This window comes from Vicia villosa, linkage group LG5, assembly GCF_029867415.1.
Source record: "Vicia villosa cultivar HV-30 ecotype Madison, WI linkage group LG5, Vvil1.0, whole genome shotgun sequence".
Classification (NCBI taxonomy): domain Eukaryota; kingdom Viridiplantae; phylum Streptophyta; class Magnoliopsida; order Fabales; family Fabaceae; genus Vicia; species Vicia villosa.
This window is the reverse complement of record NC_081184.1, coordinates 112559253-112631341: the sequence shown is the minus strand read 5'-3', so window position 1 is coordinate 112631341 and position 72089 is coordinate 112559253. Positions and strand designations below refer to the sequence as shown.

Here is a 72089-nt window from a genome sequence, read left to right as displayed (position 1 = left end):
AGTGGGAGCTATATGCTCGGTGACGACAGCCTGCGGGCTTCCTGAGTGGAATAAAGTCCCAGCATAATGCTCGGCAAGGTGTATTTGTCATAATGACAAGGAGGAGTTTTACTCCGGATTTGGTACCACATGCATATGCATAGTCGAGTCTCATTCATCATTGTCCGTCTTTATAATTTATGTTATCATTCATGTGTAGTATTACTTATATATCGATTGTGGTTAAATGAGTGGATTACCTTGTTGTATGATTCTTGATGATACTTGTTGGCATTACTATATTTATCATGCTTTTCATTATGAATTATATTCTCACCCTTCTGCTGATTTGATGCTTGAGTGGCATCCTGCAGATTAGCCGCTTTGGGAGTCTTTTGGAAGAGGTAGTTCTCCAGTTGGTCTTGTCGGTCGCTCTGATACGTAACATCGGGGAGTCGGGAGTCTGTTGTTATTTATTTGTATATGACTCTTTTGAATATGTATATGTGATGATGTGCTGATGTGTATAGTAAACGCTTTATTTTGGAAAACTCCTCTTTGAGAGTGAGAACTATACGTATATATATATATATATATGTTCATATCTTCCGTGTGTTATGTATCATTTTATTGGCAGGTGTTGTATGCTTTTGGCATCGCTGATGTCCGTTTGTTTTCTAGGTGTTTGTTTGGTTACTTAGTGTAACATCCTAATTGTGTTGTATGAAATTTTAATACTCTGATATTTTCTTGCCTAAATACTTTGGGTAGAATTGGGGTGTTACAGATGGTGCTTGACAAGTTGTTTATCAAATGATTATACTTGGTATCTTACTCGAGTGATGGTGTTTTATCAGATGAAGCCTGTGTATCATTGGTGTGCTAGGAGATCAATTTACATGAGCCTATCTATGAAGACCATACCTTACGTTAAGTAGCATTCAGTGAAGTCAGTAAAGATCTCTGATCATGTAATTTGTCTGATGATGGAGTTTATTATGAAGACTTATCTCAAGCCTCATCACGTTAAGATTCAAGGTTATAGTTATCAAGCGATCCTCTTGAATATGTTATTAAAGTTCAACTCATCTTTTGGAAGTAAACACTATAGCCCAACGACTTTCAAGTGAAGACTTAGGTTTCAAGGATCACTGGTGGTTTAACCTTTCAAACTCTCAGATGATGGTAATCAACATGGAGATATCTCAAGCCTCATTAAGAAGACTCAAGGCTCTTGTATGATGTTAAAATCAAAGATAGTGATGTCAAGACTTGAAGCTTCAGAGTTGTGAAAGTGAGGAAGTGTGAAAGCTTAATTGGTCATATTCGTCTAAGTGACTAGTGTCTTATAAAGACACAAGAGCATTTTTGGAAACATTATGGCTAAATCACACACACATACGCGCGCGCGCGCACACACACACACACTAAAAACATTGAGAATTCTCTCTTTATTTTATTTAAACCACCAAAAAATGTTTTTAATTCCTAGCTAGTTGATTAGAAGAGTGTTCAATTGATTATGGGAATTTTTTATAATTGTCTAATCGATTAGACCATAAACATAATCGAATAGATCATGTTTGATTGAGTCTAAAATCAATCGAGACAATCTCTTAATGATAGGTAATGGCTTTATATCAAAACCTTCTATTTGTGGCCTTAGCAATTCATTATATAGGTTTCCTAATTGATTAAAGCATTGATTTTTCTCATGGATTCTTTTCAAATTTATACCACGCATTGGCCTATAAATAGAGAGCTTCTCTATCACTTTTTCACATCTAGAAAACGTGGAAAACCTCACTTTTCATTTCTCCCACTGCCTCTCTAAGTCTTTCATATTTTCACACATATTTTAGCAATAGTGCTTCGAGAGTGTTCTTGAGTCTAAGTGAAGATATTGTTCTGGATGAAGGTTCGTGAACTTACCAAGAGCGTATTTTCTCTTGTGTAAATAATTCTTCTATAGGAAGTTGATATTTTTGTTTGTGAGCTAAATCATTTTAAAAAGCTCGTGTTTGTATTAGGGGATTGTCTTAAGAAGTCTCAATTTTGTTTGTGAGTTTCGCCATTGAAGAAAAAGCTCTCTTTTGGTTTATGAAGATCAGCCAGTGAAAATTTCCACAACGATTCTTGAGCTCAACCCGGTTAAAAGTGTTATCGATTCTAGATCATCCGAATTAAAATCTCTTTTGGTTTCTAAGTTCATCCGGTGTAAAAAATCAATAGGTTCAAGATCACCTGGTAAAATCATGGTTTGTTTCGTGGTCAGGCTGTGTAAAACCCTAGTTCGATTAGGAGGATGACCAACTCAAAACTCTGCCTTGGTTTGAGATTGGCATGTGCAAAAAATTAGTTTGGTTTAGAGACTAACCGCTCTAAGCCTTATTCGCTGTTTGGTTAAAAGTTAGCCTAAAAACTTTATTTCCTTATATATGAGGGCACTACTACTAATTATACATTTTATAATAGATTCTTACTTTGTCTATTTATTCCATCAAAGTATATCTATTCAATTAGGCGTCTTTCTTTTTTATTTTTAAATCACTTTTCACCACGGCCTAAACTAACAACTATGGTGAAAGATGAAGGAGTGACACGTTTCAAATCCCAACACCAGCAATTTTGTGTTTTTTTCGTTACAAAAGAGGCGTGTTCCCTAAATTTATATTTTTAATTTAAAATTAAACTACTTTTCACCTAGTTCTAAAGTAATAATTATGGTGAAATGTCCCTCAGTAATGGGTTAAATGAATGTTAATAAGGGACATTTCAATACGGTTGCTTCTTTCAGCTGTGGTGAAAAGTTTTACCTATATAAGCCATACTTTTTTTGCTTCTAAATATAATTGTGCCCTGACTCTATAAGATAAACCCTAATCTCTCACTCCTTATCCCAATCTCCATAAACCTGTTCACATTATTTCTTCACAAAACTCTAACATTTCTTCTCCAAATTGTATGGATCAAGGAAAGTTGTTATGAAACTTGCAAGACAGAAACACAAAATTCATTGCTTTGACTTCCTCTACACATTTCCGGTACATGAAACATTTCCACAATTCATGTTATGAGTTATGTTATTGTTGTGGTTGTTCAAATTATTTGTCCTTTAGGGTTTGTGGACCTCCGTTTTTTAATCCCGGGCCATACCTCTGTTCTGGAGAGATACGTGAACTGACTCTTTTTATCGCTTAATGCTTTCGCATTTTTGAAAATTCATAGAGTCGCCACCGACCTTTTATTTTATCCAATTAAGGAAAGGTTTATAAAAGAAACAGAAAAAAGACCTTTAAGAAATTCTGGGTAAGGGGGTAGGTTATACAAAGGGAAGGTGTTAGCACCCTTTGTATCCATGGTTATCCATGGGCTCTTAAGTTTGCTTAGCTCACTTGTTTTTCGATCACTTTTCAATTGCTCTGAAATTGCTCATATGTGGTTTCAAATACTTTTGTAAATTGAATTTTGTAATGATCCGTGTGTGGATGTATACAAAATGCTTGTTTATCTTTCGAAAGATGTTTTGAAAAGAACGTTAACTTTGTAATAATCCGTGTTTGGATGTATACAAAGTATTGTCTTTTTTGAAAGTTTTGTTTTGAAAAACAACAGTGTATGAGAATTTTGTTTGTTCTGACTTGAGCAAGCAAACTAGGAGGTCTACCCTGAGTGGTAAGGTCTTTATCCTATTTCCTTTAAAAATCTATCCTTTCACCGGATATAAACGCAAGGTTCGATTTTGTACTCAAAACAGTAGAATTTTGACTTTGATTTTGAAGAGAATGAGAAGGGATTACCTTAAGAGGTGCAAGTGTGATTGTGTTTGTATTCAGATATTTTATCTTTGAAGTTAGTGATCTAACGGTTCAATTTTATCTTTGACATACACGCAGTTTATATTTGCTGGAAATTAAAATGCGGAAATGTAAAGTGCAGAAAGTAAATCTACGCTATTACATCGATTGAGCAGGAAATGTAAACTAGCCTATTTACATGAATTTGACATCCTATACATTTATCCAGGAATTTAAATTGCCAAAAAAAATAAAAGGGCATGTTTTTGGATTTTTTTATGATTTATTTTAATTATAATTAATGTATGATTAATTAAATTAAAATGAAGAAAAAAGATAAAAATAGATTTAAACCTAGAAATTAAGTTTAAAATATGTACAAAATATTTGTCAATTAATTTTAAAACAAAACTAATTTTTTTGGAATTTTTGGAATTGATTTGAAATTGATTTAAGTTAATTAAAACATAATTATACAAATAATTATACAAATAATTAAAACTTAAAGAGAAAATTATTCAAAATATGTAAAAAATTAGTTTATAATATATAAACAATATTTGATATAAAGAACAATTTTTTTATGATTTTTTGATTGGTTAGAATAATTAAAAAGCAAATATATAAATATATACTAATTAATTATGCAAAATATTGAAATTTTGAAGAAAAATAAAATATTTTTATTTCAGAAAATAATTAATTATTTTAGAAGTCTAAAAATATTTTTTGTGTATTTTTTTGGATTTTTAAAACTATTTTTAATTAATTTAACAAAGAAATTAAAAATAAAAATAGAAAATAAAAAGGAGCAGTTATCCTGTGTGATTGATCTGAGGGTCTATGGCATAGGGAGTGTATTTTGGTGCGTTAGATGAAGAATTAATGGAAATCTATGGCCCAGATGCGTGGGCACATGGTACACATGCGTGGGAGTAATCACGTGGGATCACCAAGACTTTCAACAAGTCAGTTGGGCCCCACCATGCACATGTGGATAGTGAGACTTGTTGACCGGCGAATGAGAAGCGCCAGAAGTGCCACGCGTGCTGGTCAATGTTTCCAACTTACTATTCATCTTCTTCAACCTTTTACCTGTGGATTTAGCTGCGGATTTAACTGCAGCATTACCTGCGGATTTTGCTTCAAAATTCCATGCTTTTGAAAACCTACACAAAACAGCCATGAACAAAAACAAAAGGGACCCAGATCGACTTAAAATCACCTCCTGAACACGATGGTGGTGTTAGTTTTGCTATTTGAGCGCTGTAACTATGGATTCGAAGAGATTAAAGTTTGAACATGCATGAACATTCATCAATGGTTTTGAGCAATTTTCACGTGGAAACCAACATGTTAAAGCCCAGACCTGCCCTATAGGACCTCATGAACACATTAGAATGATTAGTTTACATTGAGGTTGATTAAATATAGGAAAACGAAAATTGGTCATGTATGAATATGAAGAACACTATGCATGTGTTACGACTCTCATGGGACCACACAAAGAGTTTATTCTTACTTTATATGATCTTAGAAGATGATTGGAATGATTGTTTTGTATTGATATTGATTGGAATATTGAATCTGAAAATTACAAAGTGTATGGAAATTTTGAGAAATTTGATGAGTTTTCTTGCTATACTCTTGCTATATTTCGTGGGTCTCTTTGTTGTTGATGTATTCCACTTCTTTTATAGGCCAAGGGCTGCTTGGAAGTGAAGCTAAGAGCATTGATTGCTTTGTTGAAAGTTTGATTTTTAAATATTAAAAATCTTTGAAAACTTGACCAAGTCTTGCTCTCCTTCAATGCACTTGCCTTGCTCTTCAATTCTCTGCAGAAAGATGAAGATTCCTTGGGTGAGTCATGCTTGGAAGTTAAGCTACCATTTATCCATCCATTTTCCTTTTAATTTTAATCTTAAAATAAGATAAAATCATGCCAAAAATGGATAAAAAAGGTGTGGGCTTAGTCTTGGTCGTGGGAGGCCCATAATATCATGGAAATGATGTTTGAATGCTGAAAACTTGGCCCCATTTGGAAAAAATACATTTTTGAGCAATGTTGATTTCATGCATTTTCCCAAAATTTAGCCAACTTCAACAAGGTGTAAATCCCTCAATTTTTGTCATATGAAGGAGATCTTGCACTTTTTGGAAACCTCAAAGAGTCCTCTAACCAATGTCTTTGGTCTCATGTCAAAATGATTTGTGAAGCTCCTTGTGTGTCCTTTTGAAAAAAGTGTCTTTTTGTTGACTTTGAAAATGACCTGTAATGTCTTTGATCATATTTTTCAAATGGTGAATCCAATGACCATGGGATCAATGGCATTTGAAAGATAATTGAATTTCCTTCAAAACAAGCTTTGGTTTGAATTTTTTGGATGAAGGATGAGAGAGTTATGATCAGTCAAAGTTGAGTTGACTTTTCAGGCAAAAACCCTAATTTTGAATCTTAGGGTTTTGTTGATTTTTGATCTTTCCTTGATGAATTATGATCATCCAATGATCAAATGATGAATCCTTTGACAAAATATGGATTTTGACAAAAAAAATTCATTTTTGACTGTCTGTTGACTTTTTTGGTCAAACGGGTCGTCTGTTGACTGTTTGAGCTGCTGACGGTGCGTCTGAGTGAATTGAAGTTTGAAAATTTGTATGATGGTACTTTGAGATATATGGATGTGTATGAAATCCATTTGAGCTCTCAAAACTTGTTGCTCCTGTAAAAACAAGAAAAACCCTGATTAGGGACTGTTTGTGTAGGAGACAGTTAAGCGTACCTGATTTTTGTGCAGTGCTGAGTTTCTGCTAATCGCGTGATATTCAGAAGACTTCTAGCACAAAGATCTTGGAATTTTGAATTGTGAAATATTGATTTGATTGATGGTACAAAACACTGAGAATTGTACTGCCAGCAGTTTGGCTGTCAACTGACTGTTCCGGTATTGACGTAGCAGTTAGAGTGAAAAATCAACAGTCAAAGTTAATTTTCTTTTTTGTTGTTTTTTTGTTTTATGTGAAAAATGAAAGTTTATTTACATGACTTGTTAAAAAAAACACAGACATAATAAATAACTAATATTCACTGTACGCGAGCAAAATTACCGATAATAACCCTGAAAATCATTTAATGCACAGGAATAGGAATATTTGACTGGCAGAAAACACACAACATATTATCTTAGTAATTAAGCAATATTATGACGAACAGTACAACATTTAATACTGACAGTACAAATATTACATACTATATTGAATAGTACGACGAATAAACGGTACATTTAAGAAATAAGAAATACGGCAAATTTTAAGAATGACGATTGATAACCCATGCTATGAACAATAACATGTAGATGATTGGGAGTGCAACCATTGCAGGTCCACACTCTTCAGGACTATGCAGGCAGAAGAAAGTCATGATCACCGTAGCAATGGTGATGACTGTAAGAAAACACGTCTCTATCCACTTTGCCATTCTTGTCAGGGAAGAAGAGAAAATAGATATGAGGTAGGAATTTGAGAGATGAATTAGAATTTGATGTGAGATTTTTATGAGAAAATGAGAGGTATTTATAGAATGGAAAGAAGGATAGAGACGTTGGGGAATGATGTGATTCCGTACAAAAGGAAAATTTGAGTGGAAGTAAGATTTGAAAGAAAGTGGAGATAGTGTTGGGAAAAAGAGAGATTTGATTTTTGAAAAAGAGATTTGAAAAGATTTTTGAAAATAATGGAATATAGTACAAAAATTAGTGGGAAACAAAAGATAATAATAATCTACTTGTTACCAGTACAGTCTGAGTTTCCTGATTCTGCGCCTGCAAAAGATTTAACTCTGTACCAATTGTGTCAGTACTATTTATCTGTAAATAAATAAATAGCATGTGTGAAGTAATAAACAGTATTTGGCGTTTGCGTAAGAATAAATTCAACTGCAGGCCAAATTACTGTATAAGAAAAATTCTAAAAACTAAGTATTTCATATGTCAGGATATTTGTTGAAATAAAAATCCATGATTATATGAGACTCTTAATTTTCAGATTGGAGTTTTCTTGAAAAAAGATGTGGGCAAATTTTGGGGTATAACAGGGTTTTTTATTTTTCTTGTTGTTGAGACACTAAACTCTATAGATTGTATATTATTGTTTTTGTTAAGGTAATAAAAGGTTTAGGGTGGTTGTTGTTATTTAGATGATATTAAAGGTTTTATTTTGTTGTGATATGTAAAAGGTTTATGTTATTGTTGTGGTTTTTATTAGTTATGTTGTTATTTTTGTTGAGTTATGTTTTTGTTTTTGTTGATACAAGAAAAAGGTTTGTGTTATTATTGATGTTTTGTTTAGTTGTGTTGTTTTTTTTTTAAAGCAAGAGACTAATATTATAAATCAACCACCAAACCTTTAGTTGTGTTGTTGTTTTTGTTTTTGTTGATACAAGAAAAAGGTTTGTGTTATTATTGATGTTTTGTTTAGTTGTGTTGTTGTTTTTGTTGAGATAAGTATAAGGTTTGTGTTATTATTGTGATTTTTGTTAGTCATGTAGTTATTTTTGTTGAATTATATTGTTGATTTTGTTGATACAAGTAAAATGTTTGTATTAATGTTAACATTTTTGTTGAGTTATGTTGTTTTTTTTGTTGAGATAAGTAAAAAGTTTGTGTTATTATGGTTTTTGTTAGTTATGTTATTGTTTTTGTTAGTTATGTTATTAATTTTGTTGAGTTATGTTGTTGTTTTTGTTAATATAAGAAATATGTTGTGTTATTGTTGTTGTTTTTTTTGTTGCTCTATGTTGTTGTTGGGAATGTTATTCCTTGAGCAACTTTTATTTAGTTTAGCCTAACATGTCTAGAGTGATAGAAGATGCAGTTGAGTTTATTATAGGCTTAAATGCAGTTTTGACCCCCTAAATTTCTCAATTGCTTGATTTTTGTCTCTCATATTTCAATTGCTTGATTTTGGTCCCTCAAGTTTTATAATCGCTTGGTTTTGGCCCCCCAAATTCCAATTGCTTGATTTTGGCCTCTCAAGTTTGTTCCCTTTTGCATTTGATAGTTCCCTAATGACATGTAGACTAAATTTTTCTTTTTTATTTGTTGCTTTTTCTCTATTCTTTTCTTTCTTTTTTTAAATTTCTTCTCTACAATTTTATTTTTCTCTTTTTAATAGTTAAACTTTGAATGTAATATTTAAAAATCTTAAATATTTCATTCAACTTATGCGTAATAGCAAATTATTTTAACAAAATAAAATAGACCACTACCTAATTAAAATAACAAACTCTTTGGCCAATAACTCCCTGATAGTTAAGCATAAAGTCCCAAAGTCTAGCAATCCTATTAGTCATATAGAATTTCAATTTTATATAAGGGATATTGTATGTTTGTCCGTATATTCTAAGTTGAATGAAATATTTAAGATTTTTTAAATATTACATTCAAAGTTTAACTATTAAAAAGAGAAGAAAAATAAAACTATAGAGAAGAAAATTTAAAAAAAGAAAAGAAAAGAGAAAAAGAAACAAAAAAAAGAGAAAAATATAGTCTACATGTCATTAGGGGACTATCAAATGCAAAAGGGAATAAACTTGAGGGGTCAAAATCAAGCAATTGGAACTTGAGAAGCTAAAATCAAGCAATTACAAAATTTGGGGGACCAAAATCAAGCAATTGAAACACGGGGGATCAAAATCAAGCAATTGAGAAATTTGGGGGGCCAAAACTGCATTTAAGCCTTTATTATATCACATGTGAATTGAGTATTTTATCAACCCTTCACTGAATATATAACTTGTCAAAATTAAAAAATAATAATATAAAAAATTAAGTAATATTTTAAGAAGAACTTACTTTAAACAATGTTTTTCGAGCTTTCTGCAACCCATTATCCATATCTCGATATTTAATAGTTAGAATTTGGTTTAATACTTCTAGTTATTCAATCAACACTTATTTCTCTACTAATTCATTTTACAAAGCATCAACTTTGTTGATAATCTTTTGTCACTAACAAAATATTTAAGAGATAAGAAGTGGAATCAGAAATCTGATCTTACCCTTAAATTGAAAGATGGGAATATTTATAAGCTTTGGGAAAAATTCAAGGAATAAATCATCGAGAAACTAAATGATTTGATTCAACTATTAAAAAATGAAAGGATGAGCTCAAACCTAAAATAATCTCTAGCAACTTCATCAAAGAACTCTTTTGAAGAAGAAGAAGAAGAAGAAGAAGAAGAAGAAGAAGAAGAAGAAGAAGAAGAAGAAGAAGGTAGTCTCCTTTGAAAGAAGAATCTTGGTGAATGAATGATCCTCAGAAGATTAAACATTAAATGAAGAAACTTTTCCAAGAAGAGAGTATGAAGAAGAAGAAGAAGAAGAAGAAATGAGAAAGAAGTCTCAACGAGAAATATCTTCAGAGACTCTACATCAAGGAGAAATCTCAAAGAATCAACCTCTGGTAGAATCTTTAAGGTAATGTACATGTATTTCCTTCTTCATTATTTGCTAGAATCTCGTCTTTCTCTGAAAAGACGAATGTTGCATCTGGAAGTGTAATTTCAGATTATTGTTGAATGTAGTACGAAAGTGTATTTCCAGATTACTGTAATGATGAATTTGGTCAATTTGTAATTTGTTTTGTTATGATTAGTCTTGGACAAGGTGCACCCTGATGTTATCCCCAAGCCTATTGTGTCTATGGATGTTAAATTGGTTGATGTATAGGTAGATATTGGTAAACAATTTACAAATAAATAAGAGTTCCTTGTTCATGAACATATGCTCTAATGGATATGCATGGAGGCTACAAAATTGGGGTTCAACATTGTAATTGGGGGGTCAGATAATAGTTCTGATAGAAGACGTGTATTTGAGATAATGAAATGCGAAAAAAGTGGCAAGTACACAAAACTTATCCGTAAGTTGAAACATGATGACGTTGGTTTGAGAAAATATGGGTGTTCTTTTAAGTTGCACGAGTACCTTAAGGCGAATAATACATGAACATTTAATATGATTTGTGGTGAGCATAATTATGACTTATGTTACAAGTTATCTAGTCATCCTTTTACATGTCGCCTTAATCTTGAAGATAATGATCTTATTTCTAACATGACATTGAACATGGTGAAACCTAAAAACCTACTTGAAAATTTGAAACGGAAAAGACCTCAAAATGTCTCAAATATCAAGCAAGTATACAATGTTCATGCCCGAAACAACAAGGCGATAAGAGGTCCAAGAACTAAAATGCAATAACTATTATAGATTTTGGATGATAATCATTATGTATCTAGGTACAAAGTGTGCGAGGATGGAGAAACCGTTCGAGATATATTTTGGACTCATCCTGATTCCATTGAGTTGTTCGACACATTTCCCACTATGCTAATTATTGATTCAACATATATGATCGACAAGTACGGGCTTCCACTTCTGTAAATTGTTGGTGTTACTTCTACAGAGATGCCTTTTTCAGTTGGTCTTACATTTTTGGAAAGTGAAAAAGAGGACAATGTTACGTGGGTTTTAGAAGTGTGTCAGAATATGTTGAAGGACCCAGTAATCATGCCAAAAGTCATTGTCACTGATCGTGATGCCAGTCTGATGAATTTGATTACAAAGGTGTTTCCTACACCATATGAATTACTTTGTAGGTATCACATAACAGCAAATATGAGAAGTAGACTTAAGCATGTGGTAGGGACCAAGTAAATCAAGGGTGAAGATGGGAAAAAGGTCAAAGCTGGTGTGAAATTTAAAATCATAATGGATGTGTGGAATGTGATAATAAATTCTTCAATGAAAGAGTTGTATGTTGAATCTATAATATATTTCAAGAAGTTGTGTGAGAAATATCTAGATTTCTTAAAACATGTTGAAAGTACAATTCCATACTAAGTAAAGGAGAAGATTGTTTGTGCTTGACCCGATCAAGTTAGACACTTTAGAAATACAATAACTAACAAAGTTGAATTTGCTCATGCTACATCGAATAATTGATTGGGAAATAGTAAAGGTGATTTATGTAGAGATTGGGACTCCGTAAACCAAGTGATCCAAAATCATCATAACGAGATACAAATATCATTCGGTCCCATCATTACAGTATTAGAATATTTATTCAAAGACAATAATCTTATTCACAGTTGGTGGCCAATATATATCGATCGGGATTTAATTTTATTTATCAGGAAGCCAAGGGAGGTGAGAACGTAGGTTCATATAGCTCAAAGTGTGATTGTACAATAAGAAAGGCGTACGATATTTAGTGTGCTTGTTTAATTTCAAAGAAGATGAAACTTGATAGACCCATGTAGATGGATTAGGTTTACACACACTAGAAAAGACTCCGGAAAGATGATTGTGGTGTGATGAAGGTAGGCAAATCGAATATATCTATCATGACCAAATGAGAAGTGATTCAAGAGGGATTTTTGAAAGCTGATGACAATATGAAACTCCACATCAAAGAGAAACTGAGGAAGATTGCCTATCCAGAAACTGGAAATTTGAAACCACCCAATGAACTTATAAAAATAAATGGTGCTCTTAATAAGGCCAAGTCAACACAGAGTGACAATTCAACGATGTGGTCTCTATCCTATTTCAAACATGTTGGTACACTTTTTACGGATTCTTCATCTTCAAAAAAGAGTTTTCAAATGTGTTTACATTAGAAAACCATCTAGTTCACTCTTTTTACAAAAAATCTTACACATTGAAGAGATGTTGGTGTTTATGCAAAAATACATTAAACAAATTTTAAATGTTAAGGGTGACATCAATTATGGTTATCGTGCGGTTTCAACTTTGCTCGGTAAAGGAGAGGAGAATCATACATTTGTTCTCCAACAACTTCTCAAAGAGTTGAAGACTCATAATAAATCATACACAACGCTATACGGGAAAAAAAGAACATTTCGATGCAATTCATGTATCTTTTATTCCTTATGTTAGCGGTCCGACACCAGAGGAAAAATGGTTGTGTTTCCTTAAAATGGGTCATCTTATAGCAAGTTCAACCAAAATATGGTGTGTATTGATATGACAAGATATGGCTTCTCAGAAACATTTTTTCCACTTTGAAAAGGTCCACCTCAAACTCTAAAACTGACGCATTATGTGCATTGAGTGGCTTTCAAATTCACTACATTTTATTCAAGTTTATTCAAAACTGGGATGCTGTATATCACGAATATGATCAGAGTGGACAACTCATTCCACAACTGAAACTTGGCCGAATAACTTTTTTGGATAGAGTGGAAGAATTCACCAAGTTGAGCGATATTAGAAGAAAGTCAATTAAGCAAAAGTCAAAGGCAGAACCACCCATAGATATAGATTTCGGTGGTGACACATGCTTTGATGCATTTGAGTTTTTATCTAACAGTGTATTTAGGTGGTGACTCATTGTTTGTATTTAGGTGGGGTTCTTGCAAAAAGTATTGAACAAGTAGCTTCCCTATAGGTATAGGGAGAGCTGCAAATGGTAGATTTCTATAGTATTTCTAGGCATTTGGGTGCTATGTTGATTATTATATTGAACCAAGATATATGACTTTCTTATCCCTCTTGCGGGAGCCCCTCTACGTATTATATGTATGTATGTCTTGTGCATGTCACTGTCCCTTCTTTCCTTCTCCAAAGACCCTTATATAGGCTCCTCCAAGCTCCACCAACAATCACCATTAGTGGACTTAATGGCTTACTAAATGTAACCGCCCATTTAATTGTTTGTAACGTAGTTAATAAATACTTGTAATTGCTTTATGAATTTCGGCTATTCAAGTACTGTAACCGAATGTGGGACCAGTCAGGCGATCCAGGCCATATTCCAATTCGGGCATAGACTTATCTCGCCAGTCATCTGAGTAGGCCAATGTCGAGTTTTGGATGTACAACCGAGTCCTGTAACATCCCGATTTTTCTATTTTATTTATTTAAATAGTTATTTTATTATTTAATTATTATTTGATGTGATAATTATTTAATTATGTGTTAATATGATAATTGGGCTATTTGAGTTATTGGTAGAATAATGAGTTATTTAGCTATTGGGCCTAACTATTAGATGTAATAGTAATAATGAGGTGAGAGAGAGAGAGACTAGGCCCATTAGTGAAATAAGATAGTAAGAATGAGAATTAGGGTATTCTCATAACATCTCATTTGGTGAAAGAAGGAAGAGAAAGCTCAAGATAAGAGGAAGAAAGAGGGGAAAAGAGAAAATAGAAGAGAAAGAGGAAGATTGAACCTAAGGTAAGAGGGAGAACCTTTATTATTATGGGTATATATGTATGCAATGGGTAGTTGTATGCTTAGGGTTCCTCATCTCTCTATTATGAGTTGTATTTGATAACCCATGATAGGATACCCTTTAACTGTGATTATTGGCTGTTTGGATGGATTTTGTGTAGTGGGTACGAGTTAGGGATGTTGGGGATATATGAAAAGTGATTTGTGTCAAAAATGATGAAAAACTGCTTCTGTTCAGTAAGCAATCTATTGGCATTAGAGTGCAATCGATTGCACTGTTAAAAATTAGCGACAAACTGCTTCTGTACAGGCTGCAATTGATTGTTATCTAGGTGCAATCAATTGCACAGTGCCGAAACAACATTTTTTTAAAACTTAGAAAATTCATATCTTTTGAACCGTAAGTCCGTTTTGAGCGTCGTTCGAAGCGTTGGAAAGCTAGTGCAATAACCTTGTTGATAAAAATAGATTTGTTGGAATTATATGATTTAATAAAGATGTGATTGAGAGAAATGACATGTATTTATGTATGTGTATGTCATGAATTAATGTTATTTGAGAATAACATATATTGGTATTGTGTACCATGTGGTAATTGTGATATATGGTATTGATGAATGCTAATTGTTATGCATTGTTGTGATTATTATATGATGAATGTATGTTGTACAATTGGTGGATAATTCAATATGTTGAATTATGGTAATATGCTCGAAGGTTAAGATTATATGGATAATTCTTAATTACATATGTTTTGGTAATTGTATGTATACATGATGCTTAAATTTATCAAATGTATATGTTGTTTTTGGTGATTGTTGAGAATGACATTGATTTTCTTGTATGCAATATGTCATTTGTGATTGATAAATGCTATGTGAATGCTATTGATGATGTATGCATGTTGTGCAACGTTTTGGTGGATAATTCGAATTGTGCGAATTATTGTGATATGCTTGGATAATTAACGTTGTGTGATATTCTTAATTGCATATATTGTGAGTCTTGTTGCACATGCATTCATGGAGATATGATACTCCGGTTGTCTTTGATCCTTGTGTGGAAATAGAGGCGTGGCTTTGTTCCTTTGTGGATCGGAAGCGGTGAACTATATGTTCATATTGGTTGGCTTTGATCCTTGCATGGAAATAGAAGCGTGGCTTTGTTCCTTTGTGGATTCGAAAGTGGTGGATTATATATTCATATTTAAGGGCTTTGATCTTGTCCGAATCGGAAGCGTGGCTCTGGTTCTTGAATATGGAATCGGGAGCGGTGAGCTTGATGTTCACATGGTACCACATGCATGAGTCACATTAGTTGCATTGGAGTCACATTAATTTCTATGTGATGTTTGAATTTATGTGTGCTTATGTAATATTTGGTAATTGTTATTTGGTAGAAAATTAACAATGATTGTGTTATGTGCGGCAATTGTTGAACTCATTAAATTTTGAAGTGTGATGAATTTGTTGGATTGTAGTGTACTATATTCATTGTACATATTATATGTATTCATTATGATGTGAATTCTCACCCTTCTGTTTGAATGATGTTCAATGAGACATCGTGCAGGTTCTGACGAGTAGTGTGCTTACACGAGGATTTAGCCATGGAGCTTATCGGTTATTTATTGTTTTATTAGGTATTGAGTCATTGCTCTGGTCATGTAACTCGGGGGGGGGGATATTTGAACTCATGTTTTGTTACTATGAGATATTGGTATATTCTCTTATTTGAACTTGTATTTGGAAATATATTATGTTAAGTGGCATTGGTGCCTATGTTTGAATTCATATGACACATTTATGGTATGATAATGTTATTATGTTGGTAGATGATTATAGTATGGGATATAATCATTGAAATTGTTTTGAGAAATTATAATTCCGTTGCGATATGCATACTTGAGAAATCATGAAGTTTGATACGTGTTATAATTTGATCATGTGCATGTTAATTGTATGTTTATGTTTGGTTTTCAATTGTGTTGAAAACGACATGTGGCAACCTTTATTGTATGCATTATATTTACTCTGTGAATATATATAATATTTGAGGTTTAGAAAAGGGGTGTTACAAGTCCAGCCTCTGCTTAGCCCATTCCGACCAAGTCCTAACTAAGTATTCGGACCTGGTCTCTAGAGATGATCTCCTATAATGACCCGTATTTCCTTCTTTATTCGATTTCATTCCTCGGCTTTGAGAAAAATATCTAGGATGTGTACAAGCCCCCCAAGTACGATGTCCTCAACGGGAATGAAGTGTTCGGATAAAAGAAACCTGGTGTTTTTTATCCCGAGTCCATGTGTGAACTCAGATCACCCAAGACATGTCTTAGCCAGTTTGTTCCACAACATGTTTTTAGTCGACTAGGTTTTTAACCTTTGACATCTTGATGTTGGATCTATTTTGGGGGAACTTTGTGTTGGGTCATTTTATCCGAGTGTAAAGTTGAATTTTTATTCAAAACTCCTCTCTCGTGGAGTTGAGGTCGACCATCGTTTGGCAAGCCCTAAGTCATTAAGACTTAGGTCTGGATAACTCGGCATTCAACCTAGCCCCGAGCCTTTATGGTTAGTTTGTCATTGTGCTTGTTGCCGAGGAGTATCAACCCGAATACATTTAAAGGACTCGATCTTGTAAGTGATGTCCAATATGGTCCTACGACCCTTATACGAGGAGTGTCAAAATATTGTAACTCGTTTATGGGGAGTATCAATTATGCCTGAGGCTTCAAGTGCGCTTGGACTTCGCTTAGGCCAGAGGTTTTATTAACATTACCCGGCCGAAGCTGTTTAACGCCAAAGGCTTCAAGTGCGCTTGGACTTCAAGTTTTGGTTCAGAGCCCCTAGAAAGGTTGACCGAGTAGGTTCAGAGTCTTTATCGAGGTTGACGTAAATTTGGTTCAAAACCCCTAGCAAGGTTGATCGAGTAGGTTCAAAGCCTTTGTCAAGGCTGACCAACGTTTAGAGCCTCTATCAAGGTTGTCCGAGTAGGTTCAGAGCCTTTATCGAGGTTGACATAAATTTGGTTCAGAGCCCCTAGCAAGGTTGATTGAGTAGGTTCAGAGCCTTTATTGAGGATGACCAACGTTTATAGCCTCTATCAAGGTTGATCGAGTAGGTTCAGAGCCTTTATCGAGGTTAACGTAAATTTGGTTCAGAGCCCCTAGCAAGGTTGACTGAGTAGGTTCATAGCCTTTATCGAGGTTGACCGATGTTCAGATCCCCTAGCAAGGTTGACCGAGTAGGTTTAGAGCCTTTATCGAGGTTGACGTAAATTGGGTTCAGAGCCTCTAGAAAGGTTGACCGAGTTGGTTCAGAGCCTTTAACGAGGTTGACCGAGTACGGTAGTCATTCTTCTGGCCAAAGCCGATTACTGATCCTTTTACATAATCTTTGAATCCTACCTAACTCTGAGACTTAACAAGAGTTGGGTGTATCCCATCCATGCAGGGGAAAAGGACGACACCCTTTTCTCCTTTTAATAAATCTAAATGAGCTATTTTACAAACGACAGAGACAATAGCTCGCTTGCTACAACAATACTAATTAGTTAAGGTTAAAATTTGCATCTTCCAGCCTCCTGCTTTTGTCAGAGATCACGCTTTCGTTGAGCTGTCGACATTTGACAAACTAGAAGGAAGTCAACCTCCACAAGATTTACTCCTTAACAAAGTATCCGTCGGGTGATTAAAACTCTGTCATATGATTCATAGCTCTTTCCGAAGATAATGAATTCCAACAAACCATTTAGTGATGATCTCATTATTCTTATCAATAAAAAATGGTTAAATATACTTAATAAATACTTGTAACTGCTTTATGATTTTTTACTATTCAAGTACTGTAACTGAATGTGGGACCGGTACCTGACTGTCAGGCGATCCGGGCCATATCTTGGTTTGGTCATAAACTTATCTCGCCAGCCAATCGAGTAGGCCAATGTCGGGTTTTGGATGTACAATCGAGTCCAGCCTCTGCTTAGCCCATTTCGGCTAAGCCCTAACTGAGTAGTCAGACCCGGTCTCTAGGGATGATCTCCTATATTGACATGTATTTCCTTCTTTATCCGAATTTGTTCCCAGGCTTTGACAAAAATATACGAGATGTGAACAGGTGGTGAATCATTTTTTATATGTAATGTTGGATTCATATTATCAACGATGTAAACATGATACATTTTAATGTATATTCAACATTAATTGTACAAATATTAATTGTTCGATTTTTCTAAACTTTTGTTCTTCAAATTATTTGAATAACAGGTTTTGTATGAATAGTGAAAGGTTAATCCAAATCTGTATTTACGGACTCACCCCATTTTATTAAAAAAATACTAATTCGAAAATGTATTTCCTTTGAAACCCTTTTATACATGACTTACTAAACCAAACAGGGTTAATATATATATATATATATATATATATATATATATATATATATATATATATATATATATATATATATATATATATATATATGGGTGCCCCTCATGTTATTAGTAAAATGAAACACAAAATGTCTCAATATTTGTATCCCGTTTTTATCTACTTCAACGGCGAGATGACCTCTCTTGAATTTAGGTTCAAAGAGATCACTCGTCTTGTCCATATAAAATTCATACTAGAGAATTTATGCATATATATATATATATATATATATATATATATATATATATATATATATATATATATCATATGAGAATACATTTCTTATAAATCTCAGTCATTCAACTAAAATAGATTAATGACTATTGTTGATATCAGAATTTAATTAATCAATTCTATTTCCAAGACAGAAGTTGAAACACACATCCAACTGTTACGCTTTACGTGTAGTTCCCACTAGGGCTGGACATCGGTCGGTTTGGATTGGATTCGGGCCCAATATGCCAAACCATTTGAAACCATGGATTCATTTCCTAGGCCCAATTCCGACTGAATTTTATATCGGTTTGATCGGATTCGGTTTAATCGGTTAAAATGGATCGGTTTGTCGGTTAATTGATCTTAATTATCATAAAAAAATTCAGCTACATTTTAATATTTAAAAATAAAGCAATACTAAATAAAAAAGTTGGGCATTCAAATATAACAAACAACCCAATAGTATATAATTGTATCTGCAACATCATGTAGATCACAACACAGTCTATCAATATATTATAGTTATCCAAATTTCAAATTTCAAATATTTTACAAATAAACTCATCAATGAACACCCTGTTTGAGTTGATCAAATGCATGCAGCGAGTCATGAAACAAATCATTGATACTCAAATTACTCTGGTGGAGATCTTCCAACCACATTCCATGTAGCAAAAAAATGCTGCTAAAGAGAAAAAGAAAACCATTCATGAAAACCTTAACACACAAGAAGAACAAGATTTTATAAAAATCAAAGAAACAACATACCTATAGTTATGTTCCAATCCAAATAAGCTACTTCTCATATAAGCTACTTCTCCTTATGTATCATAATCCACCTCCTAAACAAGAAATTATGTTTCAATGAGTTATATCATACCATATATGCAATAAAACATGCAAACAGGGAGGAAAAAATATTAATAATTCAGAATTCAATGTAAATAAATAAAATAAATTCATCAAGGAACATCAATACAACATCAATACAGCAGCAGTAACACATCAATACAACAGCAGAAAAACACCCCTACAGCAGCAAAAATATAGCAATGGTGCAGTAGAAAAACAGCAATACAACATCAGCAGCAAAACATCAGTACAGCAGCAGCAAAACAACAATACAGCAGCAGAAAAAACAGCAATACAGCAGCAGAAAAAACAGCAATACAGCAGCAATAATACATCAATACAGCAGCAGAAAAAACAGCAATACAGCAGCAGAAAAAACAGCAATACAGCAGGAACAAAGCTATTATAAACATGCTATTCTATAAAAGACATTTAATTACCATATTTGTTACTAAAAAACATCATTACAAAACATTCAATTCATCAAGTCCACCAACAACTTGTTTGCAAGGATTCATCTTCCAATAGGAAACAACAAAAGAATCAAACTCATGTGTCTAGAAGTTGAATTTTCCAAAAGAATAAGTAATATTTCACTTCACTGATACAAACCTCTGCTAATCATATTCGCATCAAGCATATACAAATCTCTGCTAATCAATTTCACTTCAAACATATAATAAGATGATGTTAAAATCAAACAAATATTTACAAGAAGACATATAAGATCAAGTTAAACTTAAAATCACATCAAAATTGATTTGAAGATGATCAAGTTAAACCTAAGATTCGCATAAGACAGGTTCGGATTCAGACTTAAAACAACACAAAAATCATTTTACTTGAAAATGTTAAGGTAGAAATCCTTGATTTTTCCCAAGCAGAGACAGAGAGAAAGATAGAAAGAGAGAAAGAGAGAGAAGGAGAAAGAGAATAAAGAAGTGCTTACATCGGTGGTGGTTCGTGGCTTGGTGGCGTGGTGGTGGTTCGTGGCTTGGTGGCGTGGTGGTGCTCGTGGATAACGAAGCAGCGACGGCGGTTGAAGAAGAAGATAAAACCCTAGCGGAAAGGTACTGAAGAGAAACAAATTTGGAGGATTGATGAGAACTGATGAAACCCTAGTTGACTAAGTGAAAAAATCCATGGACCCATTAATCTGTCAAGTCCTATTAACTATCTCATCTATACTCCCTTCCTCAGCCGGTCGGGTGTGGATATCCATGGACTCAAAAACAGCATCCGAAACCGACCGACATAATCCATATGAACCCATTTTTTCCCAACCCGGTAACCCGAAGACCCGCCTAACCCGACCCACATGTCCATGGGTCCCTTGGGTAGGTCGGTTTGGACTGGATTGAAAAAATCTGTCCACCCCTAGTTCCCACTATTCAACTTTCTCTCATTTTCTTTCTCTGTGTTGATTCTTTCACTGTACGTGTAAGGTATACTACATTTTCCATTCAGTGTATATGTAAGGTACAACATTCATAGAATCTCTTTGGTTCATTCGCACTGTTCGTCTAAGAGGTATTACATTTTCTATCTGTTAGATTCTTCTATTTTTACATACTAGTATATTTTATTCATTCATAAGTTAATACTATATTTTAATTGATCTACTCATTACTAGTATATTTCTTTCATTCATAAGAAATGAATACTATATTTTAATTGAACTACTCATTCACCTAATACTAAAAGAGAAAAAAAAATTTAAATATCTAGGTTTCATAAAAAAAATACGAAAAAAACCATGTTTTCGGGGTATTTACCAAACTGTCTAGGTTTGGCATACCAAAACACTGAATGCGCCAAATGAAATGGCGCATAGGTGTATATTTTGGGTGCATGCGCCAAATGAAATGGCTTGCCCTAAAATTCCCATTGCATGCGCCAAATGGAATGGCTCATAAGTCTAGGGTTTTGCCCTAGAAGCCAAACCATTTGGCGCCATAGTTCTAGGGCCTTTTTTTTTTATTTTTTTTTTCATTTTTTTTTAATTCATTTTAAATTGGGAAAATGATAATTTTTTTTTTTTATTTGTTATGATGTTTACTTAAAAAAATTAGTAGAATATTTTTTTCGGCTTTAAAATGAAATGCAGAAAACGATAATCAAAAGTGTAACATCGATTGCAATATAAATTAAAAACTAAACATCGATTACAATATTTTTTAAAAACTGAACATCGATTACAATATAATTTAAAAGCTAAACATCGGTTACAATCAAATTCAGAAACGACACAGAAGACTAATGAAAAGTACAACAAAATGATCAATGACGGCCATCACCAAGATAGCCATCCGTTCCGCAACCTGGTCTTGTAATGAGCCGTTTACCGCGATCGTTGATTCCGCCGCGAATATTGACACCGCCTCTTGCCCTAGCCCTACCCCTGCCCCTTTGTGCTTCTTGTTGGGTTTGTGTCACCGGGGCTGGTACTGGGATGTCACGTGGATCGCTGTCTATGAATTCGTCGATGCCCCCATAATTATCCGGAAAACCGCTGTTGTAAAGTCGGTTACCCATTCCCTCAAATGTGTTTAGTCGTGGCGGTGGTGTTGGTTGGGAAAAGACTTCGGGTTCATAGCATCCAACAGCACTAGAACTACCTTGATTAAATCCGAATTGGTTTGAAGGCGTTGCGAAGCCGGAGGGGGCGCCACGGTAAGAGGATTCGCCATGAGGCCCATCGTCGGGACTAAGATGAAGGCTAGATGTACCAGGGGTTAGGTTTTGGCCGAATCCCCTTGATGACCCAGCAAATGTTGAAAATCCGAATGGTTGCGAGTGGGTCTGATATTGGTCAGAGGAAGGATGGCGGTCTTCATACCCTTGTAATGGTTGAGATTGGGATTGGAACATAGTTGATTGGCGGATGTTGCGTGCGGAACGGGATGGAGTACTGAAAATGTTTTGTTGTTGTTGCTGGAGTTGTTGTTGTTCCTGGAGTTGTTGTTGTCTTTGTTGTTGTAGGAGTTGTTGTTGGCGGTGTTGCAGGCTTTCTTGTTGTCGCTGCTGAAGTCGTTGTTGTTGTCGGAGTTGTTGTTGTTCATGTTGTTGTTGTTGTTGTTGTGGTTCTTCTTCTGGTTGTTGTTGTTGTGGCAGAATGTAGTTTTGTGCACGGGGATCAATTAAATAGAACGGAGCTGCAAGAAACAAGTTTGGGGTTGTGGCTGTACGATACCAATTCATGTATTCAGGAGATGGTTTCATTTCATGGTCACTAACGGGGAAGTTCAGGACATACTGGCGACGGTTCTTCCACATCTGGCGATGATCGGGTGCAAAATTCTTCCAGTGTTGGTGTGTCCATTGATGGTTCACTCTTTTTAGGTGCCACACTCCCAAGTCAACAGGAGGGTCGGGTATCCGTTGACGCATCCCAAACTGAAGCATTACCCGGTCGCTGTGATGCATTTCTATTATGTTGTACCGGATTAAGCAGCACTTTGTCGTCCAGATTTCTGCATCCTGCGCTCTAGGCTCATACTCGCACTCGAGATACGGTCGCCATATGAACTGCATGCATGAGATTTATACATTACTTTGGGAAAAAATATTTACGGAAAATACTTATAAAACAGAAGAAAAGAATTAGAGATAATACCTGATGGGGACCAAGGTGATCAATTAGAGATCGGTACATTGTTATGTTTGATCGAGGATTACGTGTGAAGTCCATTTTTTTCACACAATATCTACAACAAAAATATAATGATTTAGTTAGAATGGAGTAGATTGTGTAAAGAGAAAATGGTATACTACAAACTTACCTCAAGGCATACGGAAAGTCCCAACTACCGTTGTTAACCGGGGCCAGTATGGGCATCCTCCACCACCCCCACACCTGCACCAACAGGGCGCATCCGTAGAATGTGCAGGACTCAGCAACCGCGTTTTTGCATAGTGACTGGTACAAGGTAGCCAGTACCGCAGACCCCCAGCTGTACAGACCAACTCTACTAAAATCCATTAGCAAACGAAGATACATAAAGTTAACCGTGTTACCAGTGCTATCTGGGAACAAAACGTTTCCTATAAGCAACAATACGTAACACCTAGTTTTCTGCAGTATGGTCTCTTGGGGAGACGCATCATTCAAGTGAAAATTTTTATAATAATCCTTTAACCTCTTGAGGTTAACACCTTGCCCCCTAGCACCAACGGCTCCTTCTATCAAGTCTATTCCAAGTGCCTCTTGGCATAAGCTATTCGCCTGCATAACACAACCATTAATTGCCTTACCATCAACAGGAAGGCCTAGTAGCATATGGACGTCTTCAAGGGTGATGGTGCACTCCCCTGTCGGAAGATGGAAGGTGTGTGTTTCTGGCCTCCAACGTTCTAGCAAAGCAAGAACAAACTTGTGGTCAATAGAAGACTCGGCGATCCTGCTAATCGGACCGAAACCAGCAATGTTCAGGTATGGTATAATGCGTTCGTCCGGGGCGATGGTATGTTTACTACGAGTGCGAAAGCGTTGAACGTTCTGAAAAGAGTAAGAATGCCAAAAAAAATCAGTTAGTTTATCAGTTAGCAAGGCGTGATTTTAAAGTAACACTAATACACTTACGAAGGTAGCGATGTTCTGGGGGGTTCCTCTGTGTGTTTCGCCCATGGTTAGGAGAGACATGGTTGAAGGCTGAAAATTCGTAAGCTGATTGCAAAAGGATTGTTCTAAGAGTAGATGAGTTACAATGGTGATGTATCTGCAGAATTCCAAGTGCTATATATATTGATGAGGGAAAAACGGTAACATCATGCATGCTTGACATGTCAACACAGCCATAATTGTTTGGTGTTGCTTCTGCAGGATGTGTTGGCATGCATGCAGTCAAAGTATCGGTGACAAGGCATGGTTAGATGCATGCAGCTCAGGTCTATGTGACAGCTCGGGTAGCATGCATGCAGGAGTAGGAGGAATCCTGGCAGGAATCTGATCAGGAATCTTAGCAGAAATTTTTACAGTCGCATGCTTGTTAACAGTAACTCCATGCTGGTTTACAGTAACTCCTGGAATCGTTTCAGCACATGCATGTGGGGACCATGTGGGGCCAGGTGGTGGTCCACACCAACAAGGCATGCGCCAAATCAATTGGCATTTTTTTTTAAAAATTCTTCTAATGCGCCATTCCATTTGGCGACTTCCAGTAAAGAAAAGGCACTAATGCGCCAATTCAAATGGCGCATTAGAAGGATCATTTTTTTTTTCAAAATTAGGGTTTCCGTTTATGAATTAGGGTTTTGGTACTGTTACCTACTTGGTCTTCCCAGAAGAAACCCTAATGAGAAAATGAGGCAACGGCAAGACGTCTATGCCTCTATAAATTAGGGTTTCGGGCGCACTAGTACCCACACTGAAAAATGAGAACTCGAATAAGGCCAGATGGTTCGCACCGGACTTCTGAGCCTCCACCTCCTGTTAGGCGTCTGAATTATCAACCGGACGTTCGTAGAAGGAACGGCTACGTTATATTCTCGGCAGTCAAACCTCCCATGCAAGTGATGTTCTGGAATATCCAAACCATGGAGCAGCTTAAGAGAAACATCCTCAGGTTTCTGGACGGGGAGTTCGTTCCAGGCGAACAAATCCGATCTATCAAGAGACTTCGAACAAGGGGAGGTGTTTTTCTCGAAAGGCAGCGTTGGTGGGAGACTATGGAAGACGACATCCAATGCACTCTAATGATGGAGGACAGAGAAGACATTGTTTTAACCGTTGTTATATCCTAGGCGCTACTATTTCTATATCATTTCAGTAACTTCTGTATTGTTCAATTAAATGCTCTTAGCATATCTGTACCTTTCAATTAAATGTTGTTAACATATTTCAATGAAATGATATTTTATTAAAGTTATTAATAATTAACAATAAAATTTCCCTCTGCCTTCCACCCGCTATAAATAGCAGTGTCTGTGTGGAGTTGAAGTCCCAACCCTTCTTTCAGTCATAGTGTAAACACTTAAAAATGAACTCTATTTGGGCGGTGGTCTTCTATGAGGAAGGTAGTCACATGCGGGTTTGCCTCAACCCTCACTGGAATTTCCAGAGAGTTGTTAGAGCCATCAACACTGGGTTTCGTCAACTCGATGGTCCAACTAGAAAAGTTAAACAGCTAGAATACCGGTGTCCATACATTACGTTGACCGATAATAACCCTGAAGGCACCTACATGTATTATTGGGATCGTGTGAAAGACGATGTGGACGTGGATCTAATGTTTTGGACACACAGTGGAGAAGTTAACCGAGGCGTTGAAGATCCCCTTGTTATTGCAGTGACACTAGAGTAGTTTAGATTAACTGTTGTTTTATTTGTTGCAAAGAGTACTAGTTGTTCTGTGTTCTTTTCTCTTATTTTGTATTCTGCAACGTAACATCGTGATTTACCGATGGTTTTGTGTTGTCAACGCATGGTCATGGAATTAAAAAAAATGTGGTTGTTGTGTTAGTTGTTTTCGTCTGGACAATATTTAACCTAGTGGACGGGTACAATAATTAACATACATATAATTGATAATTTATATACGTAATTATTAACTATAGTTATAATTAGTAAAATATATTATTAAAATACAAATAATTATTAATTACAAATTTATTTGTTTATTAAATAAAATATATATGAACAGACCTAGATCAGTGTGACTGTCCTTTTTTAATCAATTCGGAATCTGGTGGCAGGCATAGATCAGTGTGTCTGTCTTTTACAGTCAATACGGAATCCTGTTGCAGACCTAGATCAGTGTGCCTGTCTTTTATAATCAATTCGGAAGATAGTGGCAGACCTATACTAGTGGGTCTGTAAGAACCACCATATATATATATATATATATATATATATCTATATTTATATATATATATATATATATATTAATCTATATTTATATATAATTATATATATATATAGAAATAAATATATATATATATATATATTTATTTATATATATATTTATTTATTTATATATATATATATATATAATTATATATATATATATATATATATATATATATATGTATATATTTATTTATTTATTTATTTATATATATATATATATATATAAATATATATATATATATATATATATATATATATATTTATATATATATATATATATAAATAAATAAATATATACATATATATAAATAAATAAATATATAAATAAATAAATAAATAAATATATACATATATATATATATATATATATATATATATAAATATATATATATATATATATATATATATATAATTATTGCAGAACTAGCTGCCAGATAGGGTTGCATGCATGCTCTGCCTAGGGGAATCGTTACAGGAATCTTATCAGGAATCATTTCAGACGCGTGATGGGGTACAGGACATAGATCAGCGTGTCTATGTGTTGAGATAATGCAAGGACATATGAACCTCAATTTATAAGACATCCAACATATACTGAACATTACAACTCACACCAACAATTTTACCTAATCTGACCTGAGATTACAACACCCGCGCACTTTCCCCTCCAAAAATGACTTCATCAACCCAGTATCTTGTCCATGCCCATCTAAACGGTGAGACCTACTCTCATGAGATAGCCGGTTTTGTGATGAGAAACACTCAGGTTGTACCATTGTTGTTGAGCAAAAGAGCAACATTTTCGTACTTCATTCAACGACTGTACTCTAAGATTGCAATGGGTCCTATTGCAAGCGTTTTTTACCAATGTCCCAATTTCAATGAAGACAACACCGTCAAGTTTTACGAAATGGAGATTGCCAATGACGAAGACTTGCAAGATATGTTCACCACCCACGAATACTGTGGGTTGGATTCCATCGAGCTGTACGTCACTCTTCAGGCTGAGACACAAGAAACTAATGTTGTCCAGTCACAGGTTATTGACCCACCAGTCAACGAGCAAGACGAGGTTGACGTCATTGACGAGGAAGAAGACGATCTGGAAACCGAATTTGACGACATGGTCAACGAGGAATCCGACGACGAGCAGCAAACCTTGGTGCCTCCAGCTCATGCGTACGCACCTCCAGCACATATGGGTAACTTGAACCTCCAAGGTGACGAACCATCATCTGACATCTTCTTCACGCCCTACATCCAAAACGACGAAGAATTAAAGGAAGGAGACAAGTTTCCGTCTAAGGAGGCATGTCTGAGAAGAATAAAAAAATGGCACATGGCGAACAACGTTGATTTTGAAGTAGATCGTTCAAACCTGGAACGGTATGTAATCACTTGTAAAAATCCAGAGTGCGGGTTCAGACTGTTGGCCTCTTATAGGAAGAGAAGCAATGCATGGAAAATAGGGTCGATTACGCAGAAACACACGTGTGTCAACCCTAACAATTCCCAGGATCATACAAAACTCAGTGCCGATCTTATGTGCCAGGAGATCTTGCCTCTCATAAGCTCCGATCCGTCTCTGAAGGTTAAAAATATAATATCCCACATCGTCACAACCTTCAACTACACTCCATCTTACAGAAAGGCGTGGGTTGCAAAAACAAAGGCAATTGAGACAGTCTACGGCAACTGGGAGGAGTCATACAAAATTTTTCCCCGATACCTCAATGCGCTACACAGTTACGCACCTGGCACTGTTACGATTCTAGAGACACTGCCCGCGCATGCCCCGGATGGAAACCCTGTCCAGGGAAACGGAATATTCCATCGGCTTTTTTGGGCGTTCAAACCTTGCGTCCGAGGTTTTGCACACTGTAAACCCATACTTCAAATTGATGGGACATGGTTATACGGCAAATACAAAGGAACCATGCTCATGGCGGTTGCACAAGACGGTAACAGCAACATATTTCCAGTGGCATTTGCTATCGTCGAAGGTGAAACTGCAGCGGCTTGGAGTTTCTTTCTAAGGAACCTCCGGGAACATGTTGCTCCCCAGCCTGACATATGTTTAATCTCTGATAGGCACGCTTCCATAGAGAGTGCTTACAACAATCCAGCGAACGGATGGCATGACCCCCCTTCAAAACACGTATATTGTATTCGCCACATAGCCCAAAACTTCATGCGGGAGATCAAGGACAGACATCTAAGAAAGGCCCTAGTCAATGCTGGTTATGCGTTGACCCAACCCACATTCCAGCATTATCGGAGTGAGATTGTAATGACAAATCCAGAGGCAGGTACTTGGGTAGATAATCTTTCCAGGGACAAATGGACAAGGGCTTACGACAATGGCGTGCGATGGGGCCATATGACAACTAATCTCGTGGAATCCATGAATGGCGTTTTCAAAGGCATCCGTAACCTACCAATCACAGCACAGGTGGAAGCCACATACTTTAGGATGGCTTCACTCTTCTCAACAAGAGGCAGGAGATGGGGTGATGTTAGGCAAGATGGTCAACTATTAAGCGATAGTTGCATGAAATTTATGCAACAGCAGTCGGCAAAAGCGAACACTCATCAAGTGACTTCTTTCGACCGATTCAATCGCACGTTCAGTGTGCGCGAGACAATTGACCACAATGAGGGACTGCCAAGGCAACAATATAGGGTTCTTCTTGACGAAGATTGGTGCGACTGTGGAAGGTTTCAAGCTTTTCGTATGCCTTGCTCACACGTCATAGTTGCATGTGCGTATGCCCACCGCGACGCTATATCACTACTGTCTCCGATTTACAAGACTCAGACGTTGCTCAGAGTTTACAGTGTTGCGTTTCCTGTGGTGGCCAGGGAGGATTACTGGCCTGAGTATGATGGAGAGGTAGTTTGGCAAAACGACGCAATGCGGCGAAAGAAAAAAGGGCGTCCCAATAGTACACGGATTAGGACCGAAATGGACGTCCGCGACAAAATGGAACGAAAATGCAGCATTTGCCGTCAGGTGGGGCACAATATAAAGAGATGCCCTAATCGTGGCACGACATCGTCGCAAGTTTAGTATAATCTGTATTTTTTTTTAATGCAATGTATCAGTTTCGCTTACCACCTTTTGTAACCGTTCACCTCTTGTAACCGTTCATCGGTCTTTCATCAATAAATTGAGCTTTAATAAAAAACCGATATCGATAACGCATACATTACATTATTTAGGGTTAATAAGATTTTACAAACTTGATTTATTAGACGTTTTTACGAAAATAATAGACCGAAATCGAAAACGGTACGCGAAAATACCCGAAACGGGTTAATTTTGAAAAAAAAAATGGCCCACACATAGGAGCCAATTGGTTTGGCGCCTATGTGTTAATACATGGCCACATGCGCCATTTCAAATGGCTTGCAATTTCTTGCCCTAATTTTCCTTCTTATGCGCCAAATGGTTTGGCTTGTGTGACATGCATGCGCCATTTCATTTGGCGCATTCTCTTCCAGTATGTCCCAAACCTAGACAGTTTGGTAAATACCCTGAAAAGGTGGTTTTTTCTGTATTTTATTTATTAAACCTGGTTATTTTAATTTTTTTTTCACTAAAAGACAACTCTTATGAAGAATATATTTTAATTCATCATGAATATTGATTTATGAGAATACATGAATACTATATCTACTTTTCTTTTATGGTATTCTCCCCTGAACATTGTTTACATCCATGATCAAACACATAATTTAATATTAATTGCAAGCAAAAAATGTTCGCAAATGAATTAGAAATTCACAAATAATACTAGTCAATTTATATATACTAGTAATTACATACGACATTCAGTCACTTTACACTATATTCATGAAGACTATTTTATTTTTTTAATTGCTAGGTTATTTATAATAGTTTTTTTGTTGTTTTTATTAAGAATATTTTTATGGAGATGAATGATAGTGATGTTGATTTAGCCTCACCGCTAAAAGACGTCAATGATCAAGAACACACATTGGAGGAATGGATTCCTGTATGTGCTGATGAACTCAAACCTGTGATTGGCAAGGTATTTGATACTTTAGTATAAGGGGGAGTATTTTATAAAAATTATGCACATGCAGTTAGTTTTAGTGTACGTAGTTCGACTGAAACAAAAGATAAAATTGGTGTCAAGTGGAAATATTTTCTTTGCTCAAAAGAATGTCTTAAAGTAGAAAAAAAGAAAGTGATTCCTGAGTTGGTTATGGCTGAAAATAGTTTGGCTAAAAGCAGAAAAAGAAAACTGACACGAGAGGGATGTAAAGCAAAAATTATTTTCAAGAGAACTATTGAGGGTAAATATGAAGTCTCAAAATTTCATGAAGGTCATTCACATGGACTAGTCACGCCTAGAAAGAAACAATTGTTAAGATCAGTAAGTAGTGTGAATAGTGTTCATAAAAGTTTATTGTTTTCCTACAATAGAGCTAATGTGGGGACTTCAAAAGTTTATCAAATAATGAAGGAGCAGGTCGGGAGTTATGAAAACATAGGATGTACACAAAGGGATTTTTAGAATTATTCAAGAAATTTAAAAGAATTGATCAAAGACTCTGATGCAGATATGTTTATTGATAATTTTAGAAGAAAACGTGAGATGAACCACTCATTTTTCTATGATTATGAGGCTGATAATGAAGGGAAGCTAAAATACGTGTTTTGGGCTGATGGAATTTGTCGAAAAAATTACTCTTTGTTTGGAGATGTAATTTCATTTGACACAACATATAGTACAAACAAGTATTCCATGATTTTCGCTCCATTTACTAGCGTAAATCATCATCGTCAAAGTATAACCTTTGGGGCTGCATTGTTAGCTGATGAAAAAAATGAATCATTTGTGTGGTTGTTTGAGGCATTTTTGAAAGCAATGGGAGGACATAAACCTGTTGTGATAATAACAGATCAAGACCAAGCTATGACGAATGCAGTGGAAGAGGTTTTTAATGGGTCTTCTCATAGATTTTGTATGTGGCACATTTTTAAAAAAACTTTCAGAAAAAGTGGGTGGTTCCTTAAATTCGAATGCGGATTTTAATAATCGTCTAAAGTCATGTGTTTGGAATTCAGAGTCCTCGGAAGAATTTGAATTAAAATGGAATAATGTTATTAGTGATTTCAAGTTGGAAGAGAATGTTTGGCTTTCTAAAATGTATGATCTTAGAAGCATGTGGATACCAGCTTATTTTAAAGATATGTTTATGGCTCGAATTTTGAGAACAACTTCAAGATCAGAGAGTGAAAATTCATTCTTTGGTAACTACTTGAACAAGAATCTTACTTTAGTGGAATTTTGGATGCGATTTGATTCTGCATTAGAAGCACAGAGGCATAAAGAACAACTTGCAGATAATGATACACTTCATTCTAATCCAGAGTTAAAGATGAGCATGGATTTGGAGAAGCACGGTAGAGAGGTTTATACTCATGAAAATTTTTACATATTTCAGAGGGAGTTATGGAGTGCATGTGTGGATTGTGGAGTTGAAGGAATGCACAATGAAGGTGAGAATTTAATATTTTCTATACTTGATAATGTTGTGGTTAATGACACCAAAGTGAGCAAAAATAAGAAAGTTGTGTATAATTTGTCTAACCACATTGCTTGTTGTTCATGCAAAATGTTTGACTCTGAAGGGATGCCATGCCGACATATTCTTTTTGTACTAAAGGGGAGAGGTTTTAGTAATATTCCAAGTCATTACATCGTTGATAGATGGACGAAACTATCAACAAGTAAGCCCGTTTTTTATTGTGATGGAAATGTATTAGAGGCATGCTCTAAATTTGAAAGTGATAGGACATTAGTTTCAAAAGCATGGGCACAATTGTTTAAATGCATGCATATGGCCGGTTCAAATAAAGAGAAACTGCTCCTAATTTTCAATGAGGGTTGTAGTATTGAATTGAAAATGGCTAATATGAAGAGTGACATCATACCAAAACCTTTGGATGAGTTGGAGGCTTTTATTGGTTGCAATGTATCTAAGGAAATTGAAGTTCTTCCACCCCAACCTTCACATACTAAAGGTTGTGGAAAAAGAATTAAAGGGGGAAAAGAGAAGGCTATAGAAGAACAACAAAAGAGAACAAGACTTTGTAAAACTTGTAAGAGATATGCATCCCATGATAGTCGTAATTGTCCCACAAAATTTTCATCTTAATTTTGGGTTGTAACTTTGGATGTGTTTGGATTATAACTTTGAATGTGTTTGGATTTTAAGAGTTTTATTATTGCTTATATTTGTATAATCACATGTTTTAGAAAGTTTGCAAATTGATAGCATTCTTATGTGTTATATAACAGGTTCTGTTACAGGTTATATTGCTAATATTCTATATGTAGTTTAAGTGTGCTGTAATTTGAGCATGTAGTATACAATCATGAAAAAGTATGTAGTATATTTTAATTTGAGCAATGAGCATGTAATATACACAAACATGCCATACAACTTTGAATCTGAATTATATCTCTCAGTACTTTAGTAGAAGAAAATAAAATGTGATATGATAAAGACAGTGATTTATCGCCAACAATATATATAATCCAATACGATAAAGACCGTAATTATCACAAGAAACGTGTTGAATGGAAAATATGATATACAATAGTTATAAAATAAATTTATTATATTTTGCTTCAGGTGTTCTATGTATATGTGAGTTTTGATTATTAGTTTTTGAAATCAAATTAAAGGGTTGGCTGTGTCTATATGTGAGTTTTTTTTTTTGACAAGCATGTGTATATGTGAGTTATAATTATGTAAACGTGAAATGATTATGAGAATTAAAACAAGAGAAACCATGTACATGAGTGGTGGGACATGAGAGAAACCAGAGAATTTAATACTATTTAGTTGGCACATGACTCATTTAAAGTGGGGTTTTAATCCTAACCATTTAATTAAATCTAATGGCTAAGATTTATTCCTTTTATTCTCACATAAGAAATGTATTCTCATAGGATATGTTCCCTATATATATATATATATATATATATATATATATATATATATATATATATATATATATATATATATATATATATATATATATATGGGTGCCCCTTGTGAGATATTGGATCGAACTCTATTATAGTCGAAGAGTAGTTTCTTGGTTCGACAGGATTAAGCATGAAGTCGAAGGTTGTTCACATGCTTGTGTCGAAGATGCTAGGGTTGTTAGCATGTTAAATTAGGTTTTAGTGTTTAAACCCTAATTTGTTAAGTTAGCTTGTTTATTAGGTTGGCTTGTGTAATGGGCCTTGCTGAAAAAACCCATTAGTTAGTATGTTAGGTTTTATTATAAATAGCATACTAGTCTCTCATCATTGCTAAGCTGCAAATCCTAATTTAGGGTGAGAGAGGTTATTTGTTATTCTTGTAAACTTGTAATCTTGTTTTAAGAGAAAGTAAAAGAATAGCAGTTATAACCAATTCTTGTGTTCTTATTATCTCCCCTAATTCCCTATTATACTTTGTTATTGGTATCGTTTTTCACAACAAATTGGTGCGGTGAGCATGGAGAAGATGTCTTCAACAAAGTATGAGATTGAAAAGTTCACCGGAGTGAATGATTTCGGTCTGTGGCGCTTGAAGATGAAAGCCCTACTGGTTCAGCAGAGTTGTTTGGAACTGTTGAAGGGAGAGACAGCCATGAATGCAGAATTGACGGCAGCGGAGAAGACGAATATGATCGAGAAAGCACACAGCGCAATTTTGTTGAGCCTTGGTGATAAGGTTCTCCGACAGGTATCAAAGGAGACGACGGCATCAGGGTTATGGGTGAAACTTGAAAGTTTGTATATGACCAAATCGCTGGTAAATCGACTCTACCTGAAGCAAGCTTTGTATTCATTCAAGATGATTGAAGACAAAGTATTGGCTGAGCAGTTGGATATGTTCAACAAGCTGATTCTTGATCTTGAAAATATTGATGTGAAGATCGATGATGAAGATCAAGCGCTGTTACTATTGTGTTCTTTGCCTCGATCACATGCTCACTTCAAAGAAACTCTCTTGTATGGAAGGGAGTCCCTGATGTTTGAAGAAGTTCAATCAGCCTTGTACTCTAAGGACTTGAATGAACGAAAGGAGCATAAACCTTCTACTGTTGGCGAAGGTTTGGCCGTTAAAGGAAAACTCTTACGAAAGGATGGTAAGGTCGACAAGAAGAAAGGCAAAAGCCAGTCGAAGTCTTACAGTGGCGAAGCATCTGGCATTCGATGCTACCATTGTAAGAAGGAGGGTCACACAAGAAAGTTGTGCCCTGAACGCCTGAAATATCATGGAGGTAAGGATAATGGCAACGCTGCCATTGTTCAAGATGATTTCGAATCATTTGATGTTCTTGTGGTTTCAAGCAGTGACTCTAAGAAGGAGTGGATTATGGATTCAGGTTGCACTTGGCACATGACTCCAAACAAAGACTTGTTCGAGGAATTATGTGATCAAGATGGTGGATCAGTATTGCTGGGAATCAACAAGGCTTGCAAGATTGCAGGTGTTGGATCTGTGAGATTCAAGCTCCATGATGAGTCAATAAGGTTGTTGACTGAAGTCAGGTATGTTCCTGATTTGAAGAGAAATCTGCTTTCTCTTGGTGAATTCGACAAGAAAGGATATGTTTTCCAAGGAGAGAAAAGTATCCTAAGAGTCATGAAGGGTTCGAAGGAAGTCTTGAGAGGCGTGAAGAAATAAGGCTTGTATACCCTTGAGGTTGAAGTTGTAAGTGGTTCGAAAAACGTTGCATCCACGAAACCTTTGTCGAAGACAGAAATCTGGCACATGAGATTGGGCCATGTCAGTGAAAGGGGTCTGGTCGAATTAGGGAAACAAAATCTGCTTGGTGGAGACAAAGTCGAAAAGCTGAAGTTTTGTGAACCCTGTGTACTTGGAAAATCTTGCAAAGTGAATTTCAACAAAGGCAAACAAAGAACAAATGGATCCCTTGATTACATCCATGCTGATCTTTGGGGGCCTGCAAGGTGTCCATCACATTCAGGAGCAAGGTATTTTCTATCCATAGTAGATGATTATTCCAGAAAATTATGGGTATTCATCCAGAAGACTAAGGATGAAACTTTTGAAAATTTCAAAAGTTGGAAGACTCTGGTTGAAAATCAGACTGGCAGAAAGGTCAAGAGGTTGAGAACCGACAATGGCCTTGAATTTTGCAATGAGGCATTCGACAGTTTTTGTGCTGCCTCTGGTATTGCAAGGCACAGAACTACTGCAAGTACTCCACAGCAAAATGGTTTGGCTGAAAGGTTTAATCGAACTATTTTGGAGAGAGTCAGATGCATGTTGACTAGTGCTGGACTAAAGAAGGTGTTCTGGGCTGAGGCTGTTTCGACAGCAACATATCTGATAAACAGATGTCCTTCGACAGCGTTAGATATGAAGACACCTGAAGAAGTTTGGTCGGGACATCCACCAGATCTCGACAAACTGAGAGTATTTGGCTGCGTAGCCTATGCTCACATTAGGCAAGACAAGGTCGAACCTAGAGCTCTGAAATGCATGTTCATGGGATACCCTGAAGGAGTTAAAGCTTATAGGCTATGGTGCCTAGAGCCAGGTCACATGAGGTGTATCACCAGTCGAGATGTAGTTTTCAATGAAGCTGAAATGGCTTTTAAGAAAACTGTTGATGTTGGTCGAAATACAGAAACATCTAACAAAGAGCTGGAACAGGTAGAGATTCCTGTTGAGGTGGAGCATGTTGATGCTGAATTGCACATCCCTGATGAAGTCGAAGAAGAAGCAGAAGATGCTGAGGAAGTTGAGGAAACTGACGATGACTACCTATTATCGAGAGATAGGTCGAGAAGAGTCATCAAGGCACCTCAGAGGCTTGGGTATGCAGATCTTATAGCTTATGTCTTAATCTCTGCAAGTGAGGTTCTAGACGAAGAACCTAGAGACTATAAGGAAGTTATGAGGAGTCAAAATAAGACTGAATGGATGAAGGCCATGGATGATGAGATGAAATCTCTTCATGATAATCATACTTGGGAACTGATCAAGAAACCTGCTGGGGCAAGGTTAGTCAGCTGTAAATGGATTTTCAAAGTTAAGGAAGGAATTGAAGGAGTGACGTCGAAAAGATACAAGGCAAGGTTAGTTGCAAGGGGTTTCACTCAGAAAGAAGGTGTCGACTTCAATGATGTGTTTTCTCCTGTTGTGAAGCATAGGTCCATTCGAGCCACAATGCTTCTTTCACAGCTTCAGTTAAGGCAATATACTCCGCTTCAGTGGTTGATAGAGCAACAACCTCCTGTTTTGTTCAAATTGAGTATTGCTTCTTCAGTCTAGTAAAAAAACCAAAATTGTTCCTAGATTCTAAAAATATATTTTTGGACGCACACCAAATATACTAAATTCATGCGTAAGTGAAGTGAGTCTCACATTCATTTTGTTAAAACATAATCAGAAAATATATTTTTAAAATTCGAAAGAATACTCCCTCCGTCTCACAATAGGTGTCCTCTTTCATTTTTTTATTTGTCTCAAATTATTTGTCCATTTAGAATACCAATGTGATATTTATTATTTTTTTCCCACTAACTTACCCTTATTTATTGTATTTTAATTCATTTAAGTACTCCACTATCTATTATTAATAAGGTTATTTTAGTAAATGAGACTCATTTTATTATTGGAATTAACATAATTAATCATTTTCTTAAAAAGTGTGAAAATTTCAAAGAAGACACCTATTGTGAGACGGAAGAAATACTTCTATAACAGCATTTAATAAACTTAACATACTAACAAAATTTCTATGAAGTAATTTGTTTGGCTACCTTCGTATAAAATTTAGTAAGCTTTACCATCTCTTTTTAGTTCCTTAACAAATGGAGCGTGTTCGCATATAAACATAACATGCATGACTAAAGGACAAAAGACAGTCACCATTGAAATAATCACACAATACACAAGTATATTTTTGGAGTATATTTTTGGATTTTTTTTTTTACATAACGATTGTATGATTAATTTAAGCATGAATTAGTTGTAAATGGGTATATGATGAATGCGGAAGTATATCTCAGGACAAAATTTTGAAGAGGAAAATAGGATGAGTCACACTTAAAACGTATTTTAGTGTGAAAAATGAAACGTTTGAAAATATTTTTTTTCAAATTTTAAAGAGCATTTTCGAAATTTCTTAAGACGTTTTTCTACACAATTCTAAAATAGAAGGAGTTGAAGTGTTAAAGAATGTTTAGTTTACTTTTTCAGATCGAGGTGAGAATGAAGCAAGCACCTACACTATAAACTTTGAGCTTTGCCACTTTAACTCCGATGTGATAACTAACCAGAAGAAGTTGTTCTACTGTCACTTTAAAAAATATAACTGCTTTAACTTCCTACAACAGCACTCAATCAGATACTACACACATAGCTTCAAACTTCAAAGTGCAATCCTCACTCTTTTTTTGGGTAAAAAGCAACACACTTAAATTATTTTTAATTGCCTTGCTCCTCATCGAATCCACCCCCTTTTACTAAGGTTTGTAGAGGACATTCACGATATCCACGATCTACAATATTGACGCTCAAGTCATTGATTGAATCTGATTTAAAATATGAATTGAAGTTGATCGATCAATTTAAACCAAAACAAACATTGAAAGAAAATGGAAAATCAAACGTCACACAAAGACGACAAACAAAACAATATCGCACTCAGACGATAAATCATTCATTTTTTTTAAGGTAGTTAAAAAACACCACATGCAGATGATTCACACTATTTTACCTAATTGCTTTCTACCATTGTAGAATCATCACTTTATAAAAACAAAAATAAAAGATTGCCATTTACAAAATTCCTTTCTTGTTAACAGAACCATGCACTGTTACATTAATCCTTATATCACAAGCATGTAGATATCCCCTTATATAAACACTAAGTAACACTTGTATAATTACTCACTCCAATCTACATAGCAAGTCAAATAATTCATAAACCAAAGAAAAATGTGTGGTGCTAGAACAATTTTAGCAATGTCATTATTACTAGTGACCTTACAAATTCTCAGTGTCTCATCATGTCCTCCTTCTGAATGGGCAGCACTCATGTCCTTCAAAGCAGCTCTTAACGAGCCTTACTTCGGAATCTTCCATTCCTGGAGAGGTACCAACTGTTGCTACAATTGGTATGGCATCAGCTGCGACCCGACCACACGTCGTGTCGCAGAGATCATACTCCCTGGCCTCACCGTGGGAGACAATCATCGCCGCTACAAACACACCAAAACCACAACAAGTGGATACATGACTGGACACATCTCTCCGTCAATTTGCAACCTCACACGGATTTCTAGCATTACTATCTCCGACTGGAAGGGTATTTCGGGAAATATTCCTGAATGTATCACGAGACTAAATTTTCTCCAAATTATAGATCTCTCCGGAAATATGATTTCCGGAAAGATTCCATATAATATAGGACATCTTACTCAGCTTATGATGCTCAACCTCGCAGACAATCATATCTCAAAAAGAATTCCAGCTACACTTGTAAACCTCGTTAATTTAATGCAACTCGATCTTCGCAACAATGCCATAGAAGGTGATAAGAAGTTGGATAGGCCCAAGAGAGAAAAGAAAATTTCTGTTTTACTCAAAGATTATTATTATTAAGTAGGTGCTATTAGTAGTTTTTTTGTTGGTTCCTTTTCTTTGTTGTGGGCCTTTTTATGTTCAGCCCATTTAGAGGATAAACCCTAGCTATTTATATTGTAGTTTGCTGAATATTGAAGCTATGAAGAAAGTATGAAGCTTGTTTAATGTCAATTTCTTTTTATGCCATTTAGATCTAAATTTAACCTAGCTATATCTAACATTGGTGCTTTCATCTCCTTCCTCTCATCCCTCCCATGGCTCCCCCTAAACCTCCCAACCCATCTTCTAAAGAAATTTTAGAAGAAGCCCTTCAAATCACTACCTTAAACCTAAACAATGCTATGCAAGAGACACAAGAGCAAATGGATGTAAGATTCCACCAAATATCTACAGAATTATCCAACCTCCAAACAAGGTTTGATAATGACAAAAGTGTGGAAGACTCTAGATTTGACTCCCTCATGTCTGCCATCAACAAACTAGCTACTCAAAAGGAACAGCAGCAAGTCCTTACTCCTAGTTCCGTTACTGTTCACGGATCTGGCAGCAACAGCAAATCTGCCACTATTCACGGATCTGGAAACAATGCTGCCTCCGCTACTGTTCACGGTACAGTACCGCCACCCAGCACCGCTACTGTTCATGGGACAGCAGCAGCTTCAGGTATGCTACACAACCCAATATCTCCTTCTAGGGTTCCTACACCCAATTTTCACAATCTGTCACCTACAAACACCCCTTTGAGAAATTCTGCTACTTTCTCAAACACACATGCCCAGCCTACACCCACAAAATACCATAATCCTCACATCCCTACAACATTCATACCCTACCCTCCTATTCCCACAATATTATCATCCTCTCAACCTTTCAATATTCCCTATTCCCAACAACCCCCTTTTTCACAATTTCCTTCCCAACACTCATATCCAAATCTCTCCCATATACCACCCTTACCAACAGCACGCACCCCAAAACTCGAACTACCTATGTTTGATGGATCTAGCCCTCTTGATTGGTTATTTCAAGCGGAGCAATTTTTTAATTTTTATAATATGCCACCTGAAAACCGCTTATCCTTAATTTCCTTTTACATGAAGGGTGATGCCCTTAGTTGGTTTAAATGGATGCATAATAGTCATTTATTATCTGATTGGGTTTCTTTTACAAGAGCTTTAGAGTTGCGTTTCGGCCCATCAACTTATGATAATCATCAGGCAGAACTGTTCAAATTAAAACAAGAAGGATCCGTTGTTGAGTATCAAACAAAATTCGAACAATTGGGCAATCAAGTGGTGGGTCTACCACAAGATGCTATATTAAATTGCTTTATTTCTGGTCTTAATGCTGATATTAGAAATGAAATGGCAATTCAACGCCCCACAAATATTTCACAAGCTATTGGGTTAGCTAAGTTGATTGAAGCAAAGCTCAAGGAATCTAAACCCAAATTTCCAAAAACCTATGTTAACCCTTATCCCAAACCCAACCAGCTTACCTCTACTACCCCACAACAAAAAGGCCTTTACCATTCCCCAGCCCAATCAACTTTTCGGCCCAACAGCTCCACCCCTTTCCAACAGTCCCCCTTGCCCATTAAAAAATTATCCCAGGCCCAAATTCAGGAACGACGAGCCCAAGGTTTGTGTTTTAATTGTGATGAAAAGTTCATTCCAGGACATAAGTGTACAACAGGCAGATTCTTAATTCTACTATGTGATGATGAGGCCATAGAACATCATCAATTGTTGAATGAACAACAAGAAGTCCTTAAAGAGACAGAGCCAGAAGATACTTATTTTCAATTATCTACTCAAGCACTAACAGGTCAATTCTCTCCTCAAACTCTCAAATTTCGAGGAACTATTGGTGGATTACCGGTTATGATCTTAGTGGACACAGGCAGCACCCACAATATACTACAACCTCGCATCGCCCAGCACCTTAATCTAAAAACTACTCCAATTCCCCAATTTTCAGTTATGGTGGGAAATGGCTCTCACCTTCAATGTGAAGGTATTTGCAACAATGTCAAATTGATTTTAAAGGAACAACAGTTTCAATTGCCTTTCTACCTCCTACCTATTGAGGGAGCTGATGTAGTCCTAGGTATGGCTTGGTTAAGGACACTTGGAACCATTCAAGCAGATTTCTCTATTCCATCAATAACCTTCAACCACAATAACTCACCAATGACCTTACAAGGAGATTCTGCCACACTTCCCAAACACACCACCTTTCACCAATTTAAACAACTTGTCAACCAAGACTCGATTGCGTCACTACATCTCATGATTTTTCAACCCAGCCCACCCTCTCTTTCAAACAAACAACCTTCCCTTCTAGAAAAACTTCCCACAAATACTGCACCTCAAATTACCAAACTACTTCACAAATTTTCCAAAATCTTTCAAAATCATACAAGTTTTCCCCCACCTAGACCACATGATCACCACATAAACTTACTTCCCAACACCCCCCCAGTCAACGTTAAGCCCTATAGATACCCTCACTCCCAAAAGACTGCTATGACTACCATCATTAATGACATGCTTAAAGAAGGTTTGATCACTCCCAGTCACAGCCCTTTCTCATCCCCAGTTTTATTAGTAAAAAAAAAAGATGGAACTTGGCGATTTTGTGTTGACTACCGAGCTCTTAATGCGGTAACAGTTAAAGACCGATTCCCCATTCCCACAATAGATGAATTGCTAGACGAACTGGGTTCTGCTAAGTGTTTTACCAAATTAGATCTACGCTCAGGTTATCACCAGATCCGAATGGCATCTCAAGATACACATAAAACGGCTTTTCGTACTTTCGATGGACACTATGAATTCTTGGTCATGCCCTTTGGCTTGACAAACGCACCCTCTACTTTCCAATCAGCCATGAATGATCTTTTGAGACCTTACTTGAGAAAATTCGTTTTAGTTTTTTTTGATGATATTCTAATCTATAGTTCCAATTTTACTGACCACCTAGCTCATTTACAGATTATTTTTGAGTTACTAATGTCCAATTTTTATGTGGTAAAGTTGTCTAAATGTGTGTTCGCAGTTTCTAAGGTTCATTACCTAGGACATGTTATATCTCAAGGGACAGTAGCACCAGATGCAGAAAAGATTAAGGCAATTTTGGATTGGCCTCAACCGCGTTCTCTCACGACACTCAGAGGGTTTTTGGGCCTTACCGGTTTTTATCGCAGATTTGTAAAACAATACGCCGCTCTCGCCGCTCCCCTCACCGATTTGCTACGATCCACTAAATTTGTTTGGAGTACATCAGCGGCCGCAGCCTTTACAGAATTACAGAAACGAATGACCGACATGCCGGTCTTATCTCTACCAGATTTTACAAAGAAATTTGTGGTTGAAACAGACGCTTCAGGAGTTGCCGTCGGTGCTGTGTTATCCCAAGATGGTCATCCGATCGCCTTCTTCAGCAAGAAGTTATGCCCGCGTATGCAAGCTGCTTCAGTATATGTGAGGGAGATGTTCGCTGTCACAGAAGCGATAAAAAAGTGGCGTCAGTATTTAATCGGTCAAGAGTTCAATATCTACACAGATCAAAAAAGCTTGCGTAATCTATTGCTACAGAAAATCCAAACTCCAGAGCAACAGAAATGGGCAGCAAAGCTGCAAGGATTTAATTTTCAGATATTTTACAAACCTGGTAAGTCCAACGTGGTTGCAGACGCTTTGAGTCGGAAATACACAGCGGAAGAGCCCATGTTACTTGCTTTGTCCTCCCCCATTCCTGATATCCTCTCCAGTTTGCGTGAATATTATGCCACAAATGAGTCAGGAAAGAGTTTGGTCAGAAGCCTTATTCAAAATGAAACTCAGACTGACTACACAATTTCAAATGGATTGTTATTCTACAAAGCCAAGATTTTTATACCTGATTTCCAACAGATCCGTCCCAAGCTCCTTGCTGAATTTCACGCAACACCAACAGCAGGTCATTCAGGACTAAAAGCAACCCTTTCACGCATTTCTGCTTCTTTTTGCTGGCCAGGTTTATACAAAGAGACAAAGGAGATGATTCAGAAATGCAGTGAATGTCAACATAACAAGTATCTAACACATAAGAAACATGGGCTACTTCAACCATTACCTGTCCCTAAGCAAGTCTGGGAAGACATCTCGATGGACTTTATCACACATTTGCCAAACTCCTTCGGTCACACAACTATATGGGTTATTTGCGATCGTCTTACCAAATCTGCTCACTTTATCGCCATGCCCTCTCATTTCACAGCTCAGGATCTTGCTAAACGCTTTATAGTCGAAGTCGCTCGTCTCCACGGTCAACCGAAGTCGATTGTCTCCGACAGGGACCCATTGTTTCTCAGTACCTTTTGGAAAGCTTTTTTTAAAGAACAAGGTACAATGTTAAGATACAGCACAGCATATCATCCCGAAACGGATGGGCAAACAGAAGTTATTAACAGATCAATTGGAACGTACCTTCGCTGTTTTGTCAGTTCTCAGCCAAAGAAGTGGTACAAGTTTCTTCACCTTGCAGAATATTGGTACAATACTTCACATCATTCTGCCATTCAAATGACTCCGTTCCGGGCACTCTATGGTCGCGACCCACCTTCCTTGGTTGACTATGTTGAGGGATCTGTCTCAGAACCGGTACTAGCAGAACTCCTGCAACAAAGACAAGCGATTTTTCAAACTTTAAACCAAAATCTGTTTAAAAGCCGGATCCAGATGGAGAAACAAGCGAATACAAAGAGAAGGGAGCTTACTTTTCAAATCGGAGATCTTGTTTTACTCAAGCTTCAGCCATATCGCCAACAAACCGTCCAAACACGTTCATCTCAGAAGTTAGCTTCACGTTTCTTTGGTCCTTTTACCATCATCAAACGAATCGGACAAGTAGCGTACATGTTGGATCTCCCCTCTACCTCTCGTGTTCATCCCGTTTTTCACGTCTCCTTGCTACGCCCTTACTATGGTCGTGAACCGGTTACAGATTTCCGCGATATTCCACCTTCACACCTCCTCCCCGTTCATTCGGATCTGCAAGACAAAGCTGTTGAGTTAGAAGCTGATAAGATAACAGAGATCCATGAGACAAGTAGTAATTCTGTGAAAAAGATCTTACCCGCTATGGTAGGTCGCAATCAGATGCAACGAGAGGACCGGAAGAATATGGATGGATTTCAGAAGGTTTTTATTCAGAAGAAAAAAGTTTTGAATAATGTTCAAGAAAAGAGAGAGAGAACTTCGTTTGAAGAAGAAGAGGAAAAGGGTCTAAATGATTATGGCAAGCAAAATGAAGTCTTAAGTGTTTCAACTTCAAAGTACAAGTCTGAACACCCACGTGATATGCTATCCACTCCGGATCTCAACGGATCTCTTCAACCTGTTTCTGAGCCGTTCGATGAAGATCCAAAGGCCAGCACTTTGTCCCAAACACAGCTGTACCCAACTACTTTGCCTATTCCCAACGCGCATGCTGTACCCTCCTTTACTTCTCCAACACACAAACAGCTGTGTTCCACTCACACAGCCGCGGCGCTTCCTGGGGCAGACACGTGTCCCACGCGTGTTTCCAAAACCACAGCTCCCAAACAGCTGTTTCCCTCTTCAGCAGCGGCGGTATTTCCTCAAGACAAGTGTGCTGTTTCTTTTTCTCCAAACCCTAATGTTGGTAAGAGTGCACCCGGCCCAACTCTGTTAAGCTCCCATCAAGGCCCAAACAAATTTAACTCTCCTCACATGAACCTTGAGGACAAGGTTCCTATTGGGGCTATGAGTATTGATAAGAAGTTGGATAGGCCCAAGAGAGAAAAGAAAATTTCTGTTTTACTCAAAGATTATTATTATTAAGTAGGTGCTATTAGTAGTTTTTTTGTTGGTTCCTTTTCTTTGTTGTGGGCCTTTTTATGTTCAGCCCATTTAGAGGATAAACCCTAGCTATTTATATTGTAGTTTGCTGAATATTGAAGCTATGAAGAAAGTATGAAGCTTGTTTAATGTCAATTTCTTTTTATGCCATTTAGATCTAAATTTAACCTAGCTATATCTAACAGAAGGCCCCATTCCCGGGAACATCGGCCGGCTTAGAAAGCTGAACCGAGCGTTATTAAGTCACAATAGAATACACGGTCGAATTCCGCGGTCCTTTTCAAATATTTACGGGCTAGCTGACTTAGACCTGTCATTAAACCAGTTATCCGGTCCAATTCCGTTTTCATTAGGACAAATGTCGGTTCTGGATTCGCTGAACCTGAAGTATAACAACTTGAGCGGAAGGATTCCGAGGTCTTTGTTGGCTTCTAGAATGAGCCATTTGGATTTGAGTAGAAATGCTCTGAGAGGACCTATACCAGATGTGTTTAGTGAAATCTCATATTTCATAAACATTGATCTATCATATAACAGTTTGAACGGTTTGATTCCTAAGTCAATGGTGTTAGCCACTTACATTGGCCATGTCGACTTTAGTCACAACCACCTCTTTGGGAGGATTCCGGTTGCTTCTTCGTTAAGTCATCTTCAGCCAGAATCGTTCCAACACAATGGACGCCTTTGCGGCAAGCCACTTCAACCATGCACTCATAGTCGCGTACAGAAACATGAATAAATAGGTTTGGGTTAGGATGGATAAACCCAAATATAAAAATTTATTATTATTATGATTACTTAATTAACGCAAGTATAGCCTTTGTAATTTTATTGTCTCTTTAAAGTTTCAAACATGTAACATATAGCATGTATGCTAAAGTATGATTTTAGAACTTAGTTTAAAATAAACATTTGATATTTACAATATGTAGAAATAAAAAGAGTGTATAAATTTTGCTTTAAATTATAATAGATGAATAAAACAATCCACTAATCCATTTATATTCCACTGAGAAATCAGAAGAAAAAATTTAATCCATTCCATACATTTAGAGCACCAAGCACATGAAATCCATGCACTAATCTTTCTACAAATGAATTTTCATTATTTGAATTGAACCTTTCTAGGATAAACTTATTTAACCTTGAATGTTGAAATAAACTGTATAATGTTCATCCCGGAAGTTGAACAATGGCTCTAAAATAAAGTCCTGGTATATACCTTTAGCTACAAAGCTAATAGGATGGTACTGCTTTAATCCTTTCCCAAAAACAAAACTTGTTGCTTGGTTAAAACTAGCTTCAGAATCAGACTTGCACTTGAGCTTAAGTCCTGAACCAGGGCTCATATCACTATGCACGTAACAATCTTTATTGCTTTCTGATTCTAAAGATACGGTCTGATTTCGTCTGTCCAATCCTGGTACGACTAGAAATTTCGAAGAAGGTCCGTCGTGGGAGGAATCTACCATGATAAGAGGTTGGTCTGGTCCTTGGTGACTTACGGTCATTCCAGGTAGATCAATTGGTTCTAAAATCACTGATTTACTAGTAGCATCTTTTTGGATAAGTCTAAAGGTAGCATAAAGAGCGAACTCGGTTCCAGCTGCAGGTAAGTTTTGCATTGAGAGTGATTGGTTTGTGTTTGTTATAACAAAAGTTGAGTTTTCAAAGTCTTGTGACAAAGAAACTAGTTGATCATTGTAACTGGAAGGAATTGGAGTAATCCAATCCGCAACAGATGTGTTAGCACCCGCTTTAATGTCCCAATTTCTGGAGGTATGACCGGCGAGAAGATATGGTCCATAAAGAATTGCTTGGAGAGATGCAAATTCAGGTCTTTCATCTGAGTTTAATTTGAAAACACAAAATCACTAATGTAAACACATTCTTTGATGAAATATATGTATATTTCTTTCATAGATTATCTTGAAAAGCTACCTTTTATGGCTTCTGTTCTGAGGATAAGCGGAAACTGAAGAGCCAGCTTGTCACCAGCACTCCACTGGCGTGTGATTGACAAAAAATTCCCTAGAGGTTAAGACAGTAAAATATTATTTCCATGTTTCAAATGTTAATTTTTCCTGCTATAGGAAAATACATAAACATGTATAGTTCACTAGTGTGTATGTCCTGTCTTAAATATGAAAGGCAAGGGCTTGTTCTTTTTCGTCGTTTTTATATTTTGGTGATTACACATTCTAGCATCCATCACCATGAGATAAGGGAAGTAAAGACAGATTCAGACCTGGAGCTGGCAGAGATAAAGTTTCAGTATTCAATATTGCCTTGGCACCATCGGCGTGAGTCCAAGATGGTAGACGAAAGTTCAATGTTGACGAAGTCCCAATTTTCTGCAGAGATCAAGTTTTGAAATGATGGGTTGTAGTCAGAAAATATGGAGGATCTAATATCACATATCTTGTTGATTTCTTATATAAAGCTAAACAAATGGCATTATAAATTTATAACCTCAAAACTCCAATAACTATCATGAAAAGATATGTGGCTAAATGAGAAGCAATAAGACAATGTACCTCATTAGGAGAGAAGGTAAATGAAACTCGTAGGTAAGGGTCCGACGAAGCAGCTGGAATAACTGTCTGAGTGAGCAAAACTTTCCCAGATTTCCAATTAAATGAGCTTGATATATACTGAATGATGTATAGACTAGGACTATTCCCTTCCTCTTCAAAATATATAGAGTCTCCCAGCTTTGAAAATGATTCAATTCCTAATGACAAAGGAAAAATAAATTGAGAATAGCACTCTAGTAAGAGAACAGAGGAGTTTACAATAAATTAGTACCCGGGGTGATTTTTTTTTTTTTCAAAGTAAACAAAATCTTAAAAGGACTATGCAGTTACCCACCTGTTCCATAGCAGCACCAGAATGAATTAAATGGTGTTCCCCAACCATGATAAGTTTTAGCTTTGGAAACCCCATTTGCTAGAGGAAGCATATAAATCATCACCCCAGGATCTGTTCCTCTTTGAACACCAAGTACACCATTTGTTAAGGCGCGCTCATAATAATCTGCATAAGAGACTTCTTTGGTCCATCTGAACAAGTGGCGTGAAACCTGAAATCAATATTTGGCAACATGAACGCTTCAACAGAAATAAACTATGGATCATCCCTGAATATCAAGTAGTATGTATGTAATACTGACCTAGGAACACATTCAAGCATAATTCATAAGTATAATACCAATGAGTTACAATGTGATAATAAATCTTCCCTCTTCGACAGTTAAAAGAAATTCTATGAAAATTTTCCTGAGGATTACATGACGAACTAATAGAATCATGACTCATGAGTGATTGGTCATTTAGTTGTACCTTCAACATATTATAAGTTGTGCAGGATTCTTCATTCTCTGTTGACATGGTGTCTGCCATTCTCTTTGGATTTTTCCTGCACAAATTGAAATAAAAAGACTTCAGAAAGAAATCTAGAACTGGTTATCATGTAAAAATAAAGCAGCAAAAACTTTCTGCTTGAATTTCTTAAAGAAATCAAATTCTATGAATAATTTTAAATGCAAATGAAAAAACTGAAACTTAAAAGGATGATATCTAAGTACCAGAACTCGCCGACTGATGTCCCTCCCGTTGCATAGCTGTGTGAAGAGTTTACAATGCTCATAAAGAATGTCCCAATATCCTAACAAACCAAAACACACTTAAAAAATTGAAAGGCTAGGGGCGTTTTAATGATTATTATCCTCAAGTTTACCCTCAAAACATTAAAATTGGAAAAATAAATAAATTATATTACACCAATGCATAGAAAATAAACATAATTTTCTGAAAACTTTGTGAAAATTAAATCAGTAATCTACAATGTGCATAAGGAACTCACCTTATAAAGTGGATCACCCGTGACTTCATACCGCATTTGAGCTCCAACAACAATTGGGATGTGTGTATTAGCGTGAAAATCAGCTATGTCATCAGCCTACAAGAAAAAAGAGAGTTTCAAAAATAGTTCTTGGGACCAGTCATAAAACTAAATACAATTTCTAAACTAGAATACAAATACCCGAGTTCAACATCCAACTATTTAATTGCTATATTTGGAGATGAGCACAACAATATTATATATAACATTCAAGTAGAGGACACTATTTTAAATACAGAAGTTAAGTTAAAAAATAAGGCTATAATTAAATTTTACACCAAACTTTCTCGTATATATTGTATGTTATGTATGCACTTTATGTATTGCTCATCTGAGAGCTAACATTAGTTATAACTTTATAAGTGCTCTCTTAAAATTAATTTGAAGAACAGCTGCAACCTCTTGAAATTTTCAGCCAAAACTAACCAAAACAAAATTATCTCATAACAAATATTGATGAGTTACCTCTACTGAAAGCAACCCTAAAAAGCATGGTTTGTCGAAAAGGTGAGCCAACAATAGATGCTTTGAATCCCCCTGCATATTTGTATAACATGACAGTTTTACTTCAGAATAACCAGGCACCATGTGCTATAATAGTATAATCATTAAATTTGTTTCACATATGGCATGCTTAATAAAATTAATCAACTATGGAATAGAATCCATATCTGTTAAATTCTACAATTCAAAGCAACATAGTTACATAGTCAACAAGTGAAAAACTTTGTATAAAACACGTGAAACAAGAGAGTTAAAGAAACTACATGGACTAGTTAACCTACCGTTACGCTATATAATTTGTAAAGGACATCATTCATTCCTCCAGTTTCCTCATTCAGGGAATCATAGTGTCTATGTACAGTGTACTTTGTTATTACATTCTTCACTCGGTTGTAAAAGTAATCGACCATCCATGTCAACATTTTTAGAGCTTGAGGATTTCCAGCTATAGTATGTTGATCCAACAAGCCAGCCATGATCTGTCAAAGTTGAGTAATTGAGATCACACAATGTTAAGGCCAAAAGCACTTTCGTAAGTCAAAATCTAGTCTTGCTTATACCTTGTGAACTGTGTAATAGGGAGCCCAAACAGGTTGATTAGCTTCAAATCGATCAAAAAAGTCAGCGGGAAATGCAGATAAATATCCTGTTCCAATTTTCTCCTGACAAGCGGATAGACCGGTAACAAGAGCTGACATTTTCTTCTTCAGACTATCGTTCTTTGTGCTGGCCCACATTAGAGCTGATGCACTCAAGTAATGCCCTTCACATGATCAAAAAACAAGCAAATATAAATTAACCTTCAAAAGTGAAATGCAGAAGCTGAAAATTGCAGCCAGGACCAGGAGTAGAGTTCTCGTGAGAACTGAACAGAACATGCACCCCAGAATTCATTAAGACAGTTGCCAAAGACCATGATACAAATACAAATGAAGAACATAAACATGACGATGAATAAAGTAAAATCATACCAACAAAATGTCCTCGGAGTTCCAAACCAGGAGCCTCCCATCCACCATAAGGTGTACCCGGAGTTGGTAATCCAGCCGTCTTCCTGAAGTTCCAAATCATACTATCAACATCTAACATCAACAGATACTCCAAATTAGTCTGCTGTGCCTCAGCATGAACAGAACCTTCCAGTAACCTCACATCCTCAAGAGGAACTTCTTTGAGAAATCCAACAGGTGGCTTAAACACACCCAAATTCTTAACTTTCCTATACATAACACTCCAATCACGCTGGTGGTCTTCTGCCAACAACTTCCTCGGTAACAAATCTGCCCAAGCTGAATCATCAGTCGGTGTCACATGATAATGAGACATAACTTCTTTCTTCCATGTCTCATTCTTTGATACCCCTAATTCATATTGCAACGTATGCGATTGAGTCGGAATGTTTGTGCATTCCCTTCCAGCAGCACAACCACACAGCATGAAGGCCACAATAACATATACAAGAGCCTCCATCTTTCTGAAAATTTCAAAGTAAAAACAAAAATATATCAGAACTTATTTCCTAGAATAAGCACTTGTGAGATCAATTGGGAGAAAAAACCAAAATGAACAAAACTTTTCAGCAAGCATTGGGATTATAGAGCCTAACTGAAGGTAGTGAGAAAGACTAGACACGTGAATGAGAATAAATATAAAAGCAGTAGCAAACAAAAATGGTTGGAATGCTAATAAAGTGCAATGAAAACTTGTACATATGCATAGAGAGAGAAGAAGATGTAGACAATGACTCACGGATGAACCTTTGACAAAAAGATAGCACGGGTTTGATTGAAAGTTTGGAAACAAACATGTTATGTGAAGAATGATTCTTTGTGAAAAACAAAACGAAGATTTGGTGGGAAATGGGAATGATTCACGTGACTTCAAAATAGGGTTTGGATATTGACATATCCAAATAAAACCCAAAACATGGTTTGGTTTTTGAGTCCATCCAATCTGGTTTTTTTGTGAAACCGATTTTTTCAAGCTCGTTGATATTTGTCTTCGTCGAAACTGGAGAAAACACAGTTCCTACATTTTGGTGAATTTTAGGATTTTCTTCTTGGTCCATTGATTCGTGAAAACTCAGTGTGCACTCTTGCATTTTTCTGGGTGAATTTTGTGATTTGGTGTTTAGTGAGGATGTGAGATGAAGGTGGGTTGGATATGGATATATGGAAAAATGGATTTGGATATTTTATTTTTGAAAAATATGGACCGGTTAAAAAACCTTTTTCATTGTAAAAATGGTTTTAGATTTAAATCTAGGTAAATGCTTAATTGAATATGATCTCTTAGACATGATTTGGCATATCTTAATTTTTTGTAATTTCTCTTTACATTTTTATACAAAGGGATGCACATCCGAAAATTTTAAAATATCTTTGGATTTATTCAGAGATATATCTCCGAACACACTAAATCTCATTTTTTGTTAAAATTTAGTTTGGAGATACGTTACCGAATTAACCTTAAAAAAACTCGGAGCTGTATCTTAGAATTTTTCTCATTCCTATATTACTATCATATACAGTTCATTTTGTTATTTGAAACATGAATGTTTTCAAGAGATTGATAGGTTTTATTGTGCATATAATTACACGTCCTCCTTGTTTTCAGTTTGAAAGTTGAATTAAAAATTAACACTATTAACCATAGCATGTTTGATTTATCTACTTTTGCAAGATTAGTTATACATAAGAATTCTATCTTAATAGTCTGGATTTTCATCTCGAAAAAGTTATTTGTCCTGAAATACAAGTCATTATATTTTGTTTACCATTAATTTTTTGGTCATGTCATCTATTTGTTTGTGGGATAATTGACTGAATGAGTAATCTTCTCTAACTTTAAATTATTAGGATGTTTTTGTTGTTGTCAGTGTGTGTATACCCTTTAGTTGTAATGTGTCATATATGTGCTTTTCACCTTGTAGCTGTGAACTCTTTTGAAGTTCAAATAAAATTAATCAACTTTCATTTGTAGGATGGAATTGAAGAATATCATAAACTATGTGGCGGACATGGTTATCTTACTAGCAGTGGTCTAGCTGAGTTAATTGCAGTTTATGTTCCTTGTATTTTTGGAGATACATCTCTGAACTAATTTAAAGATAATTTGGAGATGTATCTCTGAACTAAATTTTGGCAAAAATAATTGGATTTGGTGTGTGTCGCAGCGCGAAAAATACCCAAACGTAAGGAACACTCGAAATACAACAGAGTCGCTACTGATCTTTATTCATTCCAATAGGAAGGGGAAAATATTGAACAAAACCCATGAAAGAAAAGAAATGGTCGTCGCAACCAAAAGTGGATTCGGGAGTCGGTTATGCAAGGGGAAGGTATTAGCACCTCTCACATTCGTTGTACTCAACGGGACCCATTTAGTTAGTTTGCAAATGAGTGTTAGTGTGAAAGTTTGCGATCTTTTACTTATTAATCGAGAAAGAGAGAAGAGGAAGGTTTTTGTTTTTTAAGTTATTGTGCTCGCCAAGGTTTCAAAACCCAGTGTCTACGCGTCCTCATAGTGCAATGAAGATATCAGATCTTCGTAGTTCATGGTAGAAAACCACGAGTTTGTTAGTTGATTTTAAAAGAGTGATGTGTTAGAGATTTCGAACGTTTGAACCTTGAAATTTTGCTCGCTCCTGGAGGCTAAAGTCTTTTATTCGTTTCGTGTCGAAATGGCTAAGACACATTTGTTTATGAAAAGGCTTTCAAGAGTCACAAAAAGGCGAAAAAGAAGTTTGGTTGATTGAGTTGTTTTTATAGGATACAAGTGTCAAATGACCAAGATATTCATCTCGTATTCAAACACTTGGAGAAAGGTTGGATATTCATCCAGCTCGCCCGTTTAATTTTATTTTATTGAAAAGAGTTTGACTAGTTTAATCTTAACTCTTAAACAATGGGTGGGTATCAAATGGCCGAGATATTCATCTCGTATTCAAATACTCGTGAGAAAGGTAGGATATTCATCCAGCTCGCTCGTTCATCGTTTACTAAGTTTGAACTTAACTCGCTTAATTAAAGTGTTTTGATTGGATTGTAATTAATCGAATGGTCGGAATATTCATCTTGTATCCAATTAATCTAGGAAAAGATTGGATATTCATCTAGCTCGTCCATTCAATCCATTTTGATAAGGAAAATATTTTTGTATATGGAAAACGACTTAACATTGAATCAAGCATTTGAAATTTATTATGAAAGCATTTGAGGTGATCGGAAGAAAGACTTGAGGTTGGATCAAGCTTTGCATTACAATTGTTTTTTAGTTTGATTTGGAAAAAGACTCGACGTTGGATCGAGTATTGTTTTGTTCTTTTTATGAAAATGATTAATTTTGAACTAACCTAATCTTAATTAAAAAGCACAAAGCAATAATAAAAAAACAAATGGAAAGCGGTAAAATTATTACAACGCCTCGGGGATGAAAAATACACTTTGTCAAATGGAGATGGAGTGAAGCAATAACATAAAACTAAAATACCTAATTTAGTGCTATGTTAAGCAATCGTAAGGCGGTTCATGAAGGAATCATCTGAGGCTGCACTAATAACTCTATGCGTTTAAATGATTCGAAGATTACTATTGAATTAAACTACAAAATCTCAATGCAAAGCTAGGAACAAAGAGACAAAAAACTAAAGATTATGAATATAACACTATGTTAAGCAATTGTAAGGCGATTCGTGTATGAATCAACCCTATCTGAGACCAGGAAATAGACTCTATGTGTTTAAACGATTCAAAGAGTAATATTAAATTAAACTTTGAAATATAAACCCAAAGCTAACAACAATAGGCAACTCGGTTTCAGATGATCACAAAAGACAAAGCAAAATATCCAAACAAATCATAAAGAGATAAAAAAACATAAAAAATAATATGCATCAAAATGATTAATTAAGTAGACTAATTTACAAGATTAATAAAAAATAATCAAACAAAAATTAGTGAAATAAATGGTAAAGCTAATATTAGTCTAAGAAAAATGATAAAAATAATGAAAACAAAAAGAAATAATAATAAAAAAATTAAATGGGCCAAAAAGAGTGAAAATAGTGGCCCAAGGTGCTGCCAAATAGAAAATACAGGGGTGAGAAGTGTAAATTGCAGCCAAGACCTAACAGGGGATCTTGAGATCTGACTTGGTCAATAGATCTGATGGTTGAAGTGTGCTAGTGTACCGTAAAGGAAGGAAAGGGAGCGTGCATGGGAATACCAAGATAAGCCACCACATCAGTGACAAGTGTCTCACGGTGGAGACATTTATCACCACCACAATAGACAATAATGAAACAAATAAAACTTCTCTCTCTCTCTCTCTCTCCGCTTCAAAACTCATATCCTCACACTACTTCTCTCTCTTCACCCTCGTCTCTCAAGTCTTTGGTATGTGCCACAAGGTAATACATCTTCAGCTCGAGGATAGCTTGAAATTGTACCATGAAAAATTCATGAATAAGCCTATTGAACTAGAGTATTATGTTGATTCTACTGCTGATTCTGAGTTGAGAGCTGAGTTCCTTAAACCTTTTGTTGACCACCATTTGTTGAAATTTATTGGTTTGAGCAAGAAGTTTAACTTTTATCATGGAAAAGCCTTTTACTATAACCTTGAACTTACTATTGCTGGTCTTGAGAGTAAATTCAAGTATTGCGTTGTGAAATTCGAATACCTGACTTTACTAAGTATCTTGGTCTGACTTCTTCTAGTTCAAGTGTAATTGTTGCTAAATTGTATAAGTATAATAAATTTCGTTTTAATCTGTCTATTTCTAAGTCTATGGTTGAAGACATTGGTATTTTAAACTTCCCCATTAGTCAAGTGAAGTTCAACATACGAATTCTCCACTGGACCGTTGTTAAGGTGTTCTACAGGAAGCATAAAATTGCGACAGGGCTGACAACTTTGACCTCTACCTGTCGTGGGATCTTTTTTCAAATAATGGATTTGATTGGGTAGATTTCATTATTGATTGGAGGCTCCACTACAAGGAAAATTCAAAAAGACCTTTGTTTTTCTCTTCTTTTGTGCAGATGATTCTAGAGATTAATGGTAACGTGTCCAAGGAAGAGGACTTGGTTGAAGCTTTAAAGATTCTAGACAAATACAAAGTTTCCATGATGAGGTACTATAGAGACATTGATGGTGTGTATTACTACCTTGAGAAATTTGGCAGGCAAGTATATGATGACCAAATTGTGGAACCAGTGAAGGACCCTTCTGATGAGTCTGGTGCATCCAGTTTTGGGCTATTAACTACTAACATGAAGGCATATTTTGATGAATGGTTCAGGAAATTTTTGGCTAATAATTAGGTTAGGGAATAACGAATCACGACACACAGTAAAGGTGTTGCTAAGGAAGGTGAGGATAGTTGGGTGAACCTGAATGAAGAGTTAAAGTCGAGATGCGGGCTGGTGAATCCCGGGTTATTGCTCAAGTGGATTCAGGGAAAGCTGCTATCGAGCGACTTGGTAGATCTAAACTCATCTTTCCTATTGGTACTTTCGATCTAGATTCAGAGCCATTTGACCCTGATCTTGCACCTCTTGCACTTCCTCTTGTTGAAGCAGCTGATCTACCTTGATTTAGTTTTTATTTCATGCATATCATATCCTAGCATCTGCATCATGTCATCTTTTGGGATATTTATGACGTTTTAGGATTGACTGGCTGATTTGATATGGTTGACTATATTTTGGATTATGTACTTTGTGACAATTTTTTAGTCACGTATATTATGGTATCTTTGTGATTCTTATTTTGCTATATTTTTCTTGATATTTTTATTAAAATTGCGAGTTTGCAAAAATTGGTATTGTATGCTATTTTTATGGTGTTTGTTTAGTTCACTAATTCGACTTTCTCTTTTTAGCTTTTGTATTATCATGAATTTTGTTGTTTGCGTTCTCTCTCTCTCTCTCTCTCTCTCTCTCTCTCTCTCTCTCACTCTCTATTTCACTTTTGTTATTTGTCAAAGAGGGAGAAAGTAACGAGATATTATCGATATTTACGCGCATTAAGTGTTTAATACAGTGGGGGCTTTATAACTCATGGAAAATGTTGTACGCTCATCTGTTATGTGCTAAGGAAATTCACTGGATTCATTATATCGTCAAATTCCAAATAACGCTTTGAATAATTTTTCAACCATAATATCTTAAATTTTCCAAACAACAAAAGGGGAGAGAGAGAGAGAGAGAGAGAGAGAGAGAGAGAGAGAGAGAGAGAGAGAGAGAGAGAGAGAGAGAGAGAGAGAGAGAGAGAGAGAGAGAGAGACTGAAAGTGTAGTCACATTATCGTATGATATCGTTTATTTGTTTTGATGTTTTTGCCAATTTGAATTTATTTTGTTATACTTTATATGTGTATTTGTAATTTGTTTATCACTCAATATTCACGTGTTTTTATTTTGTTCGCTTTTGATTTGTATTATAATTGCTTCAACTATTGTTTTTTTTTACCATTGAGAACCCCCATTACTCAATAAATAAGAGTGTTTAATCCATGATAGTGTCCCTTTTTTAGCCTTGCAAATTTCTCTTTTGTCGTTTCATAAGGTGTGGCTTGAATCCCAAGTTAGAGCTCTTAAATCATAATGTTGAGTTACTTTATTTAAATCAAGTGTTAAGTGTGATTGGAATTAGGAACCTTGTGAAAAATGGAATTTGCCTCTGGATGAATTGACTCAAATCAACAAACGAACATGATTTGAATCACAACCTCACGTGACTCAAATCAAGTGTTACTTATGATTCAAATCAAGTGTCTCCATGAAGCAAAATTTGTGCTATGCTCAGATTGACTCGAATTAAACATATAACTTGATTTGAATCATAATTTCTTCTTGACTCGAATCATAGCTTCACAAATCCAATTTTCCATCTTAAATTTAAATAGTCATTTTTTTAATTAAAGTAAAAAGTGTGTGAAACATGCGGGTTAAAATCCATAGAGACAAAAATGTCAATTTGTCTTCTCTTATTTAGTGTGTCTATACCTATCACCATGAATTTTTCTCTTCTTCTCTAGAACAACCTCTTGAGTGTAATCCATATCAGATTCACTTTTTTGTTGCACGTTGTTCTTGTGCAATTTGTTGTTGTTTTAAGTGAATCCGAGAGAGTGAGTAGATTAATCTTGAAGTATTGTTCATGTTTAATCAAACTCATGATATCAATCAAGAACCAAAACCCATTTATCCAGAAATTTAAGAGAACCTTGTGTGTATGTTCTTCATTCACATTCATCTAATCCTTTGTCTAACACCTTGTGTATTAGAGTATGTGCAAGATAGTTTGACACTGTTCACCTTATTCATCCTTAGTCTTTTTCCATTGTTGAGGACCTTCATCTCTAAAGATTGAGTGTTAAGGGTGACTAGTGGTACATTAAGATATCTAATGTTTTTGTGTGAAGTTTGTTGTTCGTAACAGGTGGAGGTATGATTTCTTAAATGGTGTTTGATCTTTATTGTTATCTATCAAGGAGACAATATCAATATACTCCAAGGAAGACTTTGGCGAGATCAAGTATCAATTGTCCATAAGGCAAAGCTGGAAGTTATCCATCTTTGATGGAGTTGGAGAAAGATTTCTCCCATACAAAGTTAGGAGTTGTCCAATCAACACTTAGCTAATGGTAATTTCTCAGACAAGAAATCGGTGGGACCAGGTGAATTGCCACACACGAATAGTTGGAGCAGGTTATTCTAGAGAGCAAGGTTATTGGATCAAGATCTTTATAGGTCTTGTTCTTGTTAGCAGTTTAAGTGTCTGCATCAACAAAGAGAATTATCGTGTGATAGTTTATTGTAACCAAAATACTTGTATCAAACTTATCAAAATAGGGGAAGATCGTGACCATTTTATAGTGGTTATTAACACCATTGAAGAGTGTAGTAGGTAAAACGAGGATGAATGCAAACCACTATATATATCTGTGTATCTTTTCTTCTTCCCTTATCTCCTTTTAATTTTCTAGTATTCATTAATATCGCTATTGCGATAATGCATTATTGCATTGTTTGCATGCTATATAGGTTAGACCATGCTTATAGAGATTTAATGTATAAGCTTAGGTTTGTGGTGTATCAATATTATTGAATTATCATAAATCCAATTATGTCTTGATAGAACATCTATGTAAAGAGGGAAGAATCTGGCACGAGGATATAAAACAAAAGCGTTCGGAGAAGCATCTCCGGAACTCCCACTAATTTTTGAATAAATAGTGTTTATAGAGATGTATCTTCGAACTTATCTTTTACGCATACAAATATGCATCTACGAATTTACCTTTTACGCATACGGAGATGCGTCTACGAATAAAATTTGGTATTATAGGGGGACTATTCAATTTGCTTTGAGGAATGACTTAAAAAAAATGCGTCCGGAGATGTATTTCCGGATACTAGAGGCACTTGTGAGTTTTTACTGTGATGGTGAGAGGGCACAGATAAGGGTGAAGATATCAACTCCCTAAACTATACTCGTAGTGATGCACTCCAAGTATCATTGTGCCATGATTTCCATTGGTAAAATGAGCTATGGATACATTTTTACTTAAATTTTAATAAATGGATTAAAACAATCCACTATTCATTTATATTCCACTGAAAATTTAGTATAAAAGAAGTAACCCATCCATTTTATATATTTAGAGCACCGTGCACAAGAAATTCAACCGTTAATCTTTCTATAAATATATTTTCATTATTTGAACCTTTCTATGCAAAGCTTACTTAGAATTCCAACTTGCATGACCTTGAGTGTCGAAATAAACTGTATAATACTCATCCCTGAAGTTGAATAATGGCTCCAAAAGAAAATCTTGGTATGCACCTTTAGCCACAAAGCTGATAGGATGGTATTGCCTTAATCCTTTCCCAGAGACAAAACTTGTTGCTTGGTTAAAACTAGCTTCAGAACCAGACTTGCACTTGAGCTTAAGACCTGAACCAGAACTCATATCGCTATACACGTAACAGTTTTTGTTGCTTTTTGATTCTAAAGATACAGTTTGATTTTGTCCGTCCAATCCTGGTACAACTAGAAAATCCGAAGTAAGCCCGTAGAGGGAGGAATCTTCAACGATAAGAGGTTGGTCTGGTCCTTGGTGACTTACAGTATATCCAGGTAGATCAATTGGTTCTAAAACCACTGATTTACTGATAGCATCCTTTTGGATAAGTCTAAAAGTAGCATGAAGAGCGATATCAGTTCCAGGTGCAGGTAAGTTTTGCATTGTGAGTGTTTGGTTTGAGTTTGTTATAACAAAAGTTGAATTATTAAAGTCTTGTGACAAAGAAACTAGTTGGTTATTGTAACTGGAAGAAATTGGAGTAATCGAGTCTGCAACAGATGTGTTAGCACCAACTTTAATTTCCCAATTTTTGTAGGTATGACCGGCGAGAAGATATGGTCCATAAAGAATTGCTTGAAGAGATGCAAATTCAGGTCTTTCATCTGAATTTCATTTGAAAACACAATATCAGTAAACACATTCTTTCATGAAATATATGTATATTTCATTCATAGATTGTCCAGTAAAGCTACCTTTTATGGCTTCTGTTCGAATGATAAGAGGCAACTGAAGGGTCAGCTTGTCATCGGCATTCCATTGTCGCGTGATTGACAAAAAATTCCCTAAAGGTTAAGACAGTAAAATATTACTTTCATGTTTCAAATGTTAACTTTTCCTGCTATAAAGAATACATAATTATGTATGGTTTACTAGTAGTGTGTATGAGTGTGTCCTAACATAAATATGAATGACCTAAGGGCTTGTTCTTTTCCGTTGTTTTTCTTATTGGTGATTAAACATTCTAGCATCTATCAGCGTGAGATAAGTAAGGGAAGTAAAGACAGATTCAGACCTGGAGCTGGCAGAGATATAGTTTCAGTATTCAATACCGCCTTGGCACCATTGGCAAGAGTCCAAGATGGTAGACGAAAGTTCAATGTTGAAGAAGTCCCGTTTTTCTGCAGAGATCAAGTTTTGAAATGATAGGTCGTCGAAGGAAAATATGGAGGATCTTATATTACATATCTTGTTGGTTTCTTAAATAAGGCTCTCAAAAAATGGCATTATAGATTTATAACCTCAAAAGTTCAATACCTATCATCAGAAGATATGTGGCAAAATGAGAAGCAATAAGATAATGTAATAGGTACCTCATTAGGAGAGAAGGTAAATGTAACTCGTAGGTAAGGGTCCGACGAAGCAGCCGGGACAACTGTCTGAGTGAGTAAAACTTTGCCAGATTTCCAATTAAATGAACTTGATATGTACTGAATGATGTATAGACTAGGATTATTCCCTTCCTCTTCAAAATAAATAGAATCTCCCAGCTTTGAGAATGATTCAATTCCTAATGACAAAGGAAAAATAAATTGAGAATAGCTCTCTGGTAAGAGAATTGAGGAGTTTACAACGAATATTACTCAACCGTGATAAGATTTGGGTTTGGATTGCTCACCTGTTCCATAGCAGCACCAGAAAGAATTAAATGGTGTTCCCCAACCATGATAAGATGTAGCTTTGGATTGCCCACGACCTAGAGGAAGCATATAAATCATCACCCCAGGATCTGTTCCTCTTTGAACGCCGAGTACACCATTCGTTAAAGCACGCTCATAATAATCTGCATAAGAGACTTCTTTGGTCCATCTGAACAGGTGGCGTGAAACCTGAAATCAATATTTGGCAGCATGAATACTTCGACGGAAATAAACAATGAATCATCCCTGAAGTAGCATGTTACACTGACGTAGGAACAGATTCAAGCATAATTCATAAACGTAATACCAATGAGGTACAATGTATAATAAGTCTTCCCTCTAACAACTGTTTAAAGAAACTCTGAAAATCTTCTCTAGGATTACATGATGAACTAATAGAATGATGAGTGATTGGTTCATTTGGTTGTACCTTCAACATATTATAAGTTGTGCATGATTCTTCACTCTCTTTTGACAGGGCATCTGCCATTCTTTTTGGATCACTCCTGCACAATAGTTGAGATAAAAGGCTTCAGAAAGAAATTTAGAACTGATTATCATGTAAAAATAAAGGAACGGAAACTTTCTACTAGATTTTCTTTAAGAAATCAAATTCTATGAATAATTTCAATGCAAATGAAAAAAACTGAAACTTAAAAGGATGACATCTTAGTACCAGAATTCGCCGACTGATGTCCCTCCAGTTGCATAGCTGTGTGAAGAGTTTACAATGCTCATAAAGAATGTCCCAATGTCCTAACACACCAAAACACAAGAACTATTCTTAGAAAATTGAAAGGCATGTATAAGGGTGTTGAATGATTATTATCCTCAAGTTATACCTCCAAAACATTAAAATTGAAAAAAGAAATAAATTAGCTTACACCAATAAATAGAAAATAAACATAACTTTCTGAAAACTTAGTGAAAAATAGATTAGTAATCTAGAATGTGCATGAGGAACTCACCTTATAAATTGGATCACCCGTGACTTCATACCGCATTTGAGCTCCAACAACAACTGGGATATGTGTATTAGAATGAAATCCAGCTATGTCATTTGCCTACATAAAAGTTGAAGTTGAAATATAAGGCTATAAATATAATTAAATTTTGCATGTAAACTTTTTGGTATATATTGTGTATTATTTCATCTGAAAGCTAACATTAGTTATAACTTATAAGTGCTCTCATAAAATTAATTTGAAGAAAAGTTGCAACATCTTGAAATTTTCAGCCAAAATTATATCTAACAGAATTATGTCATAATAAATATCAATTAGTTACCTCTAGTGCAAGCAACCCTAAAAAGCACGGCTTGTCGAAAAGGTGAGCCAACAATAGATGCTTTGAATCCCCCTGCATATTTGTATAACATGAAAGAGTCAGTTCAGAATAACCAGGCGCCATGTGCTATGGATTAGAATCCATATCTGTTGATTTATATACTTAAAAGCAACATAGTTACATAGTCAACATGTGAAGATGCATTATATGAACACATGAAACAAAAAGAGAGTTAAAGAAACTACACGAACTAGTTAACCTACCGTTATGCTATATAATTTGTACAGGACATCATTCATTCCTCCAGTTTCCTCATTCAGAGAATCATAGTGTCTATGTACAGTGTACTTTGCTATTACATTCATCACTCGATTGTAAAAGTAATCAACCATCCATGTCAACATTTTTAGAGCTTGAGGATTCCCAGCTTTAACATGTTGATCCAACAAACCATCCATGATCTGTAAAAATTGAGTAATTGAGATCACACAACATTAAGGCCAAAATCACTTACACTAGTCAAAACATAGTTTTTCTTATACCTTGTGAATGGTGTAATAGGGAGCCCAAACAAATTCAATAGCTTCAAATCGATCAAAAAACTCATCAGGAAATGCAGATAGATAGCCTGTTCCGATTTTCTCCTGACAAGCCGATAGACCGGTAACAAGAGCCGACATTTTCTCCTTCAGACTATCGTTCTTTGTGCTCGCCCACATTAAAGCCGAAGCACTCAAGTAATGCCCTTCAATTATAAAAAAAAATATAAAAATCAATTATAAATTAACCTTCAAAAGTGAATTCCAGAAGCTAAAATAAAATTTACCAACAAAATGTCCTCTGAGTTCCAAACCAGGAGCCTCCCATCCACCATACGGTTTACCCGGAGTCGGTAATCCAGCCGTCTTCCTGAAGCTCCAAATCAACCTATCAACATCCAACATCAACAAATACTCCAAATTAGTCCGTTGCGCATCCGCATGAACAGAACCTTCCAGTAACCTCACATCCTCAAGAGGAACTTCCTTGAGGAACCCAACAGGTGGCTTAAACACACCCAAATTCTTAATATTCCTATACATAACACTCCAACCACGTTGATGTTCTTCTGATAAGAACTTCCTTGGTAACAAATCAGCCCAAGCTGAATCATCAGTTGGTGTTACATGATAATGAGCCATCACTTCTTTCTTCCATGTCTCATTCTTTGATACCCCTAGTTCATATCGCAACGTGTGCGATTGAGTCGGAGTGTTCGTGCATTCTCTTCCATAAGAACAACCACACAGCATAAAGGCCACAAAAGCATACACAAGTGCCTCCATCTGAAAAATTCTCAGTCAAAATAAAAATTGATTAACTTATTTCACCTTAACTACTACTAGAATAAGCAATTGTGAAAACAGCTTATCGTAATAAGCACTTATGCTATAGATAATAGATTATAGATTACTCACCAGAGAGAACTGAATTGGAAGCTAAGAAATGGAGAAAAAAATATCAAAAATGAATTAAACTTGAAGGAAGTGAGAAAGACGTAACTTATGAAGGATTATGGTGGGAATGATTCTTTGCGAGAAAGAAAACAAAATTAAGGTGGGAATGATTCATGTGTTTTTGAAAGAATTTGTTTTTAAAATAAAAAATAGAAAAAAGAAATGATAGGAAAAATCTTCAAGTTATGGATTGTTTTTATCTTTGCCTTATCAAAAAATTTGTTTTTATCTTTGAGAAGCAATAGGCAATCAATGTAATAGAAAAGGACATTTAAATTTCATAATGATTTACTTCCTATTTTGATTTTTTAAAATCATTTATATTAGTATTTTTTTATTTGATTGCTGAAACAAACATAGAAAAAAATGAACGGCTAATAACGAATTGCATGAATAAGGATATTTTTTTATGATTTTCTTTTTTTGAGGGGAAGAGAAGAAAGTGGAATGAAAGTTGGTGGAAAATGAATACAAATCGAGATGATTTTTTGATTTTTTTTTTTTTTAGTATAAACAAAAGTGAATAGAAAGTAAGACAAATTAAAAATATATTTATTTTTAGAATTATATAAATGCTTATGTATAGAATGAATGAATGTGACCTTATGTTTTCTTTGTTTTTTCCTATTTTATATCTTTTTCCTTAAACTTTTTCTCTAATTCAATTTTAAATTAGTAGAATTATGGTAAATGTTATTATGCATGTTTAGAGCTGTTATCGGTCCGATCCGGTCCGGATATTTACTATCCCGAGAACCGAACCGAAATAGTAATCGGGTAAATTCGGTCCGGACCGAAACAGTGATGGACCATTTTTTTAGATCGAAATCGGACCGTTACTTCAGATATCCGACAAAAGTATCCAATAAATATCTAATATATGATCCCTTTTTGGTATCGGATAAAAAAATTATTCATTCCCGAACCGAGTAACCTTTTGGCTGGTCCATTGATCTGATTCCAATGGACTGGTTCTCGAGTGGTTTTCCGGTTCCATGGGTCCAAATAATAGCCATATGCATGTTCTTACTATTGTTGAAACCTGTAACAAATGGAATGGTGTAAAAAATAATTATTTCTGTCCCGCAACGTAGTATTCGTCAAGGAGATTTCATCTTTTTTTTTTGCATGAACAAATTTTTTTACCTAATTTTACATGTTGAAGATGAGAAGTGGAACATCTTTCGTATGGGGAGGAATGGCGAAATTGTTTCTCATTTGATATTTGCATATGATCTCTTGTTATTTGGTGAAGCTCCAGGAAAAACAAATTAATTGTGTCATGGAAATCCTTCAACTTTATTATAACATGTTTGGTTAAGAGGTGAGTAATGAAAAAACTAGAGTGCTCTTCTCCGAGAATGTTTTTAAAAATATGAGAGAAAAATTAGTTCATATATTAAATTTTCGAGAAATTTTACACCTTAGAAAGTATTTCTTAGTGTGTCGTTGCGTGGTAAAGCGCTTAAATATTCAAATTTTCAATGTATTGTTGATGAGATTAGCTTAAAACCTGTGGTTTAGAAAGAGAAGTATCTCTCTTTTGCTTGAAGAGTGACATTGACAAAGACTATCATGGAAGCTATTTCAATTCATCCTATGATGACAAATACAATTCCTAAGGCTTGTATTGATGAAATTCATTGCTTGCAACATAAATTTATTTGAGCAAAAATAGAGGAAAATGAATTATCATGTAGTGAATTGGGAAAAAGTTACCAAACTTAAGTGGTTGGGAGGTCTTGGGTTAAGAAGGTTGGACAACATGAGTAAAGCTTGCATTCTCAAGCTTGGATGGAAATTGCATACTGATGCAGATGAATTTTGGTGTAACATTTTGCAAAACAAATATGTATGCAATATTATGCATGATATTGTCAAGTATCGTACTTCAGGCTCAAGTTTATGGAAGACGGTTGTTACGTTCGCGTCTTGCCTTTATTCTACTAGAGTTAGATCGTTGAAGATGATAGAGATATTGCTTGTTAGAGTTATATTTTGTTGGAGCCAATATTATTTGGCTATTCCGAATAAACGGTTAAAAGCTAAGTTATGTGATTTGGTTTCATTAAATGGAGACTATAAATGACATTTGCTGCAGAACTAGATGGCGCACGAGTTAATTAAAAAAAATCTATTAATCTTCCCTCGTGGGAAGTGTGTGTACAGAAAAGATGAATATATTATTATATGAGTTAGTGCAAATGGTTATTTTCTTGGAGTGGTGTACAATCTATTGTGTGAATTTGATGATGCTATATTTGATGAGGGCTAGTACAAATTCGGAAATTATGTGTATTTAAGAGAGTGAGATGTTTTATTTTACTTTTAAATCATGATAGACTTCTCACAAACTATAACAAGAGCATGATAGGAATGAGGCATGTTATGTGTCACTATTGTGGTGATATGATGAAACTAGTTTGCATGTGTTTAGGGACTACTCTATTGCTATGCAAATTTGGTTGAATTTTGTGTCTGATGAGTTTAGAGATGATTTCTTTCATGGAGAGTTGAAGACTTGGATCCAAACTAATCTAATGGTATCTTGTGGAGAGATTGTTGGTCACGTTGTGCCATTGTTTGTGGATGTGGCGCAACAGAGAATTCCAACGACTACAGAACCCGGGTCACCATATTGTACAATTTACGAGTGATTACTATAGTGCTATGTAGGCATATATTGATATAATTTAATTATTTTTCTTATATATAATTTTTAATGATCATTTTGAAATTTATTTTTCCTATTATTATTATTATTATTATTATTATTATCCATGCAATAAGAATAGTTTGATAATCATGTGATTATTAAATGATATAATAAACATACAAGTTATATTACATGTGATGGTTGTGTGAATTTTAAGATCTTCTCATTTATTTTATTAAATTTATCTAGTAAATTTAATTGAGTTTAATTGACACAACATATTGCAAAAGTAATTTCTCTTATGTAAATATGATTCTATCGAACTTATAAAAGATGTAGTATAAAATTGTTCATGTGAGCTTTTATGATCGACCAAAAAGGTGGCATAATTTGGTTGAATAATTATATATTCGTGATGATAAATGTGCCCTTTTTTAAGTTTATCAATGTGAGTAATTAAATGTAAAAATACCCTCATAAGTTGAATTCTTTTAATAGATTGTGGATTAGTTGTGTGGTTCATGCTTATTGAATATATTTTTTTAAATTTTAATCAATAAAGAATAATCAATATATTCTTGTATTTAATTCTTTTAATCAAAATATTGTGGATTAGTTGTGTGGTTCTTGTTTAATTTTCATATAAAGAATCCTATGCATGTCTTAAAGGTTTTCTTATGACATGTCCACTAATGTTATATGTTTGCTATTATCATCCTTAGTTATTTTTGCTACCGCTTTCAACTTTAATGCTCGTGTTAAAACTATCCCTATTAGAAATAAAATGTACTTCAAGTTGTAGAAGGAATATTTGGAAATTGTTCTTAGATGCATGAACTTTAATTTATCTCTAAGAGAATATCGTCCACTGCCACTATTGAGAACCCAAATGAAGTGAAATTGAAAAAATGAGATTGAGTTGATGGAATGTGGCTAATGATTATCAAAAGATTCATACCTAAATGATTAAGGGCTTAATTGCAGATAGAGGAAAATCCAAAAATATTCTTGTAGTTGTGGAACAATTATTTATAAAAAATGATTAGATTGAAACTAGTAGTACCATTTCCAAAATCATTTCAGTGAAATATAATGGTAAGGAGAACATGAGGGAGTAAAAACAAATTTTGGCTTATCACCACCTGTTTAGTTCGATTTGGGGGTCAGAGGGAGTAAATTTTTGAATTGTCTAATCTTACATCAAAAGTCAAGGTATTAATTAAAGGTATAGTTTATAGAGCTTTATTTCTGTACTTGGTTTTTTTCTATTTGCACACTTTGGTAAATTTAAAGTGAGATGTAATATTCATAAAGATAAATGGACCCTCAATGAACTTATATCCCACTTCGTGCAAGAGGAAGAGAGACCGAAGATGAAAAGTATTGATAGTGTTCACTTGGCCACCAACTCCCATAATAAAAGGAAAAGGAATGAAGGAAACCCTTCTCATAACAATAAGGAAAAAGAACAACCAAATGAGTCCACATGTTTCTTTTGCAATAAAATTGTACGCGTGATGAAGAATTGTCTCAAATAAACCGCATCATGTAAAAAGAATGACAATTCCCACACTTTTGTTATTATTATTATCATTATTATTATTATTATTATTATTATTATTATTATTATTATTATTATTATTATTAAATATTGATCTACATTTAGATTTGGTTAAGATAAATAACATTCAGATATGCCTAAATAATCATGATATAATTGTTTAGATATATTACTAAAGTCGAAGATAATTGGAATATTTGTATTCTCTAATTATATTACAATATTTATTATGTTAATATTTATATTTGTATTAATATATCAGTTATCTATCAGTTAAGAGCTTTAATTTGTTAGTAATCAAATTAAGTAGAAGATTAATTATATTTCTATTTATATAATTAATTAATTAATTAAATTAGTTGATATGAGTTCAAATATGAAAGGATGTCAGATGACTTATTTTAGAATAATCATGTTTTGGACCAGGAAAAGGTCCAAAAAACTAAAGTCCAAATTAATGTCATTCTACTCCAAATGACCCAAGATATCAAGGTATCTCAAAATATATGCAGGTACACTTTCTGATCTCCACTTTTTACTACATCCATCTTGAATTTTGAACTGACTTTGTCATTGGAGTGCTGACCTTGCAACTCCATCCCTGTGCCGCCTTGTTAGAGATTAGTACCTCTAGTTCAGGAATGTTCATCACCAACTTACACATAATTCTAGTTCCATAATAGAACATTGACGTTGTTTGTGTGAATTGACTCCTAATTCCCGTTGTTTGTGTGTATTCTCTAACTATATTACAATATTTATTATGTCAATATTTATATTTGTATTAATATATCAGTTATCTATCAGTTAAGAGCTTTAATTTGTTAGTAATCAAATTAAGTAGAAGATTAATTAGATTTCTATTTATATAATTAATTAATTAATTAAATTAGTGGATATGAGTTCAAATATGAAAGGATGTCAGATGACTTATTTTAGAATAATCATATTTTGGACCAGGAAAAGGTCCAAAAAACTAAAGTCCAAATTAATTTCATTCTACCCCAAATGACCCAAGATATAAAGGTATCTCAAAATATATGCAAGGTACACTTTCTGATCTCGACTTTTTACTACATCCATCTTGAATTTTGAACTGACTTTGTCATTGGAGTGCTAACCTTGCAAGTCCGTCCCTGTGCCGCCTTGTTAGAGATTAGTACCTCTAGTTCAGGAATGTTCATCACCAACTTACACATAATTCTAGTTCCATAATAGAACATTGGCGTTCTTTGTGTGAATTGACTCCTAATTCCCGTGAAAATTCCATTGATGGATCGTTCGAAATCCAAACTCAGATTTATGCCAAAATTGCTGAGAGATTGTGACATTCACTTTTGATTTTTCCATGGGGATCCTTGATTAGCCTTTGAATTCTGGATCGAATCAATTATCCATCATCAATGTGATCCTTACCGTATTGACTTCGAAGGTACGACAAATTTGTAATAATTTCCGACTTAAATTTTCTACCGCGTATTCCATGCGGAGAAGAACATCCAAGAAATAAGTGGATATCATATCGCACCAGAATTCCTAGATCACAATGAAGTAAACCAAACTCTAAACGCAAATTACCAGCGATTAAGGTAATAGCCGACGTGAAGCACGCGATACTCCGTTGTGGCACAAATTGTTAGATATTCTGATTTTACTCAATTGCATCTTATTATGCCTATGGAGGTCCACAACATTGTTATAATCAACAATTATTCATCATTAGAACACATCTTTCATCCGGAAATTTGACACCGAGTCAAGATGCGAAGATCAAAACATACTAAGGCGATGGAGAGACGAAGGAATGTTGATTGTGGAAGCACTGGTGGTTTGGGCAGCTTCCACTAGTGATGAAAGCGTCTGTGAGATACTTCGTAAAGAAATCGACCATAATGCAGTATGTTAACTTTTATGTGAATACGATAACAATCAGTTTTTAAAATAATTCATACATTGGTTGGCTAAACGCCTTTCTCCTTATTAAAAATGGATAACAAAAAGATAGCTAATTGTAATAACATCTCAAGTTTGCTAAGTTCTGTGTTCTTGGGATAAGTCTTATAATTCAACTCTTTGAGCATGTAGGCTCCTTGAGGTAGTTTCTGGCATATGCAATATGGAGCATCCTAGTTAGGTTGTACCTTACCTTGTTGAGACAATGCAACAACCTGCCAGAGTACGAGGTCGCCCTTCTACATTTCTTTTGGGACCACTTGTGAGTTGTATCTTATAGTCGCCCTTTGTTTGGAAAAAAATTCCATGATGTGAGCGACATATCAAGTCTCATCTATTAGGCCGACTTCACACATAAGTTCCACCTCATTCTATTCTTAATTGAATTGAGAATACCTCCTCGTGGGCATGTGGATTTTGACAAGCAGCATGGCATTAATTCTGTATACCATTATGAATAAAGTCTTTTTGGTGGTTGAAGGAGGGATGGTATGATAAGATATAACCACAATAATTTGTGGAACTGTTAATTTCAAAACCCTTTGGTTTCATCCAACTTTTTCTTTATTACGCATAATATCACTTTGTTTGCTGACTCATACTGCCTGTTTTCCTGTGGATGGACAACAAAAATAAACTTTGTTTGTACTTCAAGGTCGTGAAAAAAATTGACCATAGTAAAGCTAGAAAATTGAGTACCATTGTCTGATATGATAACTCTTGGCAACCTAAACTTGCACATGATTTGTTGCCAATATAAGTGACGAACTATTTATACCGTGATTTTAGAGTTAACTTCAAATTAAATTGTCCAGGCACCAATGGAAAAAAACCTAAGATGTCCATGCTCCATTAGTAGAATGTCAAAGGCAACATGACTGAATGTAGGATCTTAGTTGGTGCATGATATAAATTGACATGATCATGTCATTTATCGTATTTCCCGATGATATTGTATTATCCTTCATAAGTGTGGGCCAATAGTAAACTACCCTTAACAATTTATGGGCCAATGCTTGCCTGCTAATCTAACTACTGCAATTTCCTTAGTGCACCTCTATGACGACCAGGGAAATTTATCTTTTTACTAGACATCTTAACATTGGGGAAGGCATTCCTATCTTGTAATGCTTCCTTGATATCATGGTGTATTTTGATACACGCTTTCAAATATTCTCCACTTCTAACTCTTCTAGCGTCTGTTCATCTGATTGTAGATATAATATAAAGGGTGTCATCCATTTGATGGTCTGAGAGACTTCAACAATGTTAGTTTTGTCTGCCTCGATACAGGGGTGAAGAGAGTATTGTGAATTACAGTGTGATTATGTCCTACTCTTTTTAGAGAGAAGGTTAACCCTAAATTTTTGTTCCCTGGGCACTTATGTTATTTCAAAAGCTTTGAAACATCCAGATAAGTCATGTACCTTTTTGAGATACTTGATAAGATGGGGATTTTTTGCCTAATATTCTTTGATGACCTGATTGGCCACTAATTGCGAGTCGCTCCTAGCTTTGAGATTTGAAGTGCCTATTTCAAAGGAGAGAATCATGTCGATGATAAGGGTTTCATTATCAACTTTATTATTTTCGTCCGTGAATTTAAACTTCAAGGTTTTCTCGAGAAATATTTAATTTGGGCCTTCTAATACTATTCTAGTGCCACTTCTCTTCAGGTTCGAGGTGCCATCTATATATAATATCCATGTGTGTGCGGTATCCTCGTCTACTAGTGAACTAAACCCTGTTATGAAATTGACTAGTACCTGCAATTTGATGCTTCATTTAGGGATATATTGGATATCATATTTAGATAACTAGACTGACTAAGACACCATCTTCCCTACAAGTGTTGTCTTTTCTAAAACCCGTTGAATGGAGTAGTTGGTTTTCACCATTGCCTGGTGCCCTTGAAAGTTGAGTCCGAGTTTCCTTGCAATTATTACGACCGCCAAGGAGATCATCTCAATCTTTTGGTACCTGGCCACAATACCCTTAAATATCTTGCTCACAAAATATAAAAGTTGCTCTACTTTGTTTGTCTCTTGTACGAGCACAAAATTAATCCCCTGGTCAATAACACATAGGTAGAGGTAAAGGGGGAAGACGACTATAAGGCACATCAATATGACTGGTGATTTTAGAAAGGCCTTTAGGTTGGAGAACACTTCCTCGCACTCGCTTATCCAGTCTAACTTTAAATTCTTCTTAAAAGTGGAAAGGAAAGGGAAAACCTTGTCACCTACTCAAAAAAGGAAACAAACTAGTGTGGCTAAGCACCTTGTTAGTTGTTAAACTTAT

The 72089-nt window shown here is 35.4% G+C and overlaps 3 protein-coding genes, 2 long non-coding RNA genes and 1 pseudogene across 6 annotated transcripts; 2 read left to right on the top strand and 4 right to left on the bottom strand.

Annotated features, from left to right (window-relative positions):
* Window positions 1-19104: 19104 nt before the first annotated feature.
* LOC131607064 (uncharacterized) lies at window positions 19105-20937 on the bottom strand. The gene is made up of 3 exons (XR_009285189.1): window positions 20488-20937; window positions 19455-19528; window positions 19105-19368 (listed from the first exon to the last, which is right to left on the bottom strand). It is a non-coding gene; the product is annotated as an uncharacterized LOC131607064 (long non-coding RNA).
* A 6358-nt stretch (window positions 20938-27295) lies between these two features.
* Window positions 27296-32577, top strand: LOC131605178 (protein FAR1-RELATED SEQUENCE 5-like; annotated as a pseudogene).
* Window positions 32578-38368: 5791 nt separating this feature from the next.
* Window positions 38369-45728, top strand: LOC131602024 (DNA damage-repair/toleration protein DRT100-like). The gene is made up of 2 exons (XM_058873970.1): window positions 38369-38995; window positions 45104-45728. The coding sequence occupies exons 1-2, from the start codon at window positions 38401-38403 to the stop codon at window positions 45652-45654; spliced, it is 1146 nt and encodes a 381-aa protein (XP_058729953.1). The 5' UTR covers window positions 38369-38400; the 3' UTR covers window positions 45655-45728.
* On the bottom strand, window positions 42760-44261 carry LOC131602025 (uncharacterized). The gene is made up of 5 exons (XR_009283904.1): window positions 44170-44261; window positions 43811-44084; window positions 43521-43709; window positions 43168-43419; window positions 42760-43060 (listed from the first exon to the last, which is right to left on the bottom strand). It is a non-coding gene; the product is annotated as an uncharacterized LOC131602025 (long non-coding RNA).
* Window positions 45729-45850: 122 nt separating the features above from the next.
* On the bottom strand, window positions 45851-51186 carry LOC131602023 (uncharacterized). Of its 2 annotated transcripts, none has more exons than XM_058873969.1 (13): window positions 51072-51186; window positions 50294-50796; window positions 49883-50085; window positions 49604-49801; window positions 49284-49355; window positions 48780-48875; window positions 48502-48581; window positions 48257-48332; window positions 47787-47997; window positions 47453-47649; window positions 47164-47269; window positions 46857-46946; window positions 45851-46761 (listed from the first exon to the last, which is right to left on the bottom strand). In XM_058873969.1, the coding sequence occupies exons 2-13, from the start codon at window positions 50790-50792 to the stop codon at window positions 46055-46057; spliced, it is 2535 nt and encodes an 844-aa protein (XP_058729952.1). In that variant the 5' UTR covers window positions 50793-50796; window positions 51072-51186; the 3' UTR covers window positions 45851-46054. The 2 variants fall into 2 exon arrangements, with proteins under 2 accessions (XP_058729952.1, XP_058729951.1); XM_058873968.1 differs by lacking the exon at window positions 51072-51186 and adding an exon at window positions 50929-51045.
* A 7768-nt stretch (window positions 51187-58954) lies between these two features.
* LOC131602022 (uncharacterized) lies at window positions 58955-63803 on the bottom strand. Its single transcript, XM_058873967.1, has 13 exons — window positions 63580-63803; window positions 62949-63447; window positions 62665-62867; window positions 62386-62583; window positions 62123-62194; window positions 61804-61899; window positions 61512-61591; window positions 61266-61341; window positions 60814-61024; window positions 60509-60705; window positions 60211-60316; window positions 59891-59980; window positions 58955-59800 (listed from the first exon to the last, which is right to left on the bottom strand). Exons 2-13 carry the CDS (start codon window positions 63445-63447, stop codon window positions 59073-59075), a joined length of 2556 nt encoding a protein of 851 aa, XP_058729950.1. The 5' UTR covers window positions 63580-63803; the 3' UTR covers window positions 58955-59072.
* Window positions 63804-72089: the final 8286 nt, after the last annotated feature.

Coding starts and splice junctions, on each gene's coding strand:
- LOC131602024 (XM_058873970.1), top strand. CDS start 38,401: ATGTGTGGTGCTAGAACAATTTTAGCAATGTCATTATTACTAGTGACC. Junction 38,996..45,103: donor TCGCAACAATGCCATAGAAG/GTGATAAGAAGT, acceptor ATCTAACAGAAG/GCCCCATTCCCGGGAACATC.
- LOC131602022 (XM_058873967.1), bottom strand. CDS start 63,447: ATGGAGGCACTTGTGTATGCTTTTGTGGCCTTTATGCTGTGTGGTTGT. Junction 62,584..62,664: donor CCTATTACACCATTCACAAG/GTATAAGAAAAA, acceptor CAATTTTTACAG/ATCATGGATGGTTTGTTGGA. Junction 60,706..60,813: donor CTGGTGCTGCTATGGAACAG/GTGAGCAATCCA, acceptor CTTTGTCATTAG/GAATTGAATCATTCTCAAAG.
- LOC131602023 (XM_058873969.1), bottom strand. CDS start 50,792: ATGGAGGCTCTTGTATATGTTATTGTGGCCTTCATGCTGTGTGGTTGT. Junction 50,086..50,293: donor ACTCCGAGGACATTTTGTTG/GTATGATTTTAC, acceptor GATCATGTGAAG/GGCATTACTTGAGTGCATCA. Junction 47,270..47,452: donor TTACCTTCTCTCCTAATGAG/GTACATTGTCTT, acceptor TGATCTCTGCAG/AAAATTGGGACTTCGTCAAC.